Source organism: Physcomitrium patens, chromosome 9, assembly GCF_059467195.1.
Source record: "Physcomitrium patens ecotype Gransden chromosome 9, ASM5946719v1, whole genome shotgun sequence".
NCBI classification, from domain to species: Eukaryota; Viridiplantae; Streptophyta; class Bryopsida; order Funariales; family Funariaceae; genus Physcomitrium; species Physcomitrium patens.
The window spans coordinates 4,986,861-5,058,949 of record NC_143418.1 but is presented as its reverse complement, the minus strand read 5'-3'; the positions used below and the strand labels follow the sequence as shown (position 1 = coordinate 5,058,949).

The window sequence follows — 72,089 nt, the reverse complement described above, 5'->3', positions numbered from 1 at the left end:
AGATTACAAGATATATATATATATATATATATATATAAAGGTTTGAGGTATACATGTGCATGATTTCATTTGCAAAATACTTAAACTTTGTTCATTTCCTAAATGACATTGCACATTTACATGTAAAAGCTCAGGCTTTTTGGATAGTTCATTGATTACTCTATATCTGTTTTATATGATACATTTTTATTTTTATTCAAAAAAATAAAAATAAAAATGTCTTTTCTGTTTACATGATAGAAGTAGGTCATGTTCATAGATTGAATTTTGGAATCTATGTTAGAACGAGAGGGAAAGCATTTCATACAAGGGACAAGTAACAAACATACACAGTTACACACATACTTTAATTTATCGACTACACAATTACTCAAAGTACACATAAAATGTCTCCAAAGTAAGAGAACACCAAATAGAATTGAAAAAGATTTTACAGGGGGTTTCTATCTAAAAAAAATGATTTCAAATATTTATGTAGCATTAAAATGATTCTGTACTAAATTGTTTCATATGTTTGTGCACTATTTTTGCAACCAGGAAATCATCAAGTCAACTGAGAGAAACTATTCCATTTTGTATCAGAACCAAAAATCAAAACTAAGTAGATGAATGAAACATAAAATATATTTTTTCATACAAAATCAAATTTACTGTAAAATCATTAGTACGTGTCATGTTTGGTTGTATAGACAGAATAATACAAGTATGCCTTACTATACATCATGAAAAACACAAGTAAATCATATTACATAAATGTATTTGGTTTCAAAATTCAACATCATAAATTGTACACAGCAATTCCTGTCGTATTATCACGTTTATAGTGTTCATGTCATATATTTCAAATAACAAAAGGACTTTTTTTTTAATGCAATAATCCGTATGCAAACACATCCATATGTTTATTTAACCGGAATCCCTTTCTGGAAGCATATAAATTTCTATAAAATCATGTAATCAGAACAAGTCGGGGTTGAAACAAATATATATATATATATATATATATATTTTACTAAGTTATGAAACTTTAGATTGTAATCTCATAAAATCAACCTTTCATAATCAACAAATATAAGAAAATCAATATCAAAAAAACCTTTAAACTTGTCAAATGAAATTGCATTATATATATATATATATATATATATACACATAGACATTCCATCTTTATAAACATGGTCAGGTGTACAAATTTGTAAAATCGTGTTTATATGTAGAATGGAGTTACTATTAAAAAAATTAATTTTATTTCACAAAAATTATGAAATTTCCAGAAAAATAAATTATATATGTATATATATATATATATATATATATATAAACACGAAAATACATACACTGTAGCTGTCCTTTGATCATGATATTATCATAATTTCCATTTTTTGATGGAATATGTATGTATGATTGAAAATTGAATATGATATTTTATTCAGGGTTTTGAATGAATTTATACATAAAATCTATAAACATAGATGATTTGTATGAATTTTGTAATAATCCCAAAGTTTATTATGATGATATGGCTTAAAATACTTTGTTTACTATTTAATTCAAAATTTCATTTTTGTCTATGGTCTGTAGATTGCATCATGTTTCTTTGAAGAATTTCGTATATATATATTTTGCTGAGTATGAACTTGGTTTGCATCTGAAATTTTCACAACTCAAAAATTGGCATTGGTTTTATATTTATTTTTCCATAAAACATACTGACAGACGTTACTGAAATAATAGGAGTACAAGTAATTTATATTTTGTATAAATTCAGGTTATGAAAGAGAAATGAACTTTCTGTACGCTTCTGAATTATTCAGCACAAAATTTACACCTTAAAACTTGGTGATGAAGATAGAGCAAAGTACAATAAGCTCACATTTTTATTTACGAATTTGTTCTGAAACCTTCATGTTTGAAAGTGACATATTTTGTTTATCATAATTTTCATATTTCCAATTGCAATAAGTTGATTGTGCAAAAGCTTTGGCCATTCTAACACCAAACCCCTTGTCTTTGCCATAAGCTCTATTCTGATAGCAGATGTGACACAAGAAGCTAAAGTATACTCACAACCACTTATTCTTTCATTTTGCAAACACCATCCATCATGATGTTTTAACCTTTGAAGCAAAAAATTACGCAAGCTTTGCACTAAATATTCCACCTCTTGAGAAGACTCCAAACAAAACAAAATTAAATAAAATTAAAACTCATAAAATTCTGTTCAAGTACTCTGTAGAGCTCACCACAAAACCTCGTCCTTTCCAATACTGCTCGGGAGTTTAATTTTCCACCTAACGTAGAGAAGGAAACGTCAATATAAATGGGAAATCTGCAAGGTTAGAATAAAAAAGAGAAAAAGAGATCATCTTCACATCAAGTACCAAGTGGAAATCGTATTTTTGCCTATTTTTGGCAGTGGCGTATGCCATCACTGTCCACACAAGAATAAATTCAATGCTAAAAGCATCAACTGGGAACGTGGGAACATTGCCTAACGACACAAAACCGAAAGCTGGGGCACCACTTTAGCCTTCACTCTGAGGTTGTGTGCAGTTTTAGGGTTTTACCTCAAACTAACATTATGTAAACCCACACTGTGAATAGGATACTCCTCTGCTGACGTGTGAATCCATGCCATGTCATCCATTTCGTGGGGTGATCGCTTGCCGGGAAGGGCGGGAAATAAGTGGGTTCCCTTTTGGCCGGTCAGAGTGCGATAATTGGGTCTGTATTGAGGGGGTTTAGAAGTTTGTGTCATAGAGACACGTGTCTCAACGCGATTGACCAAATTTTATTTTATTTTATTTTATTTCAATTTCCCAGTGGTAAATCTTTAGACATGCACAATGTTTCCTAGCTTGTACATCCTTCATAAAAAGAAAGAAAGAAAGAAAGAATACAGAATAGAGAAACACACCAAAAAGTATTCCTACGTAAATACATACATACAGGGTGTTTTGTTTTATGTTTGATGATTTAGCATTTGGTTGTTCCAATTTTATCACTACTGCAGTCAGGTTACAAGAGATTGGGTTCATACTACTACATTTTTCAGCACAAAGTTTGCCCCCATTCTCATTATGCATCAAACTGTGCAAAATGGGCACCAGAATTTAGTCATTGGGCTTGGGAAGAGGATCACCATTGCCACCACCACCACAGCTTTGATTCCGAGATTGATCAAAACCCTAACAACACTGAGAAAGGGCCATGGAAAAGTGGTTAAGATGCCTCTCTTGTTCACTAAGGGGCTCATCACTGAGTCAGTTTGAAAGAGTCTTCACACTTAGTGCAAGGGATGGAAACAATACAAGAAGAATGATATTGAAGAGTGTGACAAACATCAGGCTACAACTGTCAGGCTTCTATCATTGATGAGACTCATCACTTGGGAATCTCTTCTCCCCTCAAAATTGCTCACCAACACAAACAATGAATTGGGTATGTGAACGAGAGTGTGAGAAGGAAAGGAATCCAAGAGAGAAGGCAAGGGAAATGAAATGGGGGAAGAGGAGAAGGAAAAGGCTTTGACAATATATTTGTCTCCCAACTTCTCGTACAATTTCTTTGAAACTTTTCAAAGGAATTCCAAAGCATGTGGCCATTGGGCAAAGATTAATGTAGTTAAAGAACATGGGAGCCCGATTATGTGTGTGTGTGTTTTCTGTTATATGTAGGGACCCACCGCCACCACAAATCAAATGGATGATTCTCATACCTGAAAAACAAACTTAACGAACTTGACTTTTGAAAATACGGGTGCGTTTTTTTTGTTTTTTGTTTAATGTTTTCTTCAGTTGGCTGGGGTTGTTGATTTTCTTTGTTCTTATTAGTTCTTTTTATTTTTTGTTGCCTGCCTGCCCCCCTCTTGTCACATGACATGAGCATGAATCTGGGAATTGTTTGAGAACTTGTCACATGTCCAGCCTCTCTCAACATCCGAGCCACTGATCACAAAAAAAATTCCCTTGGGATGGACAGTACCCACTGTTGTGCTATCAAATTACAACTTTGCCCCCTTCAAAGACAAAGTCACATACTAAAGCTATGAGCCATGTTGGCATATATGTACATGTGTGTGTGTATAAACAATTGTTTACATGAATGAATATCTAACTGGTCAGGCATTGTTTTTTTACTCTGAAAGTGCCCAATTCAAGAAACTGGCTACCAGTGCTTTGCCCATGAGCTTGTGCCCTGGGGGAAGTGCAATAGTAAATGTTAAAGCCTGAGCATCAGCAGGAGCTTCTAGGCAAAAGTGGGTTTCTTCCAAGGAACCCCAATTCATGTGCAGCATGAAAAAAGAGAGGCGAGAAAAATCTAAAAAAGGAAGAAAACTTGATATATAAATATGTGTGTATGTGTGTGTGTTAGTGTGTATATGTACTTCCAACCCAATCCTGCAAAATTCAACAAAGACAAGTCTGAGGTGGGAAAAAGCAGAGAGACTGGGGTACCAAAAGAGTAAAGGAAAGCTCTTCCTTGCTTTGCTGTCATGCCTCCCCCAAAACTCTCTCAGCTACCATGGCAGACTTTGCTGCTGCTGCTGCAGGAGAAGAACAAAAGGACCCATCAAGTTGTTGAGATTCCACTATGTTGCCTCATTCAGAAAACTTAAGCACTTGACTCCTTTTGGCAGCATGTCACCAACCTTGGAGCAATTCCAGCATTTCCAACTAATCTGCCTCGTTAAATTCAACATATTGGAGTTGTAGGTAGAAAAAGAAGGTCTCATCTGCAATTAGTGGGTCAAGCATTATTCAACCTTAATGGACTGGCTCTTTCATTTTTTTTCCATTTTATTATTATTATTATTTTTTCTCCTCCTCCTCCTCCGATGGACACCATCCTTGTGGGTTTCAGAGGTTCCCTGTGGATGACCATGCAAGCGATTAGCGTTATTCCTAGGGTAGGTATCAGAGGCAGCAAGAATCAAATTATTGGTGTAGAAAAAGAGGGTTCTTTTTGGTGTTCGAAGATCGAACGAGCCTTGAGATGTGTGGTACATCTCCTTTCACTTGTGGAGAAAGTGAGGAGCAGGTGCTGATGACAAAAGAGAGGTTTACGAGATCAAACGGATGTGACCAATTCCGATTTCAGTTCACCCACATTGTATCCTCTACTTGTGGGATTGTCCACAGGACACTTGACCATATAGCTGGGATACAAATCCTCCTAGACGAGGCAGAAATCACTTTGAAATCGCTTAATTCTTCTGAAATGGTGGAATAAGGCGCACCCGCAGCGGTTTTCTTCCGTCTCACCAAGAAAAAATTGCAAATATAAAATATTATTCAGGTCAATTGAACAGAAAACACGGCGAAAGCTCATAGAGACAATCACTTCAATTTATCAAATCAGTTCATACAAGCGGCCCACGGACTTGAGATAAGCAGATATTGAAGTCCAATACAATTCTGGCTGGTGAAATCAACTTCATCATCTTCACTGCCACTCCAGCTACAAATGCTAGATCCCAAAACCTGAGCCAGAGCTAGAGAGTTTACACCCCCGAGCTATTCACTGAGTGGATCTTCTGTTTACAATATCTAGTATCTCAATCCTCCAATATCCATGTCAATACTGGCTTGACAGGGGAGGTGGTTTGAAATGTTGCAAATCAATAGCACACATTTTTGTGTGCTTAGCTTGGTGAGTTCAGAGAGACCTAGTGCAACCTTAATGAGGATTGCAATCTGCGGTGTGCTTCAGTTCGCACATTCAGCAGCAACGACAAGTTAACATCATAATCCAGAACTGCTTCTTGCGCGTGAAGTACTCAACCTGCGCACCCCAATTTATGCCTGCGCCTAAAAAATGTAACAGTGAACATCCCGAAGGCAGAGGATTGCCGTCGGAGATGAACCATCTAGCTCTTTCAATTAGATGTGACGCTTGGATTTGCAATCCGACAGGCAAGAATACTGTGGAGTAATGCGAAATTGGTGCAGTTTTGCACCTCTCTTCTGAAGACTCATAGCCTTTGAAGATGGTGCGTGAACCATAACCATGAGTGTTTCTTTTGCACTTGCTCTCCTACTCAATCATCTTCAGAGTCGTCCACTGTGTGAGAAGGGCGCCAAAGCCACTTGCGACAATTCTTAGCGCCACAGTGACAAATAATGTGTTTCGAGGTATTTTCTTGGTCATTTTCCAGATTTCGTGCCTGCAGTTTCCCGGCTGCATGGAGGTTGTGCCCATCGTGTGGTTCATGCAATCCGTAATTGTAATCATACGAGAGCTCCTCTCCAGGCTCAATGTCACGCATGGCATACATGCCAATGTGTGAAAGCCACTTATACGTAGTCTCTACATATACGCGATATATTTTCAGATTTGGATCACAACTACAGCAGAGCACACAAACAGTATGTTAGCATCTCGGGTAGTTGCCAGATTCATTACCAAGCACATGTAATCATGGGAAGCTTTTAAACGTAGATGACCGAGATCGCCGATGCATCGGCTGAGCTTGTGAGCTTCACACCAATGAGCTTCATATACACCGAAGGACGTGCCTGAGCATCAAGGTATTGTTGATGAATACCTGTGGTTGATAAAGCGAGCAACATTGGATGCATAAAACCCATCGAGTGTAAAGTCAGGCGTCTTCTTTGATTCCGGGTAGTCCAAATCATATAGATAGCTGGTCCAATAAACATATTTAGTTCATGAGTAGGTGGAGAGGAGCCAAATATGACGGTTGCCAGAATAACAAGCAACCACATCACACTGAACCCATGCTCCTGCACCACGGAAAACTGACAGAGAAACAAGTTTTATGGCACAAACACCCTCAGAAATTTCCAAACATTTAAGCAAATACGTTAAACCGAATCGCGAAAATTTGAAATTAACCTTATAACTTCAATTTTAAACACAATGCAACAGGTAATATACCAAGTTCGAGTAAACCGGTAAGGTCCCCCGATCTCAATATTACTCCAGAGTTTCATCTAAAAAATTTGGTGGGTATTCATCACCGGAACAGCGGACCAAGAGACTTAAAACAACTGACAAGATGAGAGCTACAAAGATAACTGCTGTTTCAAACGCAATCATAAAAGTGAAACGTTTAGAATACCAACCTTCGCTTGAGTGCATCATAATAAGAGCCATATCTTTGAGCTTGATCTTGAGTCAACATCTCTCCGACATACTCGATCACAAATCGACCCCTGCTTCCAAAACCCTTCGAATGCTCAGAAAGCCTTCTGTACACATAGGTTTGTTGCAGCAGTAGACTGCAAGGTGAACCACTTAAAGCTAGGGGGGAAAAAGCTCACCTGGGGATTGCGACCAGTGTGCGGACAGCCCATCCCTTGTTGACAGTCTTGTAAAGTTCAATGGGAGTGCTCAATCCCTTCTGCATTTCCTTATTAATGCAGTGTTCACCACACCCACACCGTTCATTACACTCCACAAGCTCATTGTAATCTGTCCCGACCTGTTTCCAGGTGTAAATATATATTAGATGCCTGGTATTTTAAGAACATGATAGAGGACCACAAAATTGTCCAATGATGGTTAGACTTAAATATCACTTTGATGACTAAGAATGTCAGATCAAACCCAAGACATGGAGCGAAAATAATTCATTTGATATGAATGGCCTCCCTTGGCCATAAATTCTCAAGTACGTATTGATAACTATTTTCTGTTTTAAAATACTTGTAAAAAGGTGTGGCATCAAACACCGACGTTCTTCCTCGCCTTATTTGCAACACAGCTGGAAACTCACCACCAGCCGTCGATATTTATCATAAGGTAGACGTCCATACATCCGCTCCTTTAGCCAGTCCTCGCGAAAGTCATCCTCGCGTCTTTCAAATGGTATATGTATGGACATGGGAGCTGAGGGATCATCGGGGTCATGCACGACACATCCTTCACAAGCTTTTGCTTGTCTCAACAAAAGTGGATGTGAGCACTCGTTACTTCCCAATGGGATTCCTTGGTATCTGCAAAGAAATAACGAAGTAGAACAACGTTAAAAATTGCACGCGATCGGTAGGATCACTGTCCAAACAGCATGCAAAGTTTTGAACCGTCACTACTTGTGAAGGGATTTCAAAAGCTGCCAGAAGAGAAGCCTTATAAAAAGTGTAACCATACTTATAAGTTTTGCACATTCAAAGTTGGAACCAACGTCACAAGCCTCAACCTTACTTTGAAGATAGAGCAGCCATAAGAGCATTTCAGCCTTAAGAAGAGGAATAAACCTGGATTTTGTTATGTACTCTTTCAGATATGGTGGAGGATCACTGTCCACATCATTAGTACACGGCACGGGAATGGGCTCAACGCCGCCTGAAAAGTCAGGACGTAGAAGGTTCTTTCCCAAGTAAGGTGGCATTGAAAACAGAGGCTTTGGCTGACTGCAACACCAGCACAGAACTTCAACCCAAACCGCAAAAGTTGTTTCACAAAAAAGTAATCAACATTACATTCATGTAGATGTCCTTGATTACTGATAAACTCTTCGACGCATTCAATGATGACTACTTAGTTACTGACCAAATGATGATGGTGCAAGTATGGTTCAATAACAAGAGAGTTCATGCCTTGAAAATATGACAGTCTTCAAGAAAATCAGAGATGGCTGCATTGTGTCTATTGTGAAATACATGACGCGTATTTCAAACAGATGGAGATTAAATAATGAGCTCCGAACGGTTAAGCAACTGGGTACAACGTTAATAGTCTTACCTGTCAGGGGTGTGAACTCGTTTCGTGCGCGCTACACCTGATTCAGAACCATTTGATGTGTTCCGTTGAAGAATCTGATCCTGACCAGTAGCTCCATGAGGATAATACTCTCCTTCGCTACTTTCAATATCAATGACGTCATCGGCACCACCCGAAGTCCTCTCCCCCAATTTCGAATTAGAGCCAGTTACTAATGCAGGAGACGGACCTTTCTTACGCCTCTTCCTCTTCTTGCTCTCTTTCTGTGGTTTTGTATCAACAACGTCGTTGAAATGCCGATGGTCCAAGCAGGCAACCGGTTTCACCAGGCCCTCCCACATCCGCAATTTGCCATAAACCGACAGCTTGTCAGCACAAGGGTAGTGATAATTCTTCTTGCAGCTTCCAACTCGACATCGAAGGGTTGCTCCGAAAAGGCCACAATCTGGATCCGAGCATTTCTTCGTCCAAGAAACACAAAGTAGAAAATAAATTGAACAATCAGATTTAGACAACACGTGACTTGACCAGTATGAATATAGATTACATACCGATTTAAAAACCAGAATTCATTCATGAGTATTCATAAGTATTCATGGGTACTGCATCGCAGCACTAGGATGTCAAAGCCTCTTACAAATTTTCTTGACCGTCGCATGGCATCCCACAAGTTATTAATACGCCAGGGATGCTTATCATCTTCGTAAACCTGTTTGCATCAAAGTTCATGGTAGCTATCAATATCTCGTCTGGAAAGAAATTAATGCAATTTCTTCACTCTAAAAACCTCCAAACTGAAACAGTTTCCTAAAATACACAAACGTGCAAAAGAGCACAGCACCTCTGCAGACCAGAGACCGCAAAGCTTGTGAACCTTGCCGCTCCAAGGTCGGTCGGTAGATTTCCCGCTTTTGCAGGCAAGAATCGTTACTTTTCGCCTGTAAGAAACAAATATCATTACAATCCAATTCTATTGAATTCAATAGCCTCACTTTTAAAGGTGGGTTGTGTCCCACGATACAAGTGAAGAAGCAAAACTGAGATTCCAACGCCAACTATGTGAAAAGAGACATCAAATCACACGTTTAAGAAAACAAGCAGTGATGATGATGAGAAGCCCAGAAAATGAAGAGCTTACTGCCTTCCCTCGGAGGTGCAAGGGCAACCTAGTGAGGGATTCCCGCAGCACCAAGAGTACCATGCGCCCAAAGAAAGAGATGGGCCTCTCTCGCACAGATCACATAGAATACCGGGAGACCAGTCAGGTGATATCTTCTCTACATGGTTCCCCTCAGAGTGAGCCTTCCTGTAGTCAGCTGAGAGCGTACTAGCCTCATCTTCACTATCTTCTGCCGTCGACAACGCGTGCTCTTCTACTTCTGTTGTTGAAACGCGTAAGACCTCTGGAATCGACTCAGCGGGAGGACGGTACTTCGGCGGAAACTCTATTACTGTCTCAATACGGCCTCTGCTGCATTCCGCTTTCGCCACAACTTCTTCTCCATTGGCTTTCGAAGAGGCCGAGTTCAGGACGTCAAAGGGCACTTTTCTTCTCTCTGATTCCTTTCCTTCTCCAACCCCAATGTGAGAATCCTTAACAGGCGGTGAAGTCTCTGTAAGGTCTACAACTAGTGTCACCTTCGAAGTATCAAGGTCTTCTTTCTCAGTGACCTACACCAACTCCAGTGTTATTTAAGGGAAACTCTGAAAAAACGAATGGCTCGACGAAAGCAACATATGAAAAACGCTATTGTTGCTACAAACAAACAAATCTCTACAATGGGCAAGCCTTTTGTTATGTCTTGAAGGATTCAGAAGGAAGGTTCAGGGCAGTGCAAGGCCAGGGAGAGTGGTACAAGGAAAGGGAGGTCGCTACTCATAGAAGCAGAAAAAATCACTTAGTCTTCTAATCCGAACTACAGCTAACATGTGTACCACACTATGAACCCAGATAATAAACAATGGCATTCAAAAAGCAGGTTTGAAAGTTGGCTTCAATACCTTCGTCACTTTCATTATGTGCTGCTTGTTTTTCAGCGCTTGACATTTCTTGCATAACGGACGCAACTCTTTCAGCGGAGTACGTATGTCGTCTTCAGAGTCGCTGAGATCTACAACTAGAATCTCTCTTCCATTTGAATCAGTCTCTTTCCTCTCTTTTGTGACGGTGGAGTTAACCACCACCCGCTGAGTGCTGGATGACGGCGGGGCTGAAGTTTGTCCATTCTGGACTCCACCATCTGGAGGCGAGTAGACCACGTTTTCCGACTTAATTTCATGGAGTCCTGTTGAATGAGGCAAGCCTTCATGGGGAGCTTGCGGTAATCGATCTCGACGATGAGCAGTGCCGTTCGACTTGTACTCATTACCATTTCCATTTTCATGTGAAGCTGCCTCACCAGAAGAAGAGCTTGTGTACTCAGTTTCCGAACTAAAATCACTGAACGTTACTGCACGCGATTGTCTGCTGCGACCATTAGCTACCTCAGCCGGGAGTTTCACTAGTCGTGACGATTCAGAAGTGGATTGGTTCTGCGTGCTCCCTAGGCTGGGACCAGCCTTCAAGGGTGCTTTGGGATTCATCATAATTACTAGAGGTTGGGAAACTGTGAACCAGACTGGCGTAGAATATCTCCGAGTTGACAGTGAATCCTGTCATCTAAAGAATAAGATTTCTCTGCCAACCCACTGCTGCATTGTGTAAAAAGAGTATACCTGCAAGCTGAATACAACTTCAAATTAGAAAATGAATTAGAACTGAAATTCACTATTCCAAGGAAAAACGCACATCAGGAAATCTGCCTACAGGACCAACCCAAAAAGTAATAAAAAGGCCTTGCCAAGTGTCACACGAGGCATAAGGGAAACGTTAAGGAACAAACAATAAAATGAGTGGGTGTTCAGCAAAGAAACATACAACCATATGTGTTCTGAAATAGGGTTAAGAATAAGTATTCCAGTTCTGGAATCAACCCTATTTCTTTCTAAATCCATAACGCTACGTATTCAAGGTGCTTACATTTACAATCCTCTGTGCTAAAAGCACCAATAGTCACCATATTGAGGACCTACTCAAGTATGCACCAACTTCGCCAATGCCATGATATTGATCGAAACAGAGGGTGAGTCAGTTAATTTAAAATAGTTAAGTGCGTAAGCGCACTGTCAAACTTCAGTACCATGACAAATTTTGATGCTTCGAAAGGAACTAGTACTCATCTGGAATTTGAGAATTCCACATTCAAAAAAAAATTCATAACACGAAAACGAACTTTTATAAATTAATACCATAAGTCACTTTTAATGATAAGAAAAGAAAACTTAAGCACCTTCACTACCAGAACCCTTGAACTAGGCGAAGTCTAATATATTGCCACGAATCTTGTCAGAAAATCAGTGTGCTGAAAACCTACAATCACCATCAGTAAGGCATAGTGTCTTGCATATTTTCTAATCATTAAGTTTAACAATCAAGACGAGTATTGGAATATTTAAGACTGAAATTATTAAGTTCAACGATCAAGACGAGTGATGGAATAGAGACTCTAATAAATAAAAACAAATCGTTCTAGCTGTTTTACAATGCCTCTTAAAGCGAAGCTCACATTTTGCAAGATATCACAGTCAAGCCATAGAAGAGAAGAAAACTAAAACAGGACAGTGCCATGTGATCCATAGTACACAAGAAGGAACTGATAGATTACTCAATCGAAATTAATAAGAATGGGTCTTGCAAACTTAGGGCACAGCTATCAAAGCTCACACAATTGTGTGTCATGAAAACCCATAAACACTCTTCGCAATAATCTTCCTCTGCACAGTCAAAAATCTCGCGATTCCGATTCCAAAGAACTAAACCCAAACCCAACATTCGTCGTCCAATACACAACCCAAAAACCTATAGGGTACAAGGACACTTACATGAAAACGATGAATTGTATACTGGCCACAGCGAAAACCAAACCCCGACTGCAGGACCCACACCAATATGTGCTACATTGGCATCATCAGTCTCGACGTTCCCCCTTCTTCCGCCACATTCTCCATCCACCACACCAACAAAATTCCTTTACAATATTAAAAACCCTATTTTTCCATCATCCCCTGTTCTCTCTCCAGCACAACATCACGTTCTTTGACTGAACTCCCGACTTCTCGTGATCGAAAACAAACGAATATCATAGACCTTCACCTCCCAGAGGACTCTACCCCAAACATGTCAGACACAGAAAGAGTCCTCCGTCTCCCCCGTGCCCCCCGTCCCCCTGGTTCATCCCATTGCCACCCTAACGATCCTCATGATCAAAACGAACCCAGTTTACCGTATTGCAAGCCCACTAATCCATACTCCCGTGCAGCTTCAATTACCCATGACGGGATTTGCATACTCGCGACCAGCCGAAGCAACTCTGCTGCAAATTGGATTCTACCGCTTCGGTACATTACTGATCGTTTCCATTAGGTACTGTACCGGGAGACGGACAACTGGTATGAAAGCGTCTCACCGCTACTGCGTTTGATGTGAGGAAGCGAGATGTTGGGAAAATGATGATGGTGATGGCCTACCGCTGAGTTGGTGCAACATTCAATGGAACGTTGGCGTTTGAAGTTGATGACGCCTCTCGCATGAGACTACTTGCTGCGTGGAAAAGTGTAGAGCTTCAGATGCGTGTTTGCGATGTTTCTCTTCGGTTCTGCATAACATTCCGTAGTGATCTGGAAACTGGTCATCTAGGGAGGTTGAGTCAAATAGTCTATATTTTACAGTTGTAATTCACTATGCTAGCAAAAAAAAACTTGTGGGAAAAATGTCAAATCCACTGACAAAAAGTAAATTCTGTACTGATTATATATAGTATAATATTTCACCAAATCATTTGATATTCTTGGACGAGATAATCCGACTTAGGTGGTTAAACGACTGTTCGCGGTTAAATGCTGAGAGAAAACACTTCCAGTTAAGCTGTAATTTTGCAGGAGATGCAGTTGCCATAGTGAATTCGTGGCTTTCACATCGGTAGTTGGTCGCTAGACGACAAGCAATCTAACATTGCAGCTATTTGACTTCGATGTTATAATAAACAACTTTGATAGATTGCATGTGGTAGCAACACCTCAACCAGTCAACAGTTATTCTGTAAAATCCAAAGTGAATAGAATGAACACAGGCCACATTTGGAATTTTTTTAGGTAGCTCACTCCTTGAATCATTTCACGGGAAGCAATTAGGAAAGGGCAGACTTGAATGTGATCGATCTTTAATCAGCCAAGACTTACAGAGATCGATGATTTATCGAAATAGTTTGACAGAGCAGTAAAACAAGAAAGGCCGTTTCTAGGTTGGGCTGCAGTTTGGTTGAGCAACCCAAAGTAGTAGAGGCCTTTGACCCTCCCCGTTACTCCACACAATCAGTCAATCAATTCACTGCCCAACGTGAAAATGGCATTGAAATCTGTACAATTGGAAAGAATCAGAGAAAACTTATCACACAGATGAATACGGCAAAAAAAAAAAAACAAAAACACAAAAAAAAAACAAACAAACAAACAAAAAGCTACTACTCCATCACAAAGTACACCAACAAATTGACAATTATTTAAAAGTTATAACCTGATAAATCTCAGACTCCAACACATAGGCAATCTCCTTGATTGATGAGGAATTCCGCAGACAATCGCTTGTTCAGTTTATCCACTTACATTTGGAATCACTTGGTGGAGAAATTTCATCGTAGTTCAAAGGTACGAAATAGAAGGGCAACCCCAACCATAAGACATGTGATTTCGTCCACGGGCTATGAGAAGATCTAGTAGAGCGTCTTCAAACTTCCGCAAAGACTGCTTAATAGCTAACACAACTGTTACATAAAACACATCAGGGATAAACCGACGGGATAAATCAGAGGAGACAAATTTGATCTCTGATTAGCTGCACCTCTCATTGTTTTCATCAAAAGTGAAGCAAAAGTTGAGTTATGCAGCGATTCACAATGCCTTAACAGAACCAGGTTTACAGATTCACATGACATTAACAGCACATATGATTCACTTCTACATCAAAAAAAATATCATATTTTCCGTGACAACAGCACGGGTTCAACTAGTTCCGCTTTATCCTTAGGGTTCTATAGGAGTTTTCTTCCTATTCGGATGAGTAATTGATGGTCCCACCTGCTCCTCGTGACTCCAAATCCACGCTCTGCACAATCAACTCAATACCAGTTATGGATAAACTACTCGCGACTGGATCGACATGTTTGTTTCGCAGATTCTTACGACGATGAATGAAACTGGTAAAGGCTGCTCATGTCCGCATTTGATTCTCACAATTTTAAGATAAGAAAAACACCAGATGATACATTGAACTCCTAAAATACTGGGAAGAGTTACGGTCCAAGAGATTCTATCACCTTGCTTGCCATAAGACGTCGCCATTGCGATGTGTCTGCAATTCTCTTATCCCTTGCAAGCTGCCGACCTGAAGAGGTTATTCCTTCCTTCAAGAAATACCCGTGCTGCGGATCATCTCGAACTAATAAATTTGAGTAAAAGGACTAAGTTGACATCCGCCATATTCTACAAACAGCAAGGATAATGCAAACTCTCAACTCAAAACACTCTCCGCCTTAAATACTCGCTATCTTAGAAATTAGTACTCCATCAGACACTCCATGTTATTTGAGTAACCCATAAAAACAAAAATATTGATCTCCCCTACGTCATCCCCCAGGTGGGTCCAGACGCTCATCCCCAGATGCCACTGAAAACTGATAGCAAGCTCCTCCACACTGCACAGACTTGTCTGCCTATCTCTTGGGTAGCAGGTTTCCAGACAAAGCCAGCCACTCCATCCTACACATACATGCCTCCTATTTCTGACCTAAAACCTCAGCTACACACACACTTTGGTTTGACAAGACATCCCCATGATTCACTTCCAAAGGATGTGTTGTGGATGAGGGTTAGGCAAGGAAGGGCACTGGGTTTTGCACCTTTGCTCCACACCACTTGTATGTGAACAATGAGCATTGGAAAAGCCCCTCTTTTCGTTGGTTTACGTCAAGTTAGGCAATAAAAACCTCTTTGCCTTGTCTCTCTTTGACCTCAATTGACATAGCATTTTTTTTGTGTTTTTTTGTGTTTTGTGTTTTGTGTTTTGTGTTTTTTTTTTTTTTTTTAACAAGGTGAACTTTTTTATAAATATATGGACATCAAACAAAGAATAACCATATTAATGCCTTTGGTCAAGGGAATGAATAAAACCCCAATTTTTAGCTATATTTTTTCTTTTCTCACTTTGAGTCTTTTCTATTTTATCTTTCTTTTTTAAAATCTTTAAACAAAATTTAGTTATTATTTTTAACTTCAGTATCTTTAATTTGAGCTATCAAACTAGTTATTGATAATTGTAGGATGTTGTCAATAATTACAACCTAATACAAATATTTACAACTTGTACCCTCATTATTATTGATATAACTTCTAATTTAAGCATATTTATATAATTATATATTTTTAGTATTTTGAAATTATTATTTTTAATATTTTATACTTATTGGTTATTTATGGTTGTAATAATAAAATATAATATTTCTTTATTAGATACAAATATTAAATATTTATTGAATTTTATAAAATTTTATAACATTCTTCATATATATTAAAATAAATATTTAAAAAATCTAACAAAAAATCTTATAATTTAAAAATATTGATAATAATAATCATATTATTATATTTTTATAGATTTTATGTACATAAATGTATAACTTTTAGAATATATTTATTTTTATTACATTGCATGTATAAATTTATATTAAAATATAAATATATTGTGATTTAAAAAAATACATAAAACCATTCTTATTTTACATGTACTATAAGCTTAATTAAAAATCAGTTTTTTTGTTCAAATTTATTTTATAAATATATACTTATATTTTTACTTTATATTTTTAAAAAATCATTTTAAAATATAGATAAGATACTACTAATGCTAACATAGTTTTTGCTAGTGCTACTACAACTTGCTACCCACTTGACATCTTTTATAAGTTTTATTTATTTCTTCTAATCAAAATACAAATATTTATTAAATAATTTGAAAGATATTGAATATAAAGGTCGCATGTGGTAGATGAGAGAATAAAAGTAAGTATTTTATATAATATCTTATGAAAAAAATGCTTAAAAATTTATAGATGTGGATTTGATTTTATATGTATATGAAGGTGATTGAAAGATTGAGAATTTGGCAAGCATGTTGGCCATGAATTGTACATGTTAGTTATTTGTAGTACAATTTGGCCATGTAGTGCACATATAGAAAACTTGCCATGTAAATTAGATACATGTCTTGCAAGTTGAACATGTGTCAAATGTCATATTGAAATAAGACTAATGACTTCAAAGGCATTGATAATAGTGAAGAAGGCTTTATTCTTGCCTTCATATATACTATCTAACTAAGAAGTATATGACAACGTTCTATAAGGCCTTTCACACATGTCTAATTTGTGAGACATATGTCTTAACTTATAAAGAAATTTTTATATATATACACCACTTGATTAGCTTGAACCACAAGCTATCAACATATGCAACACATGACTAACTTATTGGCCAAGTTTCTAATCTACTAATCAACTACAAATATCTATAAAGTCAAATATGCATCTTTGAAGCTTTTAAGAAGCATTATCGTAAGAAAATATTAAACTTAGTTATATTTATCTTATATCTAATATTTTTTATTTAAATAAATATATATGTTTGTGACATTATTCCATTTTCTTAAACTTGATATATCTATTATCTTGTATGGTGTAAGAAGAGACATGTGAAATACAAGATGGATCTTCATAGATTTTATTTGATGTAATTGATATGCAATTAGATTGATTTGTTCACAAATAGGAAATGATTCAAGTCTACAATAATTCAACTAATTACAATTACAAATAATCTTTATATTATAACAAATTAATTATATTTTATTACTAATATAAAATTTATGTTGTTCCTTGCAATATGCATCTATATTAATTTTTTGTCATTCTTGAGATTCTTTTAGTTGTGTCTTCATTGTTATATATAACTTTGACAAATGATTTATGAAATCTTTTACGGCAAGTTTATTAATTTTTTAAAATTCAAAATATTAAATTATGGATGATAACCATAATTGATAAAAAAAAAGATGACTATTAAATAAAAAAATGTATTACATTATTATAAGCAAATTTTACCAATAGCAAAAAGATTGTCCAATCATCTTGTTGATAGTTGATGATATATCTCAAATATTGCTTCAAAATTTAATTCAATTATTCTATTTGTTTCTTAGTTTAAGGAAAAAAAGCCAAAAGAAGATTTATGTCTACTTTTAGAATCTTGAAAAGGATTTTTTAAAATATTGATACAAATTGAATCCTTCTATCTAATATGATATCTTTAAATAATCTATGATAGCAATAGATATTTTCATGGAAAAGCTTAGATATTTTTTATCTATAATATATTTTGTATATATTATAAAATATGCTATTTTAGAAAAATATTCTACTATCAAAAATATAGAATCACATGAATATAAGATTCAAAGTTCTATAATAAAATTTATAGAAACAAATGATTATATTTATTCTAGAATAGATAAATACTGAAGAAGTCCATAAGATCAACAATGAGAAGTTTTTGATTTTGAACAAATGTCACATGATTGTATAAAGTCTTTGATTGCCTTCCGCATTTGAAGCCACCAAAAATCTCTAAATATTAGCTATAAAATCTTAATAAATCTAAAATATTTGATTATTAGAAAGTCATAATAAGCTTAAATAACACATAATTGTGCTTCACTTTTTGGAACATATAAGCAACCTTTAAAATAAATAATATATATTTTTTAAATTCAAATTTAAAAGTATTAGGAGATTTAGAAAATTTATTTTTAAAATTATGAATAATAAAATTAAAAGACATAATTAATTGAATTGCTTAAAAAATATTGAATCAATAATAAATGTTGATTTTGAGGCTCAAAGATGAAAATACTTTGGCTTTAAGATAATCATTTTTTATTGTTCAAAAGCTATATGTCTTTTATTTGATACAAGATAAAGGTATCTAGAAATAACTTCTAACAAATTTTATTGCTTTCTTGCTTGAAAAGTGATCTTGAAATCAAATATTGATAAAGATATATTCTAGTGGCTTTGGTGATAATTTAAAATATATATATATATATATATATATATATATATATATTGACATGAAATATTTGAGGTTCTTGTGATTCATATATACAATGACTAGATTGGAAGTACTTTCTAAATAATTATACTATTTTTGAAATAAATTCACAATTCTAAGAAGCTCTTTGTTGTCAATTTCATAGTTGATCTTAGCTATTTTTTTTGAAATAGAAAGCTATTGGATTGAATTTATCATTTATTCTTACTAATAATAATACTTATCTTAAAGAAAAATTTGATATGTTTGTTTTTATAAAAAATGCCTTGAAGAAGTCAATGTAATATAAGATTGATACAAAAATAAAAGTTATTTTTAAAGCTTCAAAAGATATTTCAGCTTCTTTATTTTATTCAAGTTTATCTTTACATATAAGATATGTACGAAGAGTTGTAACTTGAAAAAAAATTCTTAATAAAGATTTGATGGTAATTGATAAATTTTAAAAAATATTAGATATCTTTTATTATTTTTGGGACCTTTTAATCTATGATAGTCTGAACTTTCTTAGGATCCATCACAAGGCCATCATTTGAAATGTTGTATTCTAAGAAATTGACTTGAGTAGTGTGAAATACACACTTTTTTATTTTGACATAGAATTTTTTATCTTTAAATTTTTATAATAAATAGTAAATATGAAGCTCATGCTCTTTTATATTCTTAGAGTAGATTAAAATATCATTTAGATAATAGATAAGAAAATCATAAAGAAAATCACAAAAATCATCATTTATTAGATGTTAAAAAAACAATTGGTACATTTGTGAGTTCAAAAGGTATGACATCATATTTGAAATATTTATATTTGTTTCAAAACATAATCTTTTATTCATTTCCTTCTTTAATGCATACCAAGTTGTATGCTTCTCATAGATCTATTATTGTATAGATCTTTGCTTGATTGAATTGATAAAAAAGTCTTAAAAACAAGGATAAAGGATATATATTCTTGATAGTAATCTTCTTGAATCTTCAATAATCTAAAAACATTTGTAATGATTCATCTTTTTTCTTTATAAATAAGATAAGATTAATGCTAGAAATTATGAATGGTATATGAAGTTTTTAATTAAGTTGTTGTTAATGTATTCTTTAAGTATAATCAACTCATTTTATAATAAGCTATAGATTGGTTCAAATGGTCATTGAGCTTATTCTTGAAGATCAATTTAATAATCATATGGACAATGTTCTAAAAGAATATCTACATTCTTTGTTTCAAAAATATCTTGATAATCTTTGTATTGACTTGGAATGCCAATTATAGTCTTTCTACTATCAAAAATAAATGTGGCATATATAAAAAAAGGTGACTTTTCTTTTGGCACATGCATAAAAGCCTTTACACATACCAATAAGGATTTGATTGTATTAAATTTATGGATTTTTATTAGATAAATAAAATTTTAGATTAAACTATAGAAAAAATAAAGATGATAAAAAATCTAGTCTATCTAAAAATTATACTTCTCTAGCTATAATAATCCTAAATGATTAGGTTGGTAAGAAATCAAAATCATATTAAATATTATTAAACTATTATTACTATTAATTTTTAAATCTAAAAAAATAATTTGATAGGTAACATCTCCAAAAGACAATAAATATGTACATCTCTAAAAGACAATAAAGAAAATCAAATCTGATGTTTGTATATATGGATTTGATTTTCTTGATTAATAATATTTCTTATTTTTTTAACAAAAACTTCATCTATAAAACAAGTTGAGGTTCTTGAATCTACAAAGATAAAGACTTTGTGATTTTTTGATTGTAAAAAAACTTTTATTAAAAAATAAAGTAAAGAATCTAAAGAAAGAATAAGACCTTTATTAGGTATTATGTAAGATTGTAGTAACATAGTTCTTATTATAGTTAGAAAAACTTATTTTTTAATACATTGTCTTTTTTGGTAACTATTTTTTTATTTTATGATAATATGTTTTTTTGAATAATGTTGAGCAATGTACTCAGGTTTTCTACAATAAAGGTGTTATTTTTTTTGATGATGTCAAATAATTTTTTATTAAATAAGAAATTTAAAACGTATCATATTAATTTGCATAGGTTTTAGCTTTGATGAATAATCTTCTAAAAACTTACAAGTTGTCGCCATAACTTGAATTATACTTCTTTAATCAAACCTTTGTTCTTGAAATCTTTTAAAGAGTCGGTTGTTAGATGAAATAGCTTAAGTAATAAATTGTTCTAATGAGTTAGTTCTTAAGATTGTAAATAATAAATCTTTGGCATTGTTTTTCAATCCATATCAAAATTGATTAATAAGGGCTTTATTATTTGAATCTATGTTGTAAGTAAGGCTTTAGAATTCAGCAATATATATAGTGGTTATACATGATCCTTATTGTAAAGATACAAGCTTCATCTCTGCTATTTTTTCTTGATTAGTTTCTCCAAATATGGCCATAAATACTTTCAAAAATGAATTAAAATTATAGAGTAGTTATAAATTCTTTTCTATCAAAGATTCAAATTAAAAAAAGAATATTTCTAAATAGAAGTACATCTATGAATCTAACTTAAGTAAATCCATTAAAATATTGAGAAAGATGCAACCTTAGATAGAGCTTTACTTGTTATAAAAACCTTCAAAACTTTGATCTTGTTCCATCAAACTTCTTTGTCATACTTTTTCTTACTTTTCTTGTAATTGTTGTAGCAAGACTTTTTAGATTCAATTATAAACTTGATCTACTTACTTCTCTTTATTACATATCTTATTAGAATAAATTTTGAACTTTATTGTTGATTTCTTCTATAGACATATGAATATTATTTCTATAATTCATATTAAAAATATGAGAAATTTTGATCCTAAAAAAATTAATAAGTTCATAAAGATCTACAATAGTTATAAATCTATTCTTACTTCTATTGAGAGTAATATTTATAATTTTTTCTTTTATTGACACTCAAAAAAATTTAAAAGCTTAAATTAAAAGAAGGTAATCTACAATCTTTAATATCAAATAAAAATTTCTACAAAAAAGATAGTTCACTCTCTTTAAAAAAAAAAATTCATGTTAAAGAACTAAAAGATAGTTTAAAGATGGGTAGTCTACAATCTTCAAAATACAATAATAAAAGTAGAGTAATCTACTCACTTCTAAAAAAAAAAAATTAAATAAAACAAAACAAAACAAGAACAATAAAATAAGATTGATCTATCTCAATTGTTTAAGATCTTTTTAATCTACAACAACATAAAACCTCATCACAACGTAGGAAAAACTAGACCAAAATAAAACTAATTTTTTTTAAATATAATGGGATATAAAAGGCAAAATTGATCAATTGAAATTAAAAAAAAATGAAGATACAAAAATCCAATTGTATTAAGAGAAAGGGTCCAAAGCCATACTTGACTAGATGTCCTAAAAGGCCATGGCTAATCCTATTTATACTTTATTCTATCACCTTGGACTTTCTAGAATATTCTTCAATGATAGATCTCACCTAAATAATTGCCTTAAACTCCATCCAAAAGGTTCTATGATAGGTCCCATCTAGATAACCGTCTTAAATTCTTTCTAGAATGTTCTATAGTAGATCCTACCTGGTCGACTAACCTAATTTCAATTCTAGAAACTTTCATAACTTCTCAAACATGGTTCTAATTAGCTCTCTCTATGTGTCAATAATACAAATATCTTATTTATACCCTGTTACAATTAATCCTTCTCTACTAATAGAAAACATCATCGTTTTGCTTCCGTTGATATCTCCAAATTGTCTCTTAGCAATGAGGATTTGTGCAAGTTCCCATGTTGCATCGTAGATGGGATAACCTTTCCAAAGAACTTTGTACTAAAGTTGTGGATGTCCATTGCCTTGATAAAGGTAGCAATGCTCCAAAATATTTTCCACTTCATACTCTTCTTAGTCATCAACTACAATTGGTGTTGATGGTAATTGGTGTTGATCCAAAAAGTGCTTTGATTTGATATAAAATCCTTTTAGTTGCAAAACATAAAAGACTGGATATATCCAAATATGTGACAAAAGCTCAATGAAATATGTGACATCAAAAATTACTACAGAAATGTGAAAAGGTCGAAGCCACCGAGGTGTTAGTTTATGGATTTGGATTGATGTAGCAAATAGTAAGTTGGCCTTGGAGAGTAATATTTGATCATATTCTTGAAAGATCTTGTATTACTGATGGTTATGTGCATACTGCTTTTATCGATTTTGTATAGTAAAGAGGTGATATCATGTATCTTGTAAGGCTATTATAAGCCATTATATAAATTCTTCTATTATTTAGTTATTAATATCAATGGCATAATAAAAAATCATTGGCATAATGAGATATTAACTGGTATTAAAAAAAATGGTGAATGATCAATACTTGCTTAAATACTATCATTGTAAATTAAATCCAAGGATGTCAAGTATTTATCCCAATCATTATGATGAATCACCAAAAATTCTTGCAGCATATTTTTTAAAATCCAATTTATATGCTTTATTTGTCTATCTATTTAGAGATAAAAGTCTATAGACATGGCAAGTCAAATGCCTAATAACTTAAACAAGACTTATCAAAAATTTCTCATGAAGCATGGATTCTGATCTGAAATGATGACACGAGGTAATCCATAGTGACAAAAGATAGTATTAAAGAAGACTCATACAAGCACTAGAGCATCAATATCTTAGTGCACCATGACCATATAAAATTACTTCAAGAGTCGATCTACAAAGACAACAATTGCAGTATGATTATGAGACGTTGTTAGCAAATACGTAATAAGATCCATAGTCACCTGCTTTCAACATGCTGTAGATAGTGAAATTGGCTGCAATAGTCCAAGAGATGCTGCATTGTATACTTTATTACATTGACATGACTTGCAAGAGCATACAAAAGCTCAAACATCATGATTCAAACTTCACAAAAACCATATCCTTGAGATTTATTCTGGAGTCTTTTTTTGCCCTAAATATCCAGATATTAGAATGTCATGTCTTTCTTGAAGTAAGCATGTCCAAAATATAGCTTTGTCAAATACATAAATCTACTTTTTGAAATAGAATAAGCCATTAATAAGACTATAATCTTGATATTGTATATCATCTACCTTCAGCTGATTGCTAATCATCTTGAAATAAACATCTTGATAAATAACTTCCTTCTATTCTACATCTTTGGTTAGATTTGATATGACATTACTAATGGTAGCCACTTTTGCCTTGTCTTTTGATTTGTCTTTGAAGCTTAGTTTCTAAGATAAGCTGTTTGGCATAGTATGTTATTGTCTTTACTTGTACTCAAGCTGGATATTAAAAAGTTACAACTATTCTTTTTAACATTGATGTCATTGATTTCATATTTTCTAGATGAAAATTATGTAGCAATGGTCAATGGTCAGTCCAAACAACCATTAGCTTTTCTAACAAATAGTATCGCCATACCTTTGTGGTGTATACAATTACTAATTGCTCTCAATCACATGCAAAGTAATAGTGCTCTGCCCTTCTAAGCTTGCGTGATTCATATGCCATAAGTTGAAGGCTCCCATCAAGGTCTTATTGAAGAATTGTTCCAATAGCAAAGTCAGAAGCATCAATATTAAGCATACAAGGAAAGTTGAGATTATATGATTGTAATATTTGAATAATAATAAGTGTTTCCTTCAACTTATTAAAGATTCTTTGTTGCTCTGGTGTCATGATGTAAAATAGCTAATATGTGAAATGGTGAAGAAAATATCATATTTTTGAAGATCTTATTTCAAATATATTATAACAAATTATCTCAAAAAATAGATAATAGTAAAGGATTAGAAAAATTAAAGGTGCTAATACTGTCTTTTTACAAAATAGGCTTTTATTTACTTTGTAGGACCACAAATAAAGCAAAATAAAGTAGATTAGAAAAATAAATAATATAAGCATCTTTAGAAAGAAGTTAAGAGTAGTTTCCAGTAAAAATTATCTAGAAAAACTAGATATTGATACCTAATGAAGGCTAGTTATGAATCAGGATCGAAATCAGACCTCAAAGCATAAAATCGAGCTTCAATGACGATTCTAGGATTCTTTGGTAGATTGGAGAGTGGATTTAGAGAGAAAACTTAATAAGATTTTGATGAGCATTGGATTTGTATGATTTGAGTGTGTATTAACTTTCTAAGAGCTTTGCAAAGTTAGAATTTATTTTGGATGACTTTGAATTTGTGAAATAAAGTGGGTGATAATTTTTGGAGAATTTTGTGAATTTGGCAATAGATCTACATGTGAAATTTTGAGAGTTTGTAGATATATATGTGTTCAATATATGTTGTAACTTTGAGCTTGATTGAATGACTGGATCGAGGTTTATTGAGGTTTAAGTAGGTTGGGGTCTCAAAAAGTAGAGTTTTAGGTCTAATGAAAGTTTCTAAGATTTCTTGCAATCTATTAGTTAGATTGGAGTGAAAATTATACATGTAGATAGTAGACTTATTTTTCTATATATATAAAATATTTGAAATCAATTAAATAGTTCAACAAGGAGATATTGATATTCAAATTGAAGAAGGAGGCTGACCAACATCTGAGCAAATATTAGGATTGATCTTCTTTTTGGTGAGTTTGATCTTCTTAAAAAAATTTGTGCTTATAGTCAATTTAATTGTGAAGGGATATGCAAAATGTGAGTTAAAATCAATAGTTCATTCATTAATTATTGAGGTTTAAATCTACTAGAAGAATTATTTGGATTATTTAGGATTTAGTTAGGATATGTTTAGGATTTGAGTAGGGTTCGATTAAGATTTGTTTAGGTTTGTTTAGGATTTGGTTAGGATTTGTTTAGATATTGACTAGGATTTTATTAGGATTTGGTTAGGATTTTTTAAGCCATTGAATTGACTCACTTTGATATTTAGTATAAAAAAATACACTTATTGTGCTTAAAATATAAATTTTATGAGCTACTATTAGAATTTTAGGAAAAAATAGAAAATAGATTGTTAATAGCGGATATGTAATTTAAGATAGAATTTTGTAAGAAAAAACTATAAAGACTATATTTTTCTAGTTAGCTAATAGTAGAGGAATTATAAAAGAAGTAGTCTTGGTGTAAAAAAAAGAAAAAGAAAAAAGAATCTAACGAGGTTTAATTATGATGGAGTTAAAGATTTTTTCCAAATTCAATAAATCCAAGTGGAAAAGTGATTCTTCTAATTTATGGAAGCCTTTCAAATGCAATGGAGGTATCAAATGCAACATGTGGCATGAAGAAAACAAAATCAACACCCTTTTCCTTCAAAGTACAAGTAGAAAAATAAAATTCTCATTTTTTGAAGAATTTTACAAATATTGTCTAAATCTTTGTAAGTAAAAAAATTTCATAAAAGTTGCAAAGTAGTATAGATTGATGCATGTGAGTAGTCAATCTTAGCATAAAAAGGTGTTTTAAACACAATTATTAAGTTAGATTTATCAAAAAGTATTTTTTTTTCCATTTACAAGAGCCATCAGTGTTGGTCACGAAATAAGCTCTTGGATGAAGGAAGGCCATAAATCTAAATTAGAGAGCTTAGAAATCAAGGGTGGAGATGTGGCCACCCTTCTACAAGCCACCACTCAATTACATAAGAGTGGTTTGGTTTTCGAAGCCTCTCTCTCTTCTTTGATGAGAGCAAAGCCATGCAAAAATGTGGTCTCAATCTTAATCCTAATCTTATATTTTGCTTCTTTCTTGATCTTAGATCTCATTGTGGACTTTAGGAATATATGAGCATTGGTTTTGTGTCATGGGTGGTGCTTGTTGTGGTTTAAAAGGCGCCCTTTTGCAATTAGTGGTTTCCAACCATTTCCATAGTCAAAAGGGTTTGAGGGCTTCGGATTTTCCTCAATAAGTCTGTGATTTTTTATGATTTTTAAGTGAAGATTTTTCATCACATAGCTATTGTTATTAGCTTTCCAACGAGTTAAGGCTTGCTCAATTTGGAGTTGAACCTAATTTTTGGTGAATTTTTTAGTGCAAGGGGGGCGGCTGCCTTGGCAGTTTCAATAATCCAAATTTGAAAAGGCATTTCTCAGTGCCATTTAATGGGATCATTTTGAAATTTTGGTATTACAAGCATCTTTAAGCTGAGCTTCTACTGGCAGAGATTTCATTGAATTTGAAGTAATTTTGAGTTCTTAACGAATTTTTGAGTGAAGGGGGGTCGGCTGCAGTGGTAGGCCCAATGACCCAACTTTGAAGAAGCATTGCTCGCAATTCAAGTACTAGATTACTGCAAAAGTTGTGGATCAAGAGCGTCTTGAAGTTGAATTTCCAACACAATAAAAATCACTAGATTTTGAGCTAATTTGGATTTTTGGCAAATTTTGGAGTAAAAAGGAGGTGCTTCCCTCAATCCTTGGCATTGTCAAGGTACTTCTGCTAGTACCTCTATTTAATTTATTTTTTTTATTTTATTTTATATTTACATTTATATTTATATTTTTTTACATTAACTTGTAACTTCTAAATTTCACTTTTGGCTTTAATTTTCAACTTTTAATCTTCTCCCTCTTAATTTTAATTTAATTTTTTTATTTAATTTTTATTTTTTAATCTTTACTTTTAATTCTTAACTTTTAATTTTTAACCTAGCCTTTTAAAAAATTACAATTACTATGAATTAAGGATAATAACTTAATCAATTACTTTTACCATCAATTATTTAATAAGAAAAATTTTATTTATGTTTAAAAAATAATAAAATAATAAAATAATAAAATAATAAAATAATAATACGTATTAAAAATGATATAATAATAATAATAATAATAAGAATAATAAAATAAAATAAAAAATTAAACCAGATTATCTAATTAGAAGGAGAAGAAAGAATTATTTTGCATGAAGTTGAGTGAATTATCATTGTGAATGTTAGTAATGTTAGAAGATTTGATTAATAACTTGGTATTTTAAGAAGAACAAGTAATAAGTGGATTAGAATTTAAATAATAGCTTTATTTTAAATTCACATAATTAATTCACTTATTGTGAGTTAAAATAAACTTCTAATTAGTGGAGGTTTATTTTAGCTCACAAATTTGGTTAGAATTTGATTAGGTTTGTTTAGGGCTTGATTAGGATTTGGTTAGGATTTTTTTAGGATTTGACTAGAATTCGGTTAAGATTTGTTTAGGGTTTGATAAGGATTTGGTTAGGATTTGTTAGGATTTGACTAGGATTTGGTTAAAGTTTGTTAGGATTTGTTAGGATTTGACTAAGATTTGGTTAAAGTTTGTTAGGATTTGATTAGAATTTAGTTAGGATTTATTAAGATTTGACTAAGTTTTGATTAAGATTTTATTAGGATTTATTAGGATTTGATTAGGATTTATTTAGAATTAATTAAGATTTCCATTTTAATATTTTATTAATATTTCTATTTTATTATATTTTTAAATTCTATATTATTTTTTTATGATTTTTTTAAAGGTTCTTTAAGAATAATTTGTATTTCTTATATAATTCTTTTGAAATTTTGATTGAATTTGATTTGATATTTAATTATATTTACTAATCTTTAATTATAATTTGTTTAAGAATCTATTAGAGTTGTTAGAACTTGTTGTTATAATTTTTCTTTTATCTTTCACAATTAGGTGCCGAGTACATTTTCAAGTCAAATGCCACATGTTACGACATTAGTTTCCATTCAAATGGGGTACTCTTCTCCAATAGGTTTATCAATGAGGAAGAAATGTGTGCAAATTGCCAAACAAAATAGTAATAATATCCAACAAGTCCTAAAAATGACTGGACTTTATAAGCATCCTTGAGGGTTAGTCATTCTTCTATTGCTTTTACCTTATTTTGCTCCATAAGTATGCCTTTGGAAGACACCACATGCTCCAAAAAGGTGACTTCTAACTTCCAAAGTTTATATTTTGATTGCTTGCAATAGAAACAACTATCTTGTAGTCGATATAGTACTTCTCGTAGGTATTGTTCATGCTTTTCAAGGATTTTGGTATATACAAGGATATCATCAATGAAGACAACTACATACTTATCTAAAAGATTTCAAAACAATTTATTTATGTAACCCATTAAAGAGGCTAGAGCATTGGTGAGACTGAAAGATAAAATTAGCCATTTAAAATATCCATATTGTATATAAAATACTGTCTTTTCTACATCCTCTCTTATAATAAGTGTCTACCAATAGCTACTTCAAAGATCCAATTTTCTAAAGATGATTGCACCTTGAAATTGATCAAGAAGATCATCCACACATAGAAGTAGATATGCATTCTTGATAGTTTACTTATTGAGGCCTCTATAATCAATGCAAAGGCAAAGTCCACCATCTTTCTTGGGTGCAAAGAATATATGTGCTTCCTATGGTAATGTGTTTTCTTGAATGATGCCTTTTTTTAAAAGTTTGTCTAATATTTTCTATAGTTCTTCAAATTCTTTTGATGCTAGGTAATAAATTGGTTGACTTATTGGTTTAGCTCCAAGCAGTAGTTCTATTTGAAAAGAAGCACAATGATCAAGAGTCATGCTACTAGGTAGGTCAGTTGAGAAGACATTCCAATATTCCTATATGAGTTGCTTTGTCCATTTTACTCATTTGGTTGTCTTGCCAACCACTAATGCAAGATTTGAAACCACCATATATACTGATTGCTTATGTTGTATTTGCTTCTTCATAAAGGTCGTTCCTACAAATAAATCTTTGGTTACAGATTAGTTTTACTCTGCACTTGATGTGGAGGTAAAAATAGTGACCTTGCATCTACGATCTTAAAAAGAGATTCTTCTTCCTACCCAATCAACTTGCTTATTTTTCATTTCTAGCCACGGCATACCAAGGATAATAATATATCTTAACTTTGTTACTTTAAATCTCTTTTTTAAGATATATATATCAATCAATCTCAAAGTTTCTTCTTCATGTATCTCATTCAATACATTCTCTCAGTCATCTATAAGATATATACTTCTTCCTTTGATTATCTTAGTTTTAATTCTAAGTTGGTCAACAATTTCAATTGAGATGAAATTTTCTACTGAATCACAATCTACAAACACTTAACATGATCTTAGTAGTTCCATTAGATGCACCAATTGACTATTTTTATAGTTATCCAAGGCTATGCCATTTGTCTCTAAGAGATAGTAGATATTCCCTTTATTGGCCTTTGGTGCCTTTACTAAGGAGCTCTATTTTTCTACTCCATCTCATTATCAATTTGGTAAATTTTGAGATTATGAACCTACCTTATTTTGCTAGTGCTTGAATTTTGACGTTTTGATCAACCTCCAGTCTAATGGCTTGGCTCTTGACAATAAAAATACAATCTCTTTTGTACCAATATTTATTATCTTTGTGGTATCAATAATCTTTGTAGGGCATCAATGTCCATTGATGTTGGTTTTTATACTATAGTATTGGATAGTGGTATTGGACTTCATGCTATATGTTATACTCTATAATTTTTAAAATCTATAGCATCAATCCACTGTATAATCCAAATTGCCTCTTGAAACTTTTATAGATTCTTTAGTTTCACCTCTTGTTGGACTCCGGGTTTCAAACATCATAGGAATCAATCTATCATCTCCACCTTCAAAACATTGCATATTTGGAGACAAAGATTTGAATTGAAAGATATAAACTTATACCGATGTAGATTGTGCAAGACTTGGTAACTAATTGCATGCTATTTTCTTTACATTGATAGATTGAAATTGATTCTTACATTCGATTTGAAATTCCTTCTAATCACAAAATCTACTTTGAGCTCTATAGCTTTGAACTCGATGTCGCCACCAAATGCCTATTGTATCTCTCAAATAGCTGGCTGCATACATAATTCCTTCACTGATATTTGTCCCAAATAGTTGGAAGTATTGTCACATGTTGAAGAGCCATTGACATACATCTTTTTGTCTTAAAGTCCCGGAATATGTACTGGACTTACTCAATTTTAGTCTAGAAAATGTCAACTTCCTTATCCTCGAGGCTTCTATTTGTCCTTGTAAAGTAGCTATCTAGCCTAAGAAGTGATATATTTGAACTTTCATGTGGAATTGCTCTGCCATATCTTCCATGCTGTAATTTCTCCAGTGGAATCTATTGTTATAATATCTTCTCACCAATTGACATTTTAAGAGTAGCTCGTGGTAGCCTCAATATAGTATCTAGTGTAATCACAACAACTAACCTGAGACTAGATGATGACTATCGACACACTACCAAAGAATACTCTAACACTTGCTCTACTACCAATGAAATAGAATTGGTCTATTTCAAGTATCCAAGACCCTTCTAATCCACAACAACATAAAATCTCATGACAAGGTAGGATAAATTAGACCAAAACAAAACTAAACACAATCAAACAAAATGGAGCACAAAAGATAAAACCAAGCAATCAGAATTAAAATAAAATAAAATAAAACAAAAAGATACAAAAATCTAATTGTATTAAGAGAAAGAGTCCAAAGCCATATTTGACCAGATAGTCCAAAAGGCCTTGGCCAGTCCTATTTATACTTATATTTAGAATGTTCCATAGTAGATCTTATTTAATCTACTAACTTAATCCCAATTCTAGAAACTTCCATAACTTCTCAAACATAGTTCTAACTATCTATCGCTATATGTCAATAATACAAATATCTTATCTACATCCTATTACAAATAATGAATTAGCACTCTTATTGAACTATCAAGGATATGAATCTTAAAAGACTAAAAGATCAATATATTCTTGTATCACTTGAAAAGACTACAAAAATCACTTAAGGATGGTATAATATTAAATTAGAATATCTATTTTTAAAGACAAGAAGATTAAAAGGTATTAAAATAAAATTAAAAACTAAAAAGAAATTAACCAGAATGAAAAGGCTTCACTTTTGCTTCCATATATACTATCAAGTTAAGATCTATGTAGCGACATTCTATAGGACCTTCAACACATGTCTAATTTGTTAGACATTTGTGTTAACTTACAAGATAAATTTCCTATATATACACTATATTATTAACTTATATCATAAGCTACCAAAAAATGCAATATGTGGCTAATTTATTAGCTAAGTTTTTAACCTATCAATCAACTACAAACATGTATATAGTCAAATATGTGTCTATACAGCTTCTAAGAAGCTTTATTAGAAGATAATTTTAAATCTAGCTATATTTTCTTTCTACCTAATATTTCTTATTTAATGAAATATATATGTCTATAACACCTTTAAAACATTATGTCATGGATATACATACTTATTTTAATAATTACTTATATGATTAAATAGAAGTAAATAAATATAGATTAATTTCATATTATCTTCTAAATTTTTTTTTAGAAGCTTCATAGATGTTGCTTTGACTTTACATGTATTTATAGTTAATTGGTAGATTAAAAACTTAGTCAACAAATTAGTCATAGGTGATTTATATTGGTAGCTTGTAGAATAAGCTAATAGTTAGATATTATATATGGAGGCAAGAATGAAGCCTTTTACACTTTTGTCTATGTCTTATTAATCCTTAATCTTGTTTCAAGACTTTCTAGTCTTCTTATCTTTTGTAATAGTTATTTTAGTTCAATATATTACCATCTTTGAATGATTTTTTAGTCTTTTCAAGTGACACAAGAGTATATTGAGGTTTTTTTTCTTTGAGATTCATATACTTGATAATTTAAAAAAATGCTAATTTATTATTATTATCTTATTTTAGAAGTAAATCGATTATCTCACTTCTATTGTTGTATTTTGAAGGTTGTAAATTAGCCAAATTTAAACAAATAAATTTATTTTCTAACTCTAATTTTTTTTAAGCATAATAGATCACATTATTTTATGAAATTTTTTATTTGACATTAAAAGTTATAAATTATTTTCCTCTAATTTGACTTGTAGATTTATTAAGTTGTTTGAAATAGAAGAAAAAAAATCATAGATGCTATACTTAGTAGAAGTGAGAATAGATTTGTAACTATTATAAATCTTCTTGAGCTTATCAACATTTTTAGGATAAGAATTTTATGCATCACGAATATCAACTACAAAAGCACTATTTCTATACATATAAAAGAAGTCCAAAGTTTATATCAAGAAGTTATGTAGTTGAAGAAAGTAAGTAAATCACCCTTATAACCAAATTTAAGAAGTCTCACTTCTATAAGCATAAGGTAATAATTAGTATGCTCAAGAAGTTTGATGGAACAAGATCAAAATTTTAAGGATTTTTTTAATAAGTTGAGCTCTATTTAAAGTTACATCTTTTCCAATACTTCAATGGATTTACTTAAGTTGGATTCATAAGCGCACTTTTATTAAAAAGTGCTCATTTTTTATTTGCATCTTTGATGGAAAAAGATTTACAACTATTCTATCATATGAATTTATTCTTAAAAGTATTAATGGCTTTATTTGAAGAAAGTAATAAAAAAAAATAATATATATATCAAATTTGTATTCCTACAAAAAAGATTACGTTCAACAACTACATATGTTGCTAAATTCCAAAATCTTGTGACATGGATTGAAATAACAAAGTCCTTATCAATAAATTTTGATATGGATTAAAAAAAATATTAAAGATTTATTATTGATAATATCAACAGTATATTTATTAGAACAATTTATTACTTAAGCCATTGCATGCAACAATTGATTCTTCGAAAGACACCAAAATAAAGATTTGATTAAAAAAGTACAAGTTAAATCATAGCAACACTTTTTAAATTTTTGGAAGCTTACTTGTTCAAGCTAGAGCTTATTCAAATTGAAAAAATACATTTTAAACTTCTTAATAAGCAAGAAAAGACTTATTGTCATCAAAAAAGTATATGCCTATATTGTAGGAAATCCAAATACACTGCTTAACATTGTCCAAAGTTACAATGCAATCACAAAATAAAAAGCATAGTTGCCAAAGAAGACGATATGTCAAAAAATAAATTTCTTCAACTACAATAGAGATTGTGCGGCTAGAATATGATATAACTCTTAATTAAGATCTTATTTTTTTCACAAATCTTTCACCTTCTTTTATAATAAAAGTTTGTTTAAGACCAAAAAATCACAAAGTCTTAGCCTTGTTAGATCTAGGAGTCTTACCTTGTTTTATGGACAAAGACTTTGTCACAAAACAAAATATATCTTTAATTAAGAAAACTAAATCTATACATGTAGAAATAATAGATAGTTGTTTGTTATATTTTAGAGATGTTACACATATAATTATTCTTTTAAAAATAAAAACTTGTAGTCATAATAATTTAATAATATTTAATATCATTAAATCTCTTTCTAATCAAATTATTTTAGGATTATCATTGCTTAAAAGTATAACCTTTAAATAAACTAGATTTCTTATAACTTTGATTTTTTCCATAGTTTAGACGAAGATTTTATTAGAAGAATAGAAATCCATAAGACTAATATATCCAAACTCTTATTAGTAGGTATGAGAGATTTCATGCATGGTGCAAAAGAAGGATCAACTTTTGCTATATATGCCACATCTATACATATTAATTAATAGAAAAATTATTTAAAATAGAATTTCAAGCTAATATCAAGATTATTAAGATATTTTGAAAAATATATATATAGATATTCTTTTAAAGCATCATCCTTATGATTGTTCCATCAATTTTGAAGAAAGAGCTTAATAACCATTCAAACTAATCTATAGCCTATTATAGAATAAGTTGACTACACTTAAAGAATATATTGATGGAAATTTGGCTAAAAACTTCATATATCATTTTAAATCTCTAATTGCAGCTCCTATCTTATTTGTGAAGAAAAAAAATAGAACTTTGTAGATAAGTATGGATTATCAACAACTCAACAAGATCACCATTAAAAATAAGTATCTTTTATTTTTGATTTCAAAACTTTTTGTCATGGACATACACATGTAAGCCAATAATTACTTGTATAAATAGGTAGAAGTAAGTAGAAATAAGTAAAAATAAGTTAATTCAATAATATCTTCTATAGAAGCTTCTTAAAAGCTTCATAGATATTGTTTTGACGTTATAGGTGTCTATAATTGACTTTTTGGATTAAAAATGTGATCAACAAGTTGGTCATGTGCCACACATGTTGTTAGCTTGAAGACCAAGCTAACTATGTGGCCCACATATAGAAAAACTTACCTTATAAGTCAAGGCATGTATCCTACAAAGTCAACACATATTAAAGGTCCTATAGAATATTACCACATAGTCCTTAGTTATATAATATATATAGAAATAAGAATGAAGCTCACTTCACTCTTATCAACTTCTTTCTTACTTCTAATCTAATTTCAAGAGTCTTAAGTTTTCTTATATTTTGGCAATAAGCCATTCCAATTTTTTTTAATATATGTACTTTCTTATTTCTATTTTGTCACTTTTTCTTTGACACAGATTTTATAAATCAATGAAACCATACTCTTAGTATTTTTTTTGTCCTCAAGTCCTTTCTTCTACTTGGTAAGAGCAATTGAGGGAATTGATGCTTACAATGTATCAACTTAGCTTACAACCACAAGGATCAATAAGAATGGCAAGAAGTGAGGATATAGAGATGATTAGAGCTGCTTTAATATCTACACCAAATCATGTCCCTCTATTGACGATGAAACATCTTTCAAGTGTTAGAGAATCAAGAATTATCCTCTCCGAGAAGTTTGATGGTACAAGATCCAAATTTTGAGGATTTATTAATCAAGTACAACTTATGATTGAACTTCAACCTCAAAGCTATTCAATTCCATGATCACAAGTTAGATTCATTAGTACATTTCTTTCAGGTTCAATACTATCATGGTTTTCATCTTTTCTTGAATGACAAGATCTAATATTAGATAATTTAGAGGTATTTTTGGCAAAATTTTGGTCCATGTACGGAAAACATGATGCAACTCATATTGCAACCAAAAAAATCTATATTTTATGATAAGACAATTAATTTGTAATATTATATGCTTCACAGCTTTGACAACTTGCAACTGATATCAAGTGAGATGATGCTATACTTATTAGCCAATTTTTCTATAGATTACAATATAAAGTAAAGAAATTGATACTCAACATACTCAATTCTCAAACATTGAGTCAAGTAATTGACTTTGCTATGAAGTGTAATAATCAACTTTTTAAATTTTGATCTGAGAGTCGCAAAAGTAGGCCTCAATATTACTACAATTTGATGGCAATACCAACATTTCCTCAATACATACATTCAAAAGTAGAGGATATGCAAATTGATGTGGTATGTTATAAACCTCTTATCGAGCAAAAAAAGACTCAACACCATCAAGAAGAATTGTATTTATATTATAGAGAACCTAAACACATTACTCAATATTACCCAAAGAAGAGACAAAACCACAAAATGAGGAGCACAACTGTCAAAAAAGATAATGTGTTGAAAAAAAAAAATTCAACTATAATAGAGACTGTGCAATTGAAATCTTGTACAATTTCTAATGAAGGTCCTATTTTCTGTTCAAAATCCGCTTTTTTTTTTCATAATAGATGTACATTTAGGACCTAATAATTATAAAGCCTTTGTCTTGATAGATTCAAGAGTCCTACCTTATTTCTTAGACATAGAATTTGTTAAAAGTCATAAAATATCATTGGTACAAAAAACTAAACATATTCATGTAGAAATTATAGATGGTTATCCATTACCTTTTGGAGATGTTACTCATGAAATACTTTCTATAGATGTAGCAATAAATGGTCATAGTAATTGCATAATCTTTAACATAATTACATCTCCCATTAATCCAGTCATTTTAGGTTTATCGTGGTTAAAAAAATATAATCCTTGCATAGATTAGATTTCTTGTACTCTTGACTTCTCTAAAAATATAACTAAGAGTGAAATTAATTTAATAGAAAGTCATAAGTCTAGCATAATAAAACTTGTGTTTGTAGGTGTGAGAGCTTTCTTCCATAGTACAAAAGAAGGATCACGTTGAGTCATTTATGCCACACCTATTTCTAATGATGCAAAAACTTTAAGTTTCATTTTAAGCCAATATCAAGAGTTTCAAGATGTATTGAAGAAAAAAAATGTGGATATTCTTCTACGACATTATTCCGATAATTGTTCAATTAACCTTCAAGAAGGAGCACAACTACCATTTGGACCAATCTATAATATATCACAAAATGAATTAGATGAACTCAAGGAATATATTGAAGAGAATTTGGCTAAGAATTTTATACGCCATTCCAAATCACTAATAGGAGCTCCAATCTTATATGTGAAGAAGAAAGATGGATCATTGTAGATGTATATTGATTATTGAGGACTCAACAAGATCACCATCAAGAATAGGTATCTTCTACCTTTGATATTCGGACTTCTCGATCAATTGAATCAAGCTAAGATCTACACAAAAATAGTTCTACAAGAAGCATACAATTTAGTATATATTAAAGAAGGAGATGAATAGAAGACTATATTTTAAACTAGGTATAGACATTTTGAATAGAATGTCATGCCTTTTAGACTTACAAATGCATCGATAGCTTTTTAACATCTAATGAATGATGTTTTTTGAGAACTTTTAGATGATTTTGTTGTTTGTTATCTAAACGACATCTTCATCTATTCTAAGAAAAAAAATAAATATGAATTTCATATTCATTATGTGTTACAAAATTTAAGAGATATTGGATTCCATACCAAGATAAAAAAGTGTATATTATACACTATTCAAGTCGACTTCTTAAGAAACATTATTTCAAATGATGGACTTGTGATGGATCTTAAGAAAATTCAAACTATTATGGATTGGAAGATTCTAAAAAATGATAAGAGATGTCCAATACTTTTTGAGCTTTGCCAACTATTATTGGATCTTCATCAAAGACTTTTCTCAAGTTGTAGCTCTACTTACACATTTGACTTGCAAAGACAAACTTGAGTGAAACAGAGAAGCTGAAGCATCTTTTAAAGCTTTGAAGTCAACTTTTATTTTTGCACTGATCTTGTATTGCATAGACTTTTTTAAGCCTTTTTTTATGGAAACAGACACATTAGACTTTGTATTGCATGTTGTATTATCATAAATGGGAATAGATGATAAACTTCAACTAGTAGCTTTTCATTCTAGAAAATTTTGAGCAGCTAAGATTAACTATGAAATCCATGAAGTACAATTGTGGATTCATTTCAAGAATGGCGTCATTATCTAAAAGGCACTTGCAATCTAATTGTCCTATATACAAATCATAAGAAACTCAAATATTTTATGTCAGCATGTATTTTGAATCATTGCCAATTCCATTGAAACATGTCTTTATCAAGATTTGATTTCAAGTTTCTATATCAATCCAAAAAATAATAATTTTTATGAGACGCTCTTTTTAAATATTCTTATCTTGCACCAAAAGAAAGAGATGCATCTTTTGATCAACAAAGAACGATTTTCTTGAAACCAGAGTATTTTCATCTTCGAGTAATAAAATCAACATTGATTGTTGATTCAACCCTTGTGAAACAAATCCAATTAAGTATGTCTTTTGATTCTCTTATTCACAATATCAAGAATCCTTCCTCTAAGTCACAAGATACTTCTAAGTTTGAATTCAAAAACAACCTATTTTATTTTGAAGGTCAATTATATATTCCAAAAAAAAAGTATAATTACGTGTTCTTCAAGCACATCACAACTTTTTAGCAATAGGACATTTTCGATACAACAAGATTTTAGAGCTTATATCTAAAGATTTTTCGTAGCCACAAATGTTGAAAGGTGTGAAAGAATTTATTCAATCATTTGACATTTATTCAAGATCAAAAACTCCCCGTCATTGACCTTACGGACTTTTTCAACCATAATCCATTCTTGAAAAACCATGGTCTTCTATTTCTATGGATTTTATCATAGATCTTTCAATCTCAAGTTTTTATGACTCTATATTTGTGATAGTAGATTATTTTACCAAGATGGCATATTTTATAATATATACAAAATCTATTACACGTAAAAAAAACAACAAAACTCTTTCTTGACAACATATATTGTTATCATGGATTACTCAAGGATATTATATTGGACAAGAGAACTCAGTTTGTATTAAGATTTTGGCGAATTCTTTTCAAGTTTTTAAAAGTGGATACAAAACTATCTTCAACATTTCATCTTCAAATTAATGGACAAACAGAGTATATTAATCAAGTTTTGGAGTAGTATTTAAGATGTATCATCAACTACCAACAAGATGATTAAATAATTCTTTTGCCATTGGCAAAGTTTGCTTATAATAACATGATTTATTCTTCTACAAAACAAACACCTTTCTTTGTCAATTATGGTTATCATCCATGATTTGATACTTTTGACTTTTTAGAAGCTGATAATCCTATGGTGGGAGATTTGGCAAATTGTTTATCAAAACTACATGCAACAATGAAGGCATAGTTAAAAGAAGCTCAAGAACGACAAAAGATTAATACAGATATCTATCAAAAGGAACAATTACAATTCAACTTAGGCAATAAGGTATGGTTACTTTGTTGCAATATCAAGACCACTTATCATTGTGATAAATTTGACTATTATAGACTTAGACTTTTTTTCTATTTCTGAACAAGTCAATCTAGTTACATATTGATTACACTTATCAGAGTAAATAAAGATTAATCTTATATTCCATATATCTCTTCTTAAATCATATAAGAACATGAACATATTGAGAAGAAGACAAGTGCCACCTCCTCCTATAGAATTACATAATAATGAAGAATTTGAGATAGAAGAAGTCTTCGATTCAAGGCGGTGTTGAAATAGGTTGAAATATCTTGTTCATTTGTGTGGATATGATATTAGTGAATGCACAAGGAAGCCAGCAAAGAATCTTATAAATATAACAAAGAAAGTAGAAGTTTTTTTTATTGACAACATCGATCAAAACCAAGATGAAGACCTTTCTTATAAAAGAAACAAGATCTAGGTAAGATAACATTCTACCTTCTATATTTGTTTGTAATGCTTGTGTATTCATGATGCTAAAAAAATAGAGAACCAACAGCAAGCAGATTCAACTTAGGAGCCTTCATTTGCTGACTTGTCAAACAAGACATTGCGATTGTCACAACCTTCAAGACAACATAATCAAGATGAAGATTCTTAAAAACAACATGTTTTTTCTCAAATAGATGGTAAAATACAATGCGTTTGGTATCACAACTTTAAGAGAGACTCCTCATGTTTGGTAATTTTATTAGAGGTAGGAACAATTCTTGACGATATTCCAAATTTTTTATTTGAAGGAAGTTATAAAGGCCTCAACAATGATCAAATAACAAGGTGGTCTTCTTCTCCTAGTATGGGATACTATCAATAGTTGAGAGGCTCTATCAACCATCTTCGAAGAGAATAAAGATCTGAGTATGTGGCAAATATAATTCATCGCATCATAGATTTTTTCAACATATGATGACCACTCCTTGTGGAACTCGTCCCTAGAAGGAGGGGTAATGTCAAGGACATACACATATAAGCCAGTAACTACCTATATAAATAGATAGAAGTAAGTAGAAATAGATAAAAATAAATTAATTCTATAATATCTTCTATAGAAGCTTCTTAAAAACTTTATAGATATTGCTTTAAATTTATAGGTATTTATTATTGATTTTTTGGATTAGAAACATGGTCAACAAGTTGGCCATGTGCCACACATATTGTTAGCTTGAAGACCAAGCTAATTATGTAGTCTATACATAAAAAAACTTACCTTGTAAGTTAAGGCATGTATCCTACAAAGTCAATACATATTGGAGGTCCTATAGAACATCACCATGTAGCCCCATTCAAAAGAATTATTCATGTATTATCATTTGTTGATTTATTAAATAAGACATTGCAATTGTTACAAATTTGAAGATGATACAATAGAAATAAAGGACCTTAAGAATGACATGTTTTTCATCAAATATTGGGTGAAATACAACATGTTTCGTATCATGACCTTAGAAGAGATTATTGATGTTTGGTGATTTTATTGAAAATAGGAACCATCTTTTAAAGTATTACAAATATTTTATTTGAAGAAAGTTAAAAAAGTTTCTATAGTAATCAAATATCAAAGTGATATTTTTATTTTGGTATAAGATACTATCAATTGCTACAAAGATCTATCAACCACCTTCAAAAAGAATAAAGATGAGACTATGTAGCAAATACTATTTATTGCATTTTTGACATTCTGAATATTTAAGTATTGTTCTTCATAGAACTTGTTTCTAAAAAAAAAAAAATATTATGGATATACATATCTATTTAAATAAGAATTATTAAATAAAAAATAAATATAAATAGATTTGATATTTCTTATGGCAAAACTTTTTAAAAGCTTCAAAGTCTCATATTTGAATATATACTTATTTGTAGTTAAACAATAGGTTAGCCACATGTTATATATGACCACTAAGTTAGACACATGTTGTACATGCTAGTAGCTTGTGATTTAAGTTTACCATGTAAAACATTTATAGGAAACTTGTTTTATAAGTTAGATACATGTTGGAGATTCTATAGAATGTTGCCACATAGCTCTTAGTTAGACAATATATATGGAGGTAAGAATGAAGCCTATTTTATTCTTGTCAATGCCTTTTTAGTCCTTAGTCTTATTTCAAGTCTTTATAATATTCTTTTTTTTTTTACAATAGATATTCCAATCTTAACTCTATATTAGTTTTGAGTGAATATCTTCTTCTTTTTTTTTTTTTTTTTTTTTTTTAGTAATACAAGAATGTATTGAGTTTTTATTTGTGTGAAATTCATATCCTTGACATGCGATACATTTTGAACTTCTTACTATCCAAAAAAAAGATTTAATATCATTAAAAAGGATTGAATTTTTATTGTAAAGAATCTAAGCACATTACTTCATATTATTCAAAGAAGTAATATAACCATAAAATATAAGAATTATTATGAAAGAAGATAACATATCAATTAATAAGTTTTTCTAGTGTGAACTCAAATAAATTCCTATTAATTGAAAGCCTATTCTAATTTATAATTATTTATTTATTTATTTATTTAATCTTATATTTTATAAATAATATTTAGTCTAATAATTTCACTAATTCTTTAGTTGTGAGTTAAATAAATTCTTTTATTCGATGATTTATTTTAATTCAAAAATACTAATTAATTTATGAAAAGATTTAACAAATTTCCTCCTACTTCTAACTAAGAACTTAGATCCTTTAATTAATTCAATTCAAACTTACACAACCTACCACAACAATGCAAGCTACTTCAATTAACTAGCAATAGTTCCAACCTTGAAAGAGAACTTTTTAAGTGATTTTATTTAATATTTGTTGGATTTTTATTTTTATTTTTATTTTAAGAATAATTATCTAGTATTAATTATCATCTAAAAAACAAAAATTTATCCAAGGAAAATTTTCATCTACAAATGAATTTTCATCTATAATTGAATTTTCATCCATAATTGAATTCTGATCTATAAATGAGAATTCAATTATTGATGACCAACTTTCATCCATATATTTTCATCTATATTTAACCTAAGTTTCAATCACGTTTAAACCAAATTGTTTCTAGTACAAGTGGTTCATGCAATATCCACTCATCTACTCCATGCACATGCAAAAAATGTCAAGTCAAATTGAATAACAAGAACGAGTTGTTGAAATTGAACTCAACAGTTTCCAAATTCCAAAAAAGTCACAATGGGCTTTAATAACCTCTGCCTCCTACCGCTTGTCTCAAAGATCAATCGAAGATGATGAACTAGAGGTGAGAACGATACTCCTCCTCCGACTTCCACCGAATTGGCTCCCTGCTGCAGCTCCGTGGTCTGCTCCACGAAGCACTAGGACCTTCAAATGGGCGGTTCGTTGATGTTGGATCTCCAACACGGTATTTCTTTGTGTAGAAAAATCACCTTGTAACTCAGCTTGTGAATTCCATCGCGGCCACTAGATTCGAGCCCACAAAAAATCGCAACTGGGCAGAGAGTGGACCGATTCCTGTTGCTGTTGTCTCCTTTATTTTTGTTTTCCAACTTGCAATTAAAAATCGGCTTCTGCTTACAAAATCCACCCTAAGATGATACAATGTGCAACTACATTTATACTCTCAACTTTCGACTCTATTGGCTCAAAAAGATCTACAATACACAAATGTATACTACTAGTTGACACGTTCACTCCCTGTGATGACTATGCTCTAGCCTTTGTCTAATTCTGCCAGAACTCTAAATCGCACGAAGCCTCTTCAACAACATTTGCCGTAGAAGGGAAACTCTACAAATTGATTCCAACAGCTCAATGTTGACGATTGATCAGATTAGAAGAACGACGAGTTGTGGGAGTTGTTTGTTCATCCACTAAAAGAACCAACTCAATTGGATTCGATGAGGAATTATAACCTTGGCTCAGCACCGCACAATCCATACCATGCTGCAATCACAGTACCAAGGAACGAGAGCTCCTCTGCAACACCTTGTCGTTACTGACCATATACTACTACAAAACTAAAAGGAGAAATATCCACAGTTCATCAACCTTGATTTGAATTCAATGACACCTCCAAGTTGTCAATGTTGATCACTTACTCCAACCAACTAATCGTCACTTGTAGATACACCCTTGAGCTTGAAGTACGAGTATGTGGAAACATATAGAAGCTCAAGTAGAATCACACACCAATACCAACAACACTCCCCTCAAAATGGCTCAAAGAAGTAGCACAAGAGCCTTGATCTTCTAGCACCACAACGTGGAATCATCCGTCATCGCTGTTGGGACTGCAAGCAAAGAAGAAGAAGAACACGTTCAAACTCCAAATGGCAGACCAAAATCCGAGCTCCGTAGCAATCCCGCGATTTGGACCATGCAGTAGCTCATTATTTCTCAAACCAGTCGGAACTCACACAACCAATTTTTGAGTTCTCCCTATGCAAGGGCAACTACAATCAGAAAAAGAAATTGCAACAATAGCCGCACAATGCAAATCAGGAAGAAGATTGCAACACAACTTTGCTTTTGCCCACTGAGCCCTCGCAGACCACATAAAAGAGGGGAACAATAAACAGAAAAGAACCTCTAGCCGCAACTTCCAAAAATTGTAGAGCTCTGCAATACAACCAGAAATGAGGGGAAAAAAAAAAGAAAAAAAAAAGAAAAGAGAAGTGCCACTAAGTAGAACTTGCGACACTGTCGCAGCATCCAGTTAGAGAGCACCAACGCTAAAGTAAAACGGAAAGCAGCTACAACAGACGTTAATCTCCAAAGCTTAGAACAGAACACAACATGGCTGCAAAAGCAAATCCGCTCCCAATAGCCAATGACAACTATGAAGCTAGGAGAACACCGCAACACGCCAAAAATGGTAGAACTCTATCCAATCACACCGTAAAAACAAAAGAAAGAGAGAAAATGAGGCCCGAGGCACACTTTGCCGGACCCTGGCAACCTCTTCCCCAAAAACTGGGATCCACCTTCACCTCCGAAAAATCGGGGAAGGTAAGGGATCTTCTTCCTTCTTTTTCTTTTCTCTTTCCTTCTCCTCTTCTTTCTCTTCTCCTCCTTATCTTGAGTTCCTTTTCTTTTTGTTTTTTTTTTCATGTTGGGTGTTTTGAATCAAGGATTTCATCTCTACTTTTAACCTAATTTAAATATTTAAATGACAATAAAATTACTACTATAAAATCAAAGATTTTTACTAGCTAAATTAAAGAGAGATTATATATTTTGGAAGTCATTCTCTAAAAAAATCTATAAGTGATCTATTGTAGCCACTAACATTCTATTAATTGCTATTTATCTCAAAATTCTAATATTAACTCCCTAAACTTGTGATTTAAAGCACAATAAGTACTTTTTTATACTAAATACCTAAGTGAATCAATTCAATGATTCACATCTAGTTATAATAAAGATCTTGCAATTATAATTTTATATAATATCTAGTGAAGGTCTTATTTTCTTTTCAAAATTTTCTTCTTATTTTATAAAAGATGTTATTTAGGACCTAAAAATCACAAAGTCTTTGCCTTTTTTGATTTAGGAGCCTTAATGTTCTTTTTAGATAAAATCTTTGTTGAAAAACATGAAATATAATTAATAGAAATAACTAAACATGTGCATGTAGAAGTCATTTATGGTCATCTTTTGTCTTCTAAATATATTTTCTATAAAATTATTTTTATAGATGTAGCAACAAATGGTTATAATAGCTTAGTGTTATTAAATATATTTAAATCTTTCTTTAATCTAATCATTTTAGATTTATCATAGATAAAGATGTATAATCCTTGAATAGATTGAATATCTCGTAGTCTTCATTTTTTTTGAAGCATAATTAAAACTTTTGCCAACCAAATAAATAGTTATAAGTTTACTAAAAATAAAATTTTATTTATAAATATAAATTTTTTTGTAAATATTACAAAAGAATTACCTCTTTTATTATTTATATTATATCTATTTCTAATAGTAGAAAGACTTTAAGTAACATTCTAGTGTAGTATAAAGCTTATTACGATATTTTTATAATTATTAATACATATATTTTTTTAGAGTATTGTCCTTATAATTACTCAAATAGCCTTCAAGAAAAAACTTAACTGCCATTTAGACTAATCTGTAGCTTATTACAAAATGAACTGATTAAATTCAAGGTGTATATTCTTAAGAACTTGGCCAAAAACTTCATATATCATTCAAAATCTCAAGTGTAATCTTTTATCTTCTTTGTGAAGAAAAAAGACAAATCACTGCAAATATATAAATTATTAAAGATTTAACAAGATAACCATTAAAAATAAGTATATTCTATCTTTAATAATAAGTTTTTTTAATTAATTAAATAAAATACATCTATAAAAATAGACCTATAAAAGTATATAATTTGATATGTATTAAAAAATATATAAATAAAATATTATATTTTGAATTATGTATGAATATTCTAAATACAATGTCATATTTTTTGAATTCACAAATGCGCTAGTTGCTTTTTAATATATAATAAATTATATTCTTTTAGGATTTTTAGATGATTTGATTATTTTTTATTTAGACAATATTCTAATCTGCTCTAAGAATATAGATGAATTTGAACTTCATATTAATCTTATGTTATAAAAACTTAAAAATACAAGATTATTTGGCAAGATAGAAAAATATGCATTTTATTCAACTCAATTTAATTTTTTGAAATATATCATTTCAAATTATGACTTTACAATGGATCCTAAGACAATTCAAACTATCATAGATTGAAATATTTTAAGAATAATAAGATATATTTAATATTTTTTAGAATTTATGTATTACTATTAGATTTTTATTATTTTATTTATTTTATTTTATAGCTCTATTTATATATTTGACTTGCAAAGACAAAATTAAATTAAAAAAAGAAGCTAAAATAATATTTAAAGTTTTAAAAATAGATTTTATTTTTATAATAATTTTATATTATATTGACTTATTAAAGATGCTTTATATAGAAATAAATGCATCAAACTCTATCTTAGGTATAATATTATCACAAATAAAAGCATATGACAAACTTTATTTAATATCTTTTTATTGAATTTTTTTTAATAGATGAGATTAATTATAAGATCCATGTCAAAGAATTTTTTGTAATTTTCAATTAATTTTAAAAATTATGCTATTATTTGGAAGATGCTTTTAATCTAATTACTGTTTATATAAATTATAAGTATCTTAAGCACTTGTCAAAGACATGAATCTCGAAGAAAGAAAATCCTTAATATACTCTTGTGTCGCTGAAACAAACTAGAAAGTCACTCAAAGATGATATAATATTGAATTAGAATGGCTATTGCCAAAAACAAGAATATTAGAAAGGTAATTGACAAGAGTGAAGAAGGCTTCATTCTTGCCTCTATATATATTTTCTAACTAAGTTACTTGGCTATATTTTATAAAACCTTCAACAGGTGTTGACTTTATTAGCCACATGTCTTGACTTGCAAAGCAAGTTATCTATGTATGCATCATATAGTTAGCTTCTACAAGCTACTATACGGAGTTAATTTGTTCCACGAGCTACCAATACATGGTTAACTTGTTGGCCAAGTTTTTAACCTACAAATACATCTAAAGTCAAAATCGCATCTATGAAGCTTCTAAAAAGCTTCCCTAGAAGATTTTATGAAATTAATCTATATTTCTCTACTTCTATTTAATCATATAAATAACTATTGAGATAAATGTATATGTCTATGACAATACTTTATGTTAAAATCTGTTTTGAATTAAAAAAAAAAAAAAAAAAAAAATTGAAATGTATCTTTCTTAAGATTTATATTTAGTATCATTTATTAATTAAAAAAATGACAAGATTTATTTAATTTTCTTTTTAGAAATTGTCATATGGCATGATTTTTTATCTAAGAATACATTGGATACCTAGTTGTAGAAAGTTTAGCTTTAACTTATTGGCCAAATTTTAATAAGTAATATATTTTTATTATAGAAGACAAATAAATATAACAATATCAAAAGTTATTTTACTAATAAAATCCTTTTATATTTAAAATTTTTTATACATAAGGCTTTCTAAAGCATTTAGAAATGCCCTAACATCCTTTGTTATACCAAGTCATAACTAATCATTTGTCAGTAAGCTAGTTTTTTAATAAGCTCAAAAAAAATCTATCTTTATATCATAATTTTTTTATAGCTCCATATTTCCATCTTTTACATATATATATAAAGTCTTGTCTTCCAAAAATCTTTTTACTTTACATAAAATGCCCAAATTGTAGCAAAATCCTTTCAAAATATTTTTTTTCTATAAAATATTTTTTCTATCCTAACTTTATAAAATTCATATCTCTTAATCCAATAGTTCAATTTTTCTCAAATTTCTAGATAATGTAGAATTTATCTTTAAGCTTTATCAATATAAAAAAAAAAAAAAAAAAAAAAAAAAAAACTATAAATCTACTTCCAATCAACTGGCATCTCTAAATCCTAATTTATAAGCACCTAAGTACTATTTTTCCTATATCTCAAAAATCCAAAACTTAAATTATACAAAATTTATCTATAAAGTTTATTAATATCATAATACACATTCTTAGAAATTTTTAGCCAAAATCTTGTCAAATTGCTTAAGATATAATTCAAAACACAACTACTAGTAAATCAGCCTACTTACTACCTTTAGATTATAAGTGTTGACTTCAACTTCCTATATCTTCTTCATTACAACTTAAAATTCATCAAGCAATGTGCAAAAAATATAGTCAAGAAAGTGCTTTTTTAACTCTAATTGCCAATCCTTTATTGTTTTCCATATGTATGTATTATATCTAAAAGAGTGGCAATAATTACAAAATCAACACCTTAACTTTGAGGGCCTATTATTCTTTCATGAAAACTCCAAATCACTCAAAATTTGCACCAAAACCATAGTTAAAATTCTTAAACTTCATGATCTTAGCCTCTCAATTTCAAATGCCCTCAAAAAGATAAGCATAATTCCTAATAAGGCCTCGAGCATCCTCTTTAAAGTCCATTGGAGATGCCTTTTGGCCAATAGCGATGGAGATTTTTATCATCCATCTCCATTCATCTATATGGACGTCTTAACTATTCTTTTTGCTATCAAATTCCTTTCCAATCTTTTTTCATATAAGATTTATATAATATATTATATACCAAATAAAAGAAACAAAACAAGATTTTAAGAATCATCAATGTCTAATAAAGGTGGCTCTAAATATATAAAACTATTATCAATATAAAATCAACTTCAATACTAGCCTATTTAAACTAACTATTTCAAAGTAATTATCTAAGCATATTTTGTGTCTAACTAAAATCTAATAACATGGCTCTCATTACATTATATAATAAATTATATATTAAATATATATGTGCATTATTTTCACATAGTAGCCAAATTTCAGCATGATAACATTCTTATCTTACACCAAGAGATATAGTTTTATATCAATAATGATTTTTTTTTGAAGCTTAAGCAATTTCATCTTTAAGCAATGAAATTAATATTGACTATTGATTCAATCTTTTTTGATCAAGTTCAATCAAATATATCTTTTAATTTTCTTATTAATGATATTAAAAATAATTATTTTAATTTTTATGACATTTATAGGTTTGAATTTAAGAATAATATTTTTTATTTTGAAGGATGCTTGTATGTACTAGAAAGTAAAAGACAAATACAAGTTCTCTAAACTTATCACAACTTTCTAATTAAAAGATATTTTTTAATACAATAATATTTTTAAATTATTTGTAAGAAAGTTTTAGTGGCTTCTAAAGATGTGGCATGTAAAGACTTTGTAACATAATATAATATTTTTTTAATATAAAAAAATATTCTTTTAATGAAGATTAAAACTTTTTCAACTATTTTTTATATTAGCACAACCATAGTTTTTTATTTCTAAGAATTATATCACAAATCTTCTAATCTTAAGTTTATATGAATCTATATTTGTAATAGTAGATTATTTCACTAAGATAATATATTTTATATTGTATATAAAAACAATCTTGGATGAAGAAACAACTAAAATATTTCTTGACAATAGTTATTGCTACCATAGATTACTTAAGAATATTATATCAAATAGAAGGACTCAATTTGTATTATAATTTTGGAAGACTCTTTTTAAGATATGAAGGTAGATATAGAACTATGTTTAACTCTCTATCTTCAAATTAAAAGGTAAACAATATGAATAAACTAAGTATTAGAGTTATCATATGATGTGGCATTGGGTGTCAAATTCCATTAGATGTATGTAATTTAATTTAATTTAGTAGATTTTCACCTATTTAGTTTTTTTTTGTTAGTTGAATTTGTTAATATGAAATAGGATTTGAAGACTTATGTAGAAAACCCTCTTAATTTGAAATTCTTGTTAGATCAAATCTTGTGAATGCCTTTAATAGAGATTTTTTTTTTTGAAAGATTTTGATTGATTATGGTGATTTCTCTACATATATTTTTATTCTTTAATTTTTGTTTTGTGGTATAAGAGATTATTTAACTTAGTAATATTTAGATTTTTTATCTTTTACTTGATAAGAATTTTTTTTTTATCTTCAATCTATAACATGTCAAATTGAAAATAGAATAATTAAAAAAAAAATTGTATTTAATATTTTTACATTGATGTGCTGATGGGCATTGTTTTGTTATTAAATCATGTTGCACCGTGGTATTGTGTAGCTAGATTTTTTTTTATATTTGATTGTTGAATATTTTATATATTGGATTAATGCATTATTGTGTTGCTAGTATTTAATTGCTACATACATTGATATAAAATACAAGGTTTAGTAGAGATATGATGCATCATGGAAGAGTGCGGAGTTGAAATTCTAATGCAATGTTGGCTACTACTGCAAGGTTATTATTGCAGTGGAGGGTTTTGATTGTGGTGTGGTATCAGATGTTACGGTGCTAAGTTATTACATTAATATAGGAATTATTTCATTTATTGCTATAGTGCAATGTATGTGCAGTATTAATCAATTATTCCATATAATTGTAGATGGAGTAGCTACAGATTGATTTGTCTACATTCTTGCAGTGTCATTGGAGCATACAACAAAGATTATTTTGTTTTTTTATTTTTATTTTCCTCAAAAAACAAAAAATTATGGGTATGTATGGATGTAGTTGGAATAAGCAAAAAAATTATGTTAAGTTTTTTTAAAAGTTTTTAAGGATTACTTACTTTGTGATTTAATTTTTTAGCTTTCATTCAAAATTACAAGGATTTGGTGCAGAATAAAATCCTAATTTGCATCAAAATTTACTACATTAATTTACAAGCATGTGCAAAAGTGAAGTAGTTAGCAACAAAAGGAATAACTAGTGGCAGTACTTTGCAATACATAGTGAAAGAAGACGCCTCAATTATAGAACTTATACAATCATACAATCTATTACAATGCTAGATCCACTAGGCAATAGACAATGATGTATAATCATAGGACTTTTATATATCCATACATATACACAAAATAAAATAAAATGTCCAAAACTTTTAAATTTCAAAGTTTAGAAATTCACTCTAAGAGCATACAAAGTTCAAATTTAATTATTTTTGAATTACTTTTATATGGAAGTTGCTCAAAAAAAACCAATGGTATTTTAGAATTAAAAATTAATTAATTAAAGACTATTTAAATTACTTAATAATATTTATTGTTATTTATTTTTTACTTGAGTTTTAAACTTTTTCTTATCTATATTTTATATTTTGGATTTTTTGTTGCAATCTTCTTTTATTGTCATAGCTTTTGTACTTCATAACCATCAAGTATAAGTTGATACCAATTGCTTAGTTTACTTGTGAGTTTCATTTTTGTATTGTTAGAAATAAAGATTCAATGTGGATTTTAGATTTTTGTCTTTAGTACCTTCTTGTCAAAGACATATATTACAAAGAACCAAATGGTCAATACACTCTTGAGTCATTAGAAAAGAATAGATATTGATTCAAAGATGGTATAATATTAAGATTAGAATGGCTATTAGCAAAGACAATAAGATTAGAGACTCTTAAAAGAAAACTAAAAATAAAAAAAAGTATTGATGAAAGAGAGAAATTTCTCACTCTTGCCTCCATAAATATTGTCTAATTATGAGCTATATGGCAATGTTCTATAGGATTATCTTGTAATATATACACATGTCTTGCAAATTGAATACGTATCAAATAATCTATAGAATGTTGCCACATAGTCTCTTTGATAGTATATATGGAGGCAAGAGTGAGGCCTTTGTCACTCTTGTCAATGTCTTTTTAAGATTCTTGCCTTAATTCAAGAATATTTAGTTTCTTTATGTTGAAGATTAGTAATTCTAGTTTCTATCTTATATCTATCTTTGATTTGTTTACTTTCTCTTTTTAAGTATCATAAGAATATATTTTTTTTTTAGAATTTTTTTATGATTCATATCCTTTATATGTATATAATAATATTTTATTAAAATATTTACTTATTTTAAAAATAATAACATATGTTTTATTTTTATAAAATTATTATTGTTATATTGATAGAATTAATTTTATTTTTTATTATAAATCATAATAACATATATATAATTATTATTATTATATTTTTTTATTATTTCTAAGCAATAAGTGCATTGCTATTTTTTTCTTAAAATGGTTAATTAATCAACCTACTTATAAATAGAGAGGAATTTGAACTTCCAAAATTCTTAATACTTTGGTTTTCAAGACCAAATCTTTCAATTGTTGAAACATCCATCATTATCTTAATACAATTATAGGATTGTTAAGTCTGTATATTAAAGTGAATATTTTATGGACCTTTTTGAAAGAGTATTTATTTGTTTCTATATATATTCTATGCAACCATTAATTATTTTAGGTCATATATGGTCTATCCAATCTTACATAAGCCACACACAATTTCTTTTATGTATTGTTTCAAATAGTTTTTTAATATACTTTATATGCTCATTGATTACACTATGACACTTGATATTTTAAAAAACTTGTGATTTAGTATGTAGAATCAATATATAATTTGAAAAAAAGTATATTATTATATTTTATATTATCTAATACCTTTGTGCTTTTAAGACTTCCATGTGACATATTCTTTTTTTTATTTTTGAAATTCATTTATTTTGTTTCTTTAATTGCAAAATTTACATTTTAGTCAACATTTAGTTTTTAACTCAATACACATAAAACTATTGTTTCTACCTTAATTTGAAAAATAGCACATGTTTTTGGTATACACTTTGATTTTTAGCATGTTCAAGAAGTGCTTTTTACATGTTTAAGTGATGCATTGTTGAAAATAATCATTCTTCTAACTAGGTTAATTTTTTTGGTATACACAAAATTTGAAAATTTGAAAATAAATAAATAAAAATAATCATTTTGAAAATAAGTACTCTACTAGTTACAAAGTTGTTTGCTTAAATGCATATCTCAATAGGCTTTAAAAAACCAAGATGACTGATTGTTTTTTTACATCATTCTCTGAACTCTGAATGTTTTTAGAAAAATTATAATTTGCAAGTTCCAATGATTTGATGATTAATCATCAATAATGTAATATTTGTTGTTTTAAAAAATGTGCCTTCTTATTTAAAATAGAAGTATTTTGATGGAATTTTTTCCACTCACATGTATAAATATATATATATATATATATATATATATATGTTTTCATTTACATGCTTTGTGTAGAACGACTTCAAATTGTAAAACAGAAGGAAATCATATTTGTTTGACGTGTAATCGATTTTGGATTGTTTCAACATGATAAAGTTACACAAGAAATGAAAATATCGCCTTATAAATCCAATTTCAATGAAATTGCAGACCTCCTAACACCATTCTAGTTCATGAATGGGAATCTTCAACTACTTTTGTTTGCCATGCACGGAGCTAGAAAAAACAATCAATCAATCCACAAAAATGGCTATATTTCAGACAAAAGATGCTCATTATCCAGTTAAAAAAACACACGAGTTATTACTACCCATAAACAGAAACATAGGATTATTTATTCACGAACTCATGTGTCCCCAAGGGACGCTTGAAATGACACTTTTTTCAAATGATGAACATCAGAAAGGCACAAAACAAAAATTGCAATAAATGTTATTGCACAGGTCGCTACATCACTTCCTCGTCCACAGCGCCTCCACCTTTTTCGCCAATGATTCCTTACCCACAACATTAACTTAAAAAAAAGTCTATAGAATATGAACAGAAACCCTTCAGTTGTCAAGTTACAAAAAACATAAAAAAAAAAAAAAAACAAAACAAAACAAAAAAAAGAAAAGAAAAAAGATAGTGGTAAGATTGTGCTGTTGAATTAGGTTGCGCAGTTGCTTCATAGAAAAAGGACACCAAGCTCCTACACATGGATTTGTGTTGTATTATGGGGAGCGCAGAAGCAAAGAGTGGAAGTTACTAAAAAAGGATGTGATGCACAAGCAGCAATTTTGGGAACAATGATTAAGGGTCAAATGCTGACAATAGCATGTGACCCGTAGTTTACATATTAGCCTCCAAAGTAACCCCCTTAAAAAGGACCCAGCTGGCGTGGATTCTATCCAAATATGATAGGGCCACTCCCCAAATGATTCCAATCAAACTGGAAGGAAGGGGAGCAACGGTGGCGGTTGGGAACCCCCTAACGTGGCTGTGTGAATAGGGACGAATTGGGAATTAGGGCTCCAAGCCCATCCAGAGTTATCTCCGACTGTGTTCATCGCAATCGCAGTAGCAGAAGCACCAGCATTGACGTGAATTTGCTTGTTGGGTTGTTTTTTATTTTATTTTTCATGTTGTCGCGGAGTGCTGTAGTTCAGCGTCCTGAGCCGCCCCCCTGCCCCATCTTTCACTTGTTTACAGCTCGCACTTCGAACCCCAAGGCCTCCGGACGCGACTGTCTGACGGATTTGGTGAGGCTTGGTGGTAGCCTCGACAGGGAGGCTGTTTGTCGAGAAGGTCGAGTTTGGGTGGGGTTGGTCTAGGACGCCAGGGTGCTGCACTGTTTACCGAGATGAGTACAGGCAGGGGCGGCGGCGGCGCCGTCGTCGACATCCCAGTTAGCACGAAGAAGGTGGTGCAAGACCTCAAGGAGGTGGTCGGGAACAGCGAGGAGGAGATTTATGCCATGCTCAAAGAGTGTAACATGGACCCAAACGAAACCGTGCAACGGCTGTTGAGTCAAGGTACGCTCCGAATGCGCGCCTGAATTCGGTCGGCGCGATCGTTCTTGTGCTCTGCGGATGGAACCTAATGCCGCGCAGTCAATGGTTAGTGGGTTGATAGTTTTGAGCGTAGAGGTGCGCGACGGGGGCCGTGATCAGGTAGGATTGGCCCTCCGTGGGCAGGTCTATCCGTAGGGCCTAGCCTCGTCGTTCTCTGCATGATTGGGTCCCGAACCCGGTCACCCGTGCTGCTGCAAATTGGGAAATCCGTGCTTGCGAGTAATCGATTGAATGTCGGTGCAATGTTACAATGCTCTAGTTTGGGTGTTTGAGCTCGGTAGTGAGTTGGATTCCATGCTTGGTGGAAGGAACACTGCGGTCGTCTTGTGCCATGGCTGGTTGAAAATCCCCGAGCTTCGACTTCCTTGAGGAATAGACTTAACATGAGACTCCAACAGCAGGGTGATACTTGGCGCGGATTAGAGCATTTGGGGAGTTTTTAGTAATGGTGTATTTCTGGCGTGAACAGGGCTTCGCATTATAGGGTTCGACATGGACCAGTTGATTTATTTTGTCGTGGTCGAATTTTATTTGTTATGAACCCCAGTGGACGGGCAGGAAGTAGTTTAGGGCTTTTTGGCATCCCAGTGATTAAAACCCTTCGTAATTGGGCCGTGAATCAGTGCACCTGAGGTGTCAACGAGGGTGATAGTTTTGTGGGTGGCGGGTGGAGCCTTTGACGTGTTGGTATTTTCTTTGGGTTATTGTGGGGGGCAGGGGTATTGGGGCTGTTTCCTTACACACGCACCGCTACTGTGAAAAAAATTTGGACCTTTTTACTGCAATTTAGACTTTGCTTCATTAGCGAGGTGTTGATTTGGCAAAGCATTAGGTGGGTGCAGGGTGAGTGAATCGAGGTGCTAACGGTGGGTTTGATGATGCCAGATTCGTTTCATGAAGTGAGGAGGAAGCGGGACAAAAAAAAAGAGGTGAGAAACAGTGGAGGTTTGGAGCTGAGTATTGCTATTATAGTTCCTGAAAAGAAAGCTGTGTGTGAATGTTGGGAGCGTTTCGGTGAGTCTGACACTCTGGTGCATGATGGTACACAGCGGAGTGGAGGAGCGAAGGACAGGGATGTTGACATGATGGGGCGTCCTGGGAGTGGTGGTTACACCAGGGGAGGTGGGCGTGGTGGTGGTGGTGGAAGAGGAGGTTCTCTGCCGCGTTACAGTTCACAAGGTGAGTGTTACTGCTCATTTCATGTTTCCTCTCTCGTTGAGCAGGCTAAGGTATGCAGGGGAATGCGTCGAATGTAAAGAATATGTAAAGGGTCGTAAATGAAGACAGCAGATGAGCCAGGGATTTCATTCTCCTTCGTCCAACGATTGAGCTGCGTTGGCAGGGTGATGGATGGAGTTTCATGATGTGGATTCTAAGGACAGTTATGCAGGCGAGGGTAGTGGTACAAGTTTGGTCATCTTTACAATCAGAGAAGTGCGTGTCGCGGGAACGTCTTTCATGGTGAATGTATTGATCAACGAATTCTATGCAAAGAATGCTTGGTGTTTGTTTGAGGAAATGGATTGGCACGGGGGGGGGGAGCGGGCGATGTAGTTTATGGGCACTGTTAGAATGGTAGCTCCGAGAGTGGCGCGGTGGGTTTTTGGGGAAGGGTGTTATGATTTGTGCGGTTTGTTGGGCTGTTCAGAGTCCCCTGGTGGGCGAGGTCGATCGTATGGGAGAGAAAATGGAATTCATTCTGGTTCACAAAGTTCGAGCACGTTTTCAAACTCGAGCCCTGCACACGGTCCCGCGAAGCCGTCGGCTTCGGCGCCGAGGTAAGCGCGAGATACCAGTTAACGAGTCGTATGGGAGTGTAATGCCACCATTTCACGCAGACGTTGAGAGCGCTATGTGCTACATTTTAGGTCAAGCTCTGTTGTGGGGCGTCTTTTTGGTATAGTATATTGTGGCAGACCAATTTGGGATTCTTAGCATTGGCCTTGTTTTGGAGTTGTGGGGTGTAGTTTGGGTTTGATCGTGTTGTTGAGCGGGGGTGGTTGGTTGGTCAATACAATTTTTGAGGCATTGGTTTCTGGAAATGGATCTTTGAGTGGCGTGGTTGTGAGTTGCAGCCCTGTGCCGGCCGCAACAGGCGCAGCACTACCAGCTCAAGCCCTGAATGCAGGCAGCGGAAGCTCAGCAGGAGCAGCAAATGGAATCAGCGGAAATGTGAGACCCTCACCAGCCCCTCAAGGAGCATGGGCGTCAGGTCACAGTACAATGGCAGATCTATTAAAAGGACGAGCAGCTCATCCTCCACCTCCCTCGAGCTTCCAAGCCCCTCCAACTCCCCCAATCGTTCCGGCCGTCCAAGCGGCGGTGACGCCGTCGTATCCAGCAGCCGCAGCCCCTGCGGCAGCATCTATATCCTCACCGGAGTCGTCGGAGTTTTGTTCGTCGACTGCGGACCCGGTGCTACTAACGTCGATAGATTCGCAGGCCCTGGATGCAAAAGTTGCAATCCGATCGGTGGGCAATCAGCTGCCGATCGGAGACCAGCCCGTAAGTTCGACGGAAACAGAGGTGACTATAAATTCAATCGCAGCGTCACCATCCGCTCAAGCAAGCGTTAATCCAGCGGACATAGAGCCTGGACACCTAGAGACTGAGGTGGAGGTGGTGGGAGCGCGACCATCTTCTCCCTCTGCTGCGGCAGCGACTGCACCGTCGAATCCAGATGCGATCGTGGACGAAGCTGCCTTGAGGATGGAAGCCGGCAACTCGCAAGGACATGCGTCAATTAGCGTACTTGGCGGGAGTCAGTTTAACGGGCGGCCTTTGTATGGATCCTTGCAGCAGCCTGTGGGCACTCAGAAAGGTATGGGTGCGTTGGATATTTTATGGACGACCGGGGGACTGGGGTTTTCTTTTTGGGATGCAGGGATGTTGGTTGGGCCGATTTGATGGACTGTCGGGCATGGTTTTGGAACTTGCAGTTGCGGGGAGCGGTGATTCGGAGTGGACGACCAATGCCCCAGGTCATAACTTGCTAGGAGTGTCATCGGACGGTAGTTCTCAGGGTCTGGATGCCGTGGACCCCACGAGCATAGCACAAGCTTACCATTCTTTGAGTATACAGGATGATGAGCCGGTGATCATACCGACGCATCTCCGAGTGCCGGATGCTGACCGCTCGCATCTTAGCTTCGGCAGCTTTGGGGCCGATTTCGGGACGAGCTTTGCGCTTGCAGAAGTGCAGGAGAACAAGAAGAACGTTGAGACAATTGCAGCGGAGGAGGCTCCCATCGAGCTGTCTCCTCCATCAAGGTGAGCTCGTGAAGTTGAGGTTGAAATGGGATCTGTAGCAGCGTTGAGTGCATCATACTTGGGTTATGTAGGAGCGCTTTCGTTTTTGTGGTTCGCCGGTAGGTGTGAGTGATTATTGGTGCAGTGAGAAGGTTGTACGGTGTGCATGCGAGCTGATAGGTTATCATGGGTGATTTCCAGCGTTGAAGCCCAAGTGCAGACGGTTCAGTCGTATGGGCTGCAGCAAGTGCCGACTCTGGTGGAGAACATGACCACGACCGTGGAGGCGCCATCCGTGGTCCATCAAGCTCCTGTGGTTCCAGTTCAGGAGCAGCACACGAAAGCTGACCCTGTGGTGCAGCAGACACCTTATTTCTTGGGGGCCTCAAACTACCCTGGGTTTGGGCGGATGCCACATATCCCCGGCAGTCAATATGGGTACGAACAAGCGGAGTCGGTACCTCAAGACGCACCTCGTATTCCAAACATAATGGTAGGTGATGAGCATGTGGGGCTGCGCGCTGTGTTTAATTGTTCTCTATTTTCTGCCCTTCTTTCTGTTATGGAGCCTGGCCGTGGGTTCAGTTTCACTTGCCTAGCTTGTTGGAAGTATGTGAATGAGTATGTGGTTGAAACGATTCATGGCCTGATTGGCTTGCTTGATGCCGCTGTTGTGATGTTACGCAGCCGACATACGATCCGACGACGAGTTACTACACTTCAGCATTCCGGGGAGCAGAATCCGATCGGCTGTATTCTCCCTACGCTCCGACTTACACCGCAAGCAAGTATTCTGGGAATATTGGTCTGATGGCAGCTCCATCCCTTCCATCATCTCAGGAGGTGAGGGATCTGGTTTGGAATAGGAAGGATGCGGCTCTGATGTTTTTGAGGAACCTGTGTTCTGAGAGACTTTCATGATGCGATTGTGATAAAGAGGGTTGTGTGGTTGTGCAGCGAGGGAATGCGATGCTAGCTTCTACAACACCCAGTGTGAGTGTTGCGCAAAGTTCGCAACCGGGAAACAACGTGCAGACTACACAAGTGATGCCCCAGCAGGCTTTGCCGATGCATTACTCGCAGCCACCTTCGGGGCACTTCGGGAACTACATGGGTTACCAGTACATGCCGGCTACTTTTCCTTACTTGCTGCCTTCGTATTCGCACCACGTTCACAACTCGAGCAGCGCATCCTACGCTCAGCTTCCAGCAGGTTCCACGTATACTCCTGCAGCAGCGGTATCTTCTTACCCAGCGAGCGGAGCGGCGGCTGTGAAGTTTCCGATGCAACAGTACAAGCCTGGGGCAGGGGCCGGAAACGCTCCTCATTCTGCGCCAACCGTAGGATATGGAGGTTACACGACCACGCCTTCAGGATATGCGTCGAGTCCTACTGTGACAACCGGAACTGCTTCTGGGTACATGGACGTGAACACATCGCGTTACAAGGACAGCACCTTGTACATTCCGGGTCAGCAGGTATGGCGATGCGCTCCAAATGTTGTGAGAGTGCAGAATAAGGGTGGGTGCGTTGACATGGTATCTGTGAGTCGGTAGGCGCAAGCGTCTTGTGTTGCATGCATATTTAGGGATGGTTTGATGGTTTTGATTGTTGTAAGTTGGATTATATTGGTGAATGCAGTGGGCTGTGTGGCGCAGTCGATGAGGCGTTTTGAAGCGCCGAGAGACGGATCTAATAGTGTAGATGTTGTTTGGCAGCAGGGAGACAGTTCGACGGTTTGGATACAAACAGCGATGCCTCGAGACATGGGACCCTCCGGGGCCATGCAGACGAGTTCATACTACAATTTGGCCGGGCAAGGTCAGCACAGCGGATATGCGCACTCTCAGCAACAACCCACGCACGGGCATGCGCACCCAAGTGCGGCGTATGCCAACTTGTACCATCCGTCTCAAACAGGGCCGGCCCCAAGTCACCAGATGCTTCAACAGCCCCAAAGCATGGTAGGCGGAGGGGGGAATAGTCAAGCCGGAGCGTTCCAGCGTACACAACAGACATGGAACAATTCGAACTATTAGTGGGCTGGCGTCATGTAGTATGTGCGAACGCGCAGATTTGATGTGATTTCGGTGCGTTTGGTGTGCTGGGGGGTTGCTGACTGCCTTGGCTACATTGATACTCTCCACGCCAATTCTAGATGGTGGCAGTGTAGCAGATGGGATTGTTGTTGAATAGGCAGCTTGGGAAGGCCGAGAGGGGTGGGTAATGGCACATGAAGAGTGTAAATACAAGTTTGACGATAACAGTAGGATGGGTATGGCGGATTCAACCGTTGTCCTTGCCACAAATTTTGAATCACTGGCACACAATGAAACTGTTAAACTTTGAGCTTTTACTCGCTTAGGAGATCCACAGGCGATGTGCAAATGTATGCGTAAATATTTGGGAGTGGAGTGCAAAGCCAGGTTAGTGTCCATGAACTCCTGTTGGCAACGTTGCTTATGGTGAAGCGTCAGTCATCCAAAATCCTCATGAGACATTCTGTAAGCTAAAATTTTGATTTGCTATGTTGTGGCATCATGATATTGTTTTAGGACGAGTGTGGAACTGTTTTTAGTTCATTTGGTTCAGGTGGAGTATAGTTTAAGAGCCGATATGAGAGTCTCAAATAACATTCAGCTACACTTCATCGATTTGGGAACCTGTCTTCGAAACAATTCGTTGTTGAATCGTCTGCTAAGTTGTAGGGTAAGTACGATCTATGTACACTGAAGAGCAATATGAATATGTTACCAAATTTTAGCATGTTAAATTCAACATGTACGGGACACTTCTTTTACCACAAAAGATTGACAAGCACGATTATTTAAAATTCCACTCCTTCCAATACTATTTGTGATAATCACTGAAATGCAACAACCCTTAATTTGTGTGAGTGTTTACTCTCAGACCGTTCAGCAGCACATCCTTGCGAGTTGGTGATGACTAATTGGAAATCAAATCTGAATTTCTAAGTTTCAAAGTCGATTCAAAATATCCCAATATGAATTTGGGTCATCAAATCTCATTTGCAGAAAAAGATTTTGTCATGTCACTGTCATTTAAACAGCGGGGAGAAGAAGGAAATGCCAAGAAATTGTCTTCCGCTGTATACATCTTCATTAGTCTCTGGAGGCAAAATGTAGACGTGATTCTATAAATACTATTCATATCAGTATAACGAGGGTATCTGAACTGAATCGACAGAATTGTCCCAAGTTTGATGGCCTAGGAAAAGAATGTCGTCACATTTCCCACTTGCATCATCAACGCTCCTGTGTCTCACAAGTTTGCTGATACATCCCGGTGACATCCTACACACAAAGGAATGCTACCATTAGGGACGAAAGACCAGAGTACCAACAAAAAAGATCAAGTATATCGTGCCCCATCCAAACACATGGCAATTCTCATGGAGGCACAAGCTATGACGCTTGCAAATACGAGATGAATCAGACAGGCCATTTCGACAATGCTCTCTTGAATGGAGTAGATGCGGGCCGCAGCAACTTCAAAATTTGTGAAAAGGCCCAGAAGAGCGTTATCACATAATAAGGAATCAAATAAACCTAAAAGCTAATGGTGGACATAAAGTTCAAGATTAAGAAACGAAGAGAATTGATCTGCTTCGCACCGAACGGTGCATCCACGTGCAGAGATGGGCTAATACTCTGGGCAACAGATTCTCGCCCACAGAGGAACCATCACTCAAGCATAAAGAACCCCAAGGAAGGAATAATATCAGCCGATCCTCGTAAAATGATTATCGTATACTAGAATAATCACAACAAGCGATACGAAAGAAAAACAAGAAAAAAGAGAACAAGAACAACAACCACATCTACTCAGAGAAAATAACAGAAAAGAGTACCTCACTTAGACGATCCGATTCTCTCAGACCTTGAGGAAACTGAGACGTAAAGGCTTACGCGCCAAGCTTTCTCATCCATGAAAGTATAGAACAACATTCCATTTGAAATTGAAAGAGGACAGGCTGCACAATGACAATAGTATTAACTACATTAAACAATGAAGAAAAGTCACATGAAATCCTTTTCCAACTCCGCCAAAGATTTTCCCTTAGCAGCAATATCCTTGTTAGATATCTTATCCTGAACCATGAGTTTTGTGTAGCTCCGCATTTCTGCCTGCTTCTCTTTTTCCAGCCGCTCTATTTCTTCTCGACGATTCTGCGAACGGTTTCAAAATCATTAAAACTTGAGTATCCAATAATCCCCAATTCTTAGATCCAGATATTCAACAGAGCGGATGAAAAATGCAAAAACAGTATCCCGTCCTGATACTCTCTAAGACATCTCTACCAATAATTAAGGGTTTCCTCTAGGAATAAATTCACTTCGACTTGACTGAAAGTTACGAGTTGTGAACAAGTAGAAATGGTGCACTACTGAAGTTGTTGATGCTAGAAATGACTAATCATGCCCTCCAACAAGGAACAGATGCAATGCATATTCTAAAGAAATATGAAAACGTCCAAAGGCAAAGGGATAATACCTTGTCCTTGAGAAGTGCCTTCCGTTCATTTCTCTCTGCAGCGTTGTAGGCCTCCCTTTCAGCTGCATTCAGCATATTCACCGAGCATGTCTATGATTGGCATCAAAAGGAGGCACTTTGATTTGTACAAAATGTGTTAGCTAGCAGAACAAAACACTGTAAATAGATCAAAGACACGGAAACAACTGCATCTTTCAAGTCTGGTGTTTCTTCGGTATTGGTCTTGTTCAACCGATTCACGATTTCGTTCTTGGGTGTCTCAACCCTGACTGTCCGCACCTGCCAATAGAGTACCAACTCAGCCCAATTCAAGATCCATGGACCCGACCACATCAACAATATACCTAGCTCTGCTGAAAACAAGTGAAGAGTCCACTAAATCTTACAAACTTAGAGTTGTGGAAGCCAACTTGGCCAACGTCCATGCTTTGAGTCTTCCTCAGGTTGTACCACGGTGTGTAAACAACGTTCAAGTTGTTGAGCTTGTTCTCTACACAAGGTACCATCTACCTGTCCATTAGACTAAACCTCAAGTGTGAAAACACCCACTTGATTACAAGCAGCGTATGAAATAGTTCTTCCCACAACTCACACAACGTAAAACGTATATCTAGAACCTGATTCTAACTACATACCTTGGATGGAGTTGGCCTTTACGAGCTGAGCACAATCTTCTAGAAGTTCAGGGCTGATCATCTCCATGGTCTGGCCCTTGGGCATTCTGAGGTAAACATGAGCAGATGACAATTTATCCACATGGAACCTCTACCAATAATTCAACCCCTCATTATTGTTGCGACGATTGCAATTCCTTGTCCTAAATGGATTCAAGGCAATATAAAAACTACTGAACATCTGTCTCATATCATTCGCTAGAGATAGAAAACCCTCTCCTGACTCCTGCACGGAAGTGGGTCCACATTGCAAAAATATTTCAGCAGAAATCTGCCTATACAGTCGCAAAAGCATTGCACGTCGTCACAGCACCTTTAGTAACAAAAACAATAACAAGTAAATTGCGCATTAACCAGAAAAAAACTTTACTATCTTCGATGCTGAATGCTTCAAGTAAGCTTGTCACAAATTGAGTCAGGCTCAGAGTGCAACTAATATTTCCGTTCCCTCACAAGTGTCACGCTCCTCACCAAGGCTGTCAAGGCCGCTAAATTCCGTAATATATACTCGTAAGCCAAACTAACCAGCCATATACAACTGAAGGAGATCAAAGATGATCGACCTTATCTTTCATCTAGCAGAGAGAACATGAAATGCCAAAAAATCACACATAAACTAGAAGAAAACGATGGAAATCAATCAGCCGATCATGGAGAATCCAACTAGCCTTATCACACATCATTTGGAGGTTGTTTGATACTTTAGAATGATAATCTTGGAGGTTGTTTGATACTTTAAAATGATGTTTTAGAACACTAGTTTTGTATTTCTTTGTTAATTTACATAATTTGTGATCAAACATTGTGGTTTTATGTGGTTTTATGTGATAAACTTCTCTTGAGATCCTCTTATAGTGATAAGAAGTGTTTTGTGAGGTTAGAAGTATTTCATGAGAAAAGATGGGTGATTGGAGGGTGGCAAAGCTTATATAAAAGATTAAGATAGAGTATAAGACTTGTGAAAAGTCTTATAAGTGAAGTGGAGAGTGATTAAAGAATGAAATCACTTGTTTATTCACAAAGTGGGTATTTTAGATTTCTAAAGCAGCAACATCTTCTTGTTGATTTTGAGAGCTCTTTCTTCTCTTTTTTTGATTCTTTTTGAATCACCCCTTTGTTACATAAGTTTCAAGTGAAGGTGATGGTTTAAGAAAGATTGAGACGTTTAGAGGTGACAACTTCTACCATTGGAAGAAGAAAATAGAGCTTTTGTTGGCTTCATTGGATCATTGGAATATTGTAGATGAAAGTGAAGAGCCTCCAAGTGATAATGCTAATGTCAAGTTGATGAAAGAATACAAATGTTGTAAAAGAAAGGCTTTTGATATAATTGCATCAAATTTGGATGATGTCAATTTTTTACATGTAATTGCTTATAATAAACTAATAGAAGCATAAAAGACTCTTTGTAAAATGTAAATAATATTTGTGATAACTTTGATAGAAATAACTATGCTTTCATAGTAAGTGAAGAAGCCTTCATGGTTGCTATATCTAAGTAGATTATAGATTCAGGTGCTACTAAGCATATGATATTATATAAGTATTCATTTGATACTTATAAAGAATTTTCAATAATCAAAATTTGGTTGGAAGACAATGGCATGGTACAAGCCATTAGAATTGAATCCATTATTATAGAAATTTTTGTGAAAGACCAAATTAAAAGAATCACATTGAAGGAGGTCTTACGTGTGCCAAAGATGAAAAAAAAAACTTTCTTTCAATGAGCAAACTTATATGACATGGTTGTAAGATTCAATTTAATAAGAATGGATGTTTTGTGAAGACATTAGGTGGACAATATGTTGCCAAAGGCTTTAGAGATGGCATCCTCTACTTCATCAATTATAAAAACGTGAATAAAGTAGAAGTGGTAATATTTATTGATTTTCCATAAGATGAAGAAAAATTTAGAATTTGGCATCAATGACTTAGTTATTTGAATGCTAAAAGTATGAAAGACCTCCAATCCATAATAAGTGGCTTGGATCATGGTTAATTTAGCCACAATACCTTAATACTTGCTTATAAAGGATATATACAAGGCAAACAACAAAAAGCTTCATTTCCAAGACAAGTTGCAATACATGCAAGGAAATTATTGGAAATTGTGCATTTTGATATTCATAGACCAATGAAAATACCATCAATTGGAAGAGCAAGGTACTTTGTGACATTTATTGATGATTTTTTAAGAAAAGTGTAGATTTACATCTTTAAAGTTAAGAATAAATATTTTTCAAGATTTAAGGAGTTTAAGGCTCTTGTAGAAAAATAATGTGAGTGCAAGCTCAAAGTGTTATGCACTGATAATGGAGGTGAGTACATATTAAAATATTTTGATGAATTCTTGAAGATTCAAGATATTGTAAGACAATCCTCTATTCCCTAAATTCGACAAAAAAATGGAGTTGCTAAAAGAACAAATCACTTGATTGTAGAAATGACAAAGAATATGCTTTATATATAAAACTTTGGATATGAATATTAGATGGAAGTAGTGATAAATATAGTGTATATAATGAATAAGTACCTAACAAGTACATTCACATCAATGACTTCACAAGAAGCTTGGAGTGGTAAGAAATCTTATATTTCTTACATAAGGATTTTTGAATGCAATGCTTATGTAAAAATATCAGATTATCTGAGGTCCAAACTTGATGCAAAAGATACAAAATATGTGTTTGTTGGATATTATGAAGGTACCAAGGCATATAGACTAATGTATTTACAAACCAAAGAGATTATCAAGAGTGGTGATGTAGAATTTTTGGAACATAAAAGTGCATATGAATACTTGGAGATGTTTTTTTACTAGTATGAGTAATGGTGTGTTTGTTGACATATCTTCAATTTCAGCAAAAAAAAAAAAAAAAGAAAAAGAAAAAAGATGATGACATTGATGATGGTAGAAATTCAAATTAAGATGAAGAACCAAAGAAGGTAGACTATAATATGCCTACTATTGCTAAAACTAGCAATGAAGACTATCAAGATATTGAAAATGATAATATTAATAAATAGTACTAATCTTTGAATGTGAAAAAATAAGTTTTAAGACAGAAGAAGCTCATAAGAAACCTTAGAGTGAAAGAAGGTGAAGCTTCATTAAATGAAAAGAGATATCTTTTGAGAGATAGAAAAAAACTTGGTGCATGGTTGAAGAATCACATCTTTCTTCAAGTAAGTAAAAAACATGCCAATATTACACTCTTTCTTCATCTATTGAGTTTTTGTGATATAATGAAGTCCACAAATGATATGAAGTAGGAAAATGCAATAGAAGAAAAGTAAAAATTACTCATAGATAATGGAACATGGTAATTTACTCAACTTCTATCAAATCGATTTTTAATTGATTGTAAGTAGGTATTTAGAACCAAAAGGGATGCAATAGACAATGTTGTGAGATATAAGTCTAGATTGATTACCAAAGGCTATTCACAAGTGGTTGGTGTAGATTTCAATGAGACAATTATTTTTGTGGCTAAATTCACCACTATTAGAATCATTGTTGCAATTGGAGCAGTAATGGACTTGGAGATGCATCAAATGGATGTGAAGATGACTTTCTTAAATGGAAATCTAAGAGAAGACATCTACATGGAGCAACTTCAAGGATTTGTAGAAGAAGGCAAACAACTTCTTGTTTGTAAGTTGAAGAAAGCCTTATATGGATTCAAGTAATTTTTAAGGAGATGGTATCAACACATTGATACATTCTTTGTGAATGAAAGATTTGAAAGGAGTGAATTTGATTATTTTTTGTATGTGATGCAATCAAATGAGTTCATATTAATTGTCATTTTTTATGTTGATGATTTAATTATCTTAAACAATACTATGAAGATGATGGATTGGTTGAAGGCAAAGTTAGAAAAAGAATATGACATGAGTAATTTGAAAGAGCTTTACTATTGTTTAAGAGTGGACTTTGTGAGAGATCATGCTAAAAAGACCATTACAATGAGCCAAAGCAAATATATTGAAGAAGTGTTAAAACAATTCAATTTGAAAGAATGTAAACCTATTGAAACATCTTTAGAGGCTAATTTGAAATTGATGAAGCTCAAAGATGAAGAATATGCTCAAGTTAAAGGTGAAATACAAGGTATTCTATACAAGATAGTAGTGGATTCACTTATATATGTAATAGTTGGCACAATGATAGATCTTCTATATGCAATAAGTATTATAAGCCAACACATGTCAAAGACTAGACCAATCCATTAAGCAACCATCAAAAGAATCATGAGGTACTTAAAAGACACTTTGCATTTCAAATTGTGCCTTAGAGGTGATAACATTATTTTATATGATTATTGTGATATGGATTGGATTAGAGATGCAAATGATAGAAGATAAATAATTGGATATGTGTTCTTTATTAGAATGGGAGCTATTTCATGGAATTACAAGACACAACCAATAATTGTAAGATCAACAATGGAGGTAGAGTACATGACAGTAAGTCATTTTGCAATAGATACAATATACTTAAGACAACTTTTGGAAGACATTAGAGTATTGTAAATGAAAGTAACTCCAATAGAATGTGATAATTAAGCATGTCTTCTATTTACAAAGAATCCAAAGCATCATTCAAGGATCAAACACATTGACATTTAATATTACTTCATAAGAAAGAAGATTGAAATGAGAGTGAATGATATGAAGTATTGTGCGATGGAAGACATGCTTATTGATTTGTTGAAAAAGGCTCTAGTAAAAGATAGTCATCACATTTTGACAAAGTCATTAGAACTGAAAGCCTTTAAAAATATCAAAGTAAGAATGTTAAAGTATATAAGTAAATATGAAAGTAGAATAAGTAATATTATAGAGGATATTAGTTTACTTAAGTTGCTATTAGTTAAAAGGTTGGCTCTTGATATTTACAATAGATAATAAATAATAGATAAAGTATATAAATGAATCAAGGATCTTAAAATTATAAAAAATATACTAAAAGTATATTTTCATAATAAATAAGATAATAATGGATAGTCTCGATAGAATATTGGATGGATGTATTCATCATAGGATAGAAGTTATTTATTATGGCAACAACTACCACTTATAAGTAATGAGTGTTGGAAGTAAGAGACATCTTATTCTATACTCTCTTTGTATACAACCTTATTGATGCTAAGTTTTATGACTTTATGTTGCTTGTTCTTCAATAGGCCTAATAATATAATTCATGTGATCCTATCAATTAATCTTTTCCATCCTAGTTATAAAAATATCTTCTAAGTCCAAAATAATTTGACTTAACAAGGCACGGATGAACTTAGATTCAATCCAAACTACAAAAACAAGGACCTACATTTGATTGTACAAAGCTAATGTTGAATTCACAACAAAAGCAATCTCTTTTCTTCCTTTGCAAGACTATGTATATCGTCAAAACCTAAGTTCATGAAGGAATGCCACAACACAAATAGCACTTGTCTTTGACATCTATAGTTTACAAAATGGAACTCATCAGATATCCTATGATAATCCATACTTATTAAGGTCCTTGTTTTTGTACTTATCAAGGCCCATATAAATAACGTAGTCTCTGCATTTGGGATATGCCTTGAAATAGTACACCATGGTGGCAACATTTACCTCTATTTCTCTCCCTTCTTCCGCCTCCACCTTGTAATCTAACTATCCTCTTCTACAAGAACAAGCATGTTGCCAAAAATAAATCTAAGACAAAAGTGTAGTTTAAGAGAAGCAAGAGTCTGCTCTCAAGGTACTCACTCACTCTTGGTAGAGAAAGCTTGTGCTCTCTCATGGCGACGATTATGATGAGGTCATGAAAAGAATATGAATAATTGATGGACTGGTGCTAGAGAAGAATGCAACGACAATAATGTTGCCACCATTGCCATTACAATAACTAGAAGCATATCCATTGTCAAAAGAATGAAATTAAAGAATTAAAAAAATATAAATACATAATGTTGCTTTACTGATCAGTTCTCCGTACTTGCACATTAAAAGAAATATAGTAATGCTCTCTAATTAGAGGTATTTATTTATGGAAACCCAGTTTAAAAGGATATGGTATAAAAGTTTTAAAAAGACTCCTATGTGGTGAAGAAATATATTTGTTAATGTTTTTATTTTTGTTTTTAAATAAAAATTAAAAATTAAAGTCTTTGATATTTAAAAATAGTATGGAATAAGAAAATACTATAAAATGAATCAAATTATTTTTTATTTTTATTTATTTATTTATTTTTATGAATTTATATATATATCATTTTTTATGATTTTAATCATTATAAAGTTTTGAAAAATATTTAAAATATAGAAAAAATATCACATATATTCTTAAAATATATTAAAATATAAAGAATATTTTTACATTCTTGATAATAGCAACTATATCCTCAAATTTTTTAATAATTACAAATGTGCTCTAGAATATGATAAGGTATCTCCAATTTGATAAAAACACAATCATTCTCATGGATTTCATTATTTTTATTTTATTTTATATAAAGTACAAATTTCATGTCTTTATGATGTACCTTTAATATCTTATTTATTTTATACTTTCAAGCAATTGCAACTTTCTTGCCTGCAACTTCCTTATCATCTGTCTATACAATATTCATAGCTTATCATACTTTCTTCTTTCATAACATACTTGTTTCAGTTCAGATGTATCTTTGATGTTAGTAGATTAGTAATACGTTGTCGTGATGTAATATGACTATATAGTGAAATTATAATCGAAATTGAATTTCTAATTAATATCAAATTATAGAATAGGTAAATAAACTTTGTGGTAAGGTACTGGTTGGTTATTGATAACCTTGAGAATTAGACTAATGGTTAGGCAGTTTAGTTGATAACAGTAGGTTGTTAGTGGAATAAATGATTAAGAATTCAAAGGATCATAACCTTTAGAATCTGCTGGCCGAAGGATCATCTTTTGGTAGGATAAATAGGTTGAGGAAAGAGAGATCGAGAGCCAGACTGTAAGAGTCGTAAGCCGGGATAAGCTTGGTGCCACTTCTTTTGTTTTTCTTATAAAGAATTAGAATTGAGAGAAGTATTGTTGAAGCTGTGATTAGAATATTGTGGAATATGATTTTGGACTGATCGTTTTGGAGAAGATCTGTAGAATTGAGATTATCAAATTGTATTGTGTTAAGTGAAGATACTGAATTTTGTGTGATGAATTGAGAAACTGAATATAATAAATAAGCTGGAGATCAGTAATTGAATATATAAACTGCAAAGAGAATAAGTGGGAGATGAACTGATAAGAATATGGAAGTATTGTTGAATTGATAGTCATAGAATAGATTATGTGTTGAATTAAGATGGAAGTAGTAAGTCTTGGTATTTTGTATTTTGATAATTGACTTTAGATAGCCAAAGTATAGTCAATTGTGATACTAACAGACCCAATTCATATAACCAATCTTTCTCCATGTTTGAACCCACCTCTATTAGTTCAATTGCTTTGAAATATCAAAGCTTGAATGAAACGAGAACAACATTTTGGTACCGCTATCAAGGAAATGATAATAATATGAAATATTAAAAATTGATTATATGGGAAGAATGAAAGATTATGAGTGATAATCATGAAGGAAAAGATTATCAAAGAATTAATCGACAAGTGAAAGAAAGACAAGAGCGATTACGTATAAGAAATATCCTACGAGAATGACAAAAAAGAATTGTAGGTCCAAGAAAAATCAAAGAAAGAAAAATTCAGATTCAAATAGTAAGGAGACCAATGACAACACCAATAGCCGTGGGAGTGCTAGAAGTACCAATTGTGATACAAATGGGAGGAATAGGAGACCGAACTACAAGTGTGGCACTATTATCTACTTTTAGTGGTTGGCCAGGCTCTGATCTTGATCACCATATATTTCAATTCTTGACAGAATACTTACCTAATAATGGTAGAACTGAAGATATTTGGTTGAGATAATTGCTAGCAACTTTAAAAGATACAGCTTTTGAATGGTATATTCAACAACCAATGGGTAGATTTTTCAAAAAGTGATAATAGATTTATAACTATTATAGATCTTCATAAGCTTGTCAATACTCTTAGGGTAGAAATTTCATGCAATACCAATGCTATTTATGAAAGTACTATTCCTATACTTATAGAAGAAATTCAAAATCTATGCAAAAAAGTTTTGTAGTTGAGGAAAACAAGTAAATTAATTATACAACCAAATCCAAAAAGTCATGCTTCTATAAGTACAAAAGAGACAAGGATTAATATGCCTAAGAAGTTTGATAGAACAAAATCAAAATTTTGAGGATTATTGCAACAAATTAAGTTCATCTAAGGTTACATCTTTTCCAATATCTTAATGGATTTATTCAAATTAGATTCACAGACACACTTCTATCTAGAAGTGCTCTTTCTTGGTTTACACTTTTGATGAGAAAAGATTCCCAACTCTTTTATAATTTTAATTTATTCTTAAAAGAATTCCCAGCCATATTCAAAGATAGTAATCAAGAAAGAATAGCAAAAATCAAGCTCTTATTTTTACAATAAAGATCACAATCAGCGACTATATATATTGTTAAATTCCAAAATCTTGCTTGCAATGTGGATTAGAATAATAAAGCCTTTATCAACTAATTTTGATATAGGTTGAAGAATAACATCAAAGATTTATTATTGACAATATCAAAAGTAGATTTTTTTGAACAATTTATTGCTTAAGCCATTGCATGCAACAATTGACTAATTAAAAGATATGAAGAAGAAAGATTTGATTGAAGATAAATTATTCAAATAATATTGATAATTCCTAAATTTTTAAAACTTATTCATCAAGGCAAAAACCAATGCAAATTGATACAATATATTTTGAATCTCTCACTAAGCAAAAAAAAAAAAAAAAAAAAAATTCAACATCATCA

The 72,089-nt window shown here is 32.8% G+C and overlaps 3 protein-coding genes and 3 long non-coding RNA genes across 14 annotated transcripts; 1 reads left to right on the top strand and 5 right to left on the bottom strand.

Moving 5' to 3' along the window:
- Positions 1 to 1,341: 1,341 nt before the first annotated feature.
- Positions 1,342 to 5,165, bottom strand: LOC149988348 (uncharacterized). Of its 3 annotated transcripts, none has more exons than XR_016504707.1 (3): positions 2,244 to 2,548; positions 1,874 to 2,027; positions 1,342 to 1,648 (listed from the first exon to the last, which is right to left on the bottom strand). It is a non-coding gene; the product is annotated as an uncharacterized LOC149988348 (long non-coding RNA). The 3 variants fall into 3 exon arrangements; XR_016504706.1 differs by lacking the exon at positions 1,342 to 1,648 and adding an exon at positions 2,568 to 5,165 and having other exon boundaries at positions 1,924 to 2,027; positions 2,244 to 2,291; XR_016504705.1 differs by lacking the exon at positions 1,342 to 1,648 and adding an exon at positions 2,568 to 5,165 and having other exon boundaries at positions 1,924 to 2,291.
- A 138-nt stretch (positions 5,166 to 5,303) lies between these two features.
- LOC112286827 (uncharacterized) lies at positions 5,304 to 13,414 on the bottom strand. 3 transcript variants are annotated; one of them, XM_024529135.3, is made up of 12 exons: positions 12,610 to 13,408; positions 10,690 to 11,410; positions 9,827 to 10,359; positions 9,530 to 9,626; positions 9,326 to 9,397; positions 8,710 to 9,149; positions 8,223 to 8,378; positions 7,742 to 7,961; positions 7,287 to 7,447; positions 7,089 to 7,178; positions 6,548 to 6,646; positions 5,304 to 6,347 (listed from the first exon to the last, which is right to left on the bottom strand). In XM_024529135.3, the coding sequence occupies exons 2-12, from the start codon at positions 11,272 to 11,274 to the stop codon at positions 6,041 to 6,043; spliced, it is 2,760 nt and encodes a 919-aa protein (XP_024384903.1). In that variant the 5' UTR covers positions 11,275 to 11,410; positions 12,610 to 13,408; the 3' UTR covers positions 5,304 to 6,040. The 3 variants fall into 3 exon arrangements, with proteins under 3 accessions (XP_024384903.1, XP_024384904.1, XP_024384908.1); XM_024529136.3 differs by having other exon boundaries at positions 10,690 to 11,403; XM_024529140.3 differs by lacking the exon at positions 5,304 to 6,347 and having other exon boundaries at positions 6,621 to 6,761; positions 12,610 to 13,414.
- A 1,187-nt stretch (positions 13,415 to 14,601) lies between these two features.
- LOC112286828 (uncharacterized) lies at positions 14,602 to 15,697 on the bottom strand. Its single transcript, XR_002971151.3, has 2 exons — positions 15,099 to 15,697; positions 14,602 to 14,887 (listed from the first exon to the last, which is right to left on the bottom strand). It is a non-coding gene; the product is annotated as an uncharacterized LOC112286828 (long non-coding RNA).
- Positions 15,698 to 42,615: 26,918 nt separating this feature from the next.
- LOC149988347 (uncharacterized) lies at positions 42,616 to 44,245 on the bottom strand. The gene is made up of 2 exons (XR_016504704.1): positions 44,037 to 44,245; positions 42,616 to 43,740 (listed from the first exon to the last, which is right to left on the bottom strand). It is a non-coding gene; the product is annotated as an uncharacterized LOC149988347 (long non-coding RNA).
- Positions 44,246 to 54,230: 9,985 nt separating this feature from the next.
- LOC112286850 (uncharacterized) lies at positions 54,231 to 60,340 on the top strand. Of its 2 annotated transcripts, none has more exons than XM_024529171.3 (10): positions 54,231 to 54,695; positions 55,620 to 55,663; positions 55,784 to 55,913; positions 56,383 to 56,512; positions 56,810 to 57,555; positions 57,674 to 58,004; positions 58,185 to 58,476; positions 58,671 to 58,826; positions 58,941 to 59,462; positions 59,706 to 60,340. In XM_024529171.3, exons 1-10 carry the CDS (start codon positions 54,524 to 54,526, stop codon positions 60,021 to 60,023), a joined length of 2,841 nt encoding a protein of 946 aa, XP_024384939.1. In that variant the 5' UTR covers positions 54,231 to 54,523; the 3' UTR covers positions 60,024 to 60,340. The 2 variants fall into 2 exon arrangements, with proteins under 2 accessions (XP_024384939.1, XP_024384938.1); XM_024529170.3 differs by having other exon boundaries at positions 54,240 to 54,695; positions 59,703 to 60,340.
- A 511-nt stretch (positions 60,341 to 60,851) lies between these two features.
- LOC112286851 (uncharacterized) lies at positions 60,852 to 63,342 on the bottom strand. 4 transcript variants are annotated; one of them, XR_002971153.3, is made up of 5 exons: positions 63,135 to 63,305; positions 62,886 to 62,989; positions 62,500 to 62,778; positions 61,856 to 62,174; positions 60,852 to 61,298 (listed from the first exon to the last, which is right to left on the bottom strand). XR_002971153.3 is itself a non-coding variant. In XM_024529174.3 (4 exons), the coding sequence occupies exons 1-4, from the start codon at positions 63,217 to 63,219 to the stop codon at positions 62,156 to 62,158; spliced, it is 270 nt and encodes an 89-aa protein (XP_024384942.1). In that variant the 5' UTR covers positions 63,220 to 63,331; the 3' UTR covers positions 62,004 to 62,155. The 4 variants fall into 4 exon arrangements, 1 of the variants encoding a protein (XP_024384942.1); XM_024529174.3 differs by lacking the exon at positions 60,852 to 61,298 and having other exon boundaries at positions 62,004 to 62,174; positions 62,500 to 62,561; positions 63,135 to 63,331; XR_012218209.2 differs by lacking the exon at positions 60,852 to 61,298 and having other exon boundaries at positions 62,100 to 62,174; positions 62,500 to 62,561; positions 62,779 to 62,989; positions 63,135 to 63,342.
- Positions 63,343 to 72,089: the final 8,747 nt, after the last annotated feature.

Bases quoted from the DNA above. Each gene is read 5' to 3' on its own strand.
- LOC112286850 (XM_024529170.3), top strand. From the start codon at position 54,524: ATGAGTACAGGCAGGGGCGGCGGCGGCGCCGTCGTCGACATCCCAGTT. The intron at 55,914-56,382 runs GTGAGTGTTACT...TGGGCTGTTCAG, and splicing joins GCCGCGTTACAGTTCACAAG to AGTCCCCTGGTGGGCGAGGT. The intron at 58,005-58,184 runs GTGAGCTCGTGA...GGTGATTTCCAG, and splicing joins GAGCTGTCTCCTCCATCAAG to CGTTGAAGCCCAAGTGCAGA.
- LOC112286827 (XM_024529135.3), bottom strand. From the start codon at position 11,274: ATGATGAATCCCAAAGCACCCTTGAAGGCTGGTCCCAGCCTAGGGAGC. The intron at 10,360-10,689 runs GTATTGAAGCCA...GAGTTGGTGTAG, and splicing joins ACATAATGAAAGTGACGAAG to GTCACTGAGAAAGAAGACCT. The intron at 9,398-9,529 runs GTGCTGTGCTCT...TGATGCAAACAG, and splicing joins GCGGTCTCTGGTCTGCAGAG to GTTTACGAAGATGATAAGCA.
- LOC112286851 (XM_024529174.3), bottom strand. From the start codon at position 63,219: ATGCCCAAGGGCCAGACCATGGAGATGATCAGCCCTGAACTTCTAGAA. The intron at 62,990-63,134 runs GTATGTAGTTAG...TACCTTGTGTAG, and splicing joins AAAGGCCAACTCCATCCAAG to AGAACAAGCTCAACAACTTG. The intron at 62,562-62,885 runs GTAAGATTTAGT...TGCTGAATGCAG, and splicing joins GCTTCCACAACTCTAAGTTT to CTGAAAGGGAGGCCTACAAC.